The sequence below is a fragment of the Euphorbia lathyris genome, chromosome 1 (genome assembly GCF_963576675.1).
Source record: "Euphorbia lathyris chromosome 1, ddEupLath1.1, whole genome shotgun sequence".
Taxonomy (NCBI): Eukaryota; Viridiplantae; Streptophyta; class Magnoliopsida; order Malpighiales; family Euphorbiaceae; genus Euphorbia; species Euphorbia lathyris.
In genome coordinates, this window is record NC_088910.1 from 28,654,445 (window position 1) to 28,726,533 (window position 72,089).

The 72,089-nt window shown below is 35.9% G+C and overlaps 4 protein-coding genes across 5 annotated transcripts in view; all 4 read left to right on the forward strand.

Annotated features, from left to right (window-relative positions):
- The window catches only part of LOC136226308 (embryo-specific protein ATS3B-like), a 1,838-nt gene extending 1,261 nt beyond the window's left edge, over nucleotides 1-577 (forward strand). The window contains exon 3 of the mRNA XM_066014708.1: nucleotides 91-577. Within this exon, the coding sequence (XP_065870780.1) occupies nucleotides 91-423 (333 nt within the window). The 3' untranslated portion in view covers nucleotides 424-577. The remainder of the gene's footprint in view (nucleotides 1-90) is intronic.
- Nucleotides 578-24,901: 24,324 nt separating this feature from the next.
- LOC136226315 (K(+) efflux antiporter 5) lies at nucleotides 24,902-37,598 on the forward strand. The gene is made up of 20 exons (XM_066014721.1): nucleotides 24,902-25,311; nucleotides 27,947-27,990; nucleotides 28,092-28,159; nucleotides 28,305-28,389; nucleotides 28,467-28,528; nucleotides 28,723-28,798; nucleotides 28,959-29,033; nucleotides 31,281-31,352; nucleotides 31,483-31,566; nucleotides 31,658-31,726; nucleotides 31,819-31,896; nucleotides 32,230-32,318; nucleotides 32,702-32,798; nucleotides 32,911-32,964; nucleotides 33,638-33,733; nucleotides 34,425-34,613; nucleotides 34,719-34,796; nucleotides 35,186-35,230; nucleotides 35,320-35,415; nucleotides 36,705-37,598. Exons 1-20 carry the CDS (start codon nucleotides 25,083-25,085, stop codon nucleotides 36,744-36,746), a joined length of 1,728 nt encoding a protein of 575 aa, XP_065870793.1. The 5' UTR covers nucleotides 24,902-25,082; the 3' UTR covers nucleotides 36,747-37,598.
- Nucleotides 37,599-41,686: 4,088 nt separating this feature from the next.
- LOC136226321 (cysteine and histidine-rich domain-containing protein RAR1) lies at nucleotides 41,687-44,761 on the forward strand. The gene is made up of 4 exons (XM_066014735.1): nucleotides 41,687-41,848; nucleotides 43,199-43,356; nucleotides 44,053-44,261; nucleotides 44,353-44,761. Exons 1-4 carry the CDS (start codon nucleotides 41,784-41,786, stop codon nucleotides 44,446-44,448), a joined length of 528 nt encoding a protein of 175 aa, XP_065870807.1. The 5' UTR covers nucleotides 41,687-41,783; the 3' UTR covers nucleotides 44,449-44,761.
- Nucleotides 44,762-70,249: 25,488 nt separating this feature from the next.
- The window catches only part of LOC136226322 (LRR receptor-like serine/threonine-protein kinase ERL2), a 7,109-nt gene continuing 5,269 nt past the window's right edge, over nucleotides 70,250-72,089 (forward strand). Inside the window, exons 1-6 of one of the 2 annotated variants that reach the window (XM_066014750.1) lie at nucleotides 70,250-70,692; nucleotides 71,160-71,319; nucleotides 71,415-71,486; nucleotides 71,594-71,665; nucleotides 71,744-71,815; nucleotides 71,921-71,992. In XM_066014750.1, coding sequence (XP_065870822.1) covers nucleotides 70,566-70,692; nucleotides 71,160-71,319; nucleotides 71,415-71,486; nucleotides 71,594-71,665; nucleotides 71,744-71,815; nucleotides 71,921-71,992 — 575 coding nt within the window. In that variant the 5' untranslated portion in view covers nucleotides 70,250-70,565. The remainder of the gene's footprint in view (nucleotides 70,693-71,159; nucleotides 71,320-71,414; nucleotides 71,487-71,593; nucleotides 71,666-71,743; nucleotides 71,816-71,920; nucleotides 71,993-72,089) is intronic. The other variant, XM_066014757.1, reaches the window with a different exon arrangement.

Consider the following 72,089-nt stretch of genomic DNA (forward strand, 5'->3'; position numbering starts at 1 on the left):
ACCACTGATATTTTGTTATTAATTAGTAGTGAAATGTTGTTAAAATGGTTCTGGAGTTAAAATATGACTCTGAAATGCATATATAATCAGATTTATGCACCAAGATTGGATGATCTACCGAGCAGGACATTCGAACATTGTTCTACTGATACATTCCAGATAAGAGGACCATGTGCATATCAGATATGCTATGTGTATCTTTACCGGAGTGGACCAGATGGGTGGAAGCCAACGACTGTGCAGATTTCTGGTTCTAATCAATACCCTGTTACGTTTAAGTACAACGTTTTCATTCCGGGTGATACTTGGTATGGATTTAATTTGTGCCAGAGGGGTTCTTCTGCAAATCTAAAGCCAAGTCGAGGATGGTTTGTATCTGCTGTTATTGCAGTGTTATCAGTTTTCTCTAGTAAATTTTCTTAGTAGATGATCTGAAATTAATGTTAAGCTGTACTACAGGTGAATTTCTATTACTTTTTAATAGTTGTGGATGAAAATGAAGTGATATTTTCTGGTTTCAGCTACATCAGCTTATGGTGCTAGTAGCTGATTGATACTAGTCTTGTGATTTGTGGAACTTTTGCTTTTCGTTAACATATAGTATGATATATGTAAGGATTCCAAATTTTCTTCCTCAAATCACTATAGTGATGGATATTAGGAAGAATTGCTTTGAGTTTTCGATCTCCAAAATTATGGATATCAAGGATATGTGCCCGTTAAACTTGCTTAAAATGTGTCATTAGTTCCTCAGTCCGCATGCCAGAGTAATACTCTGGGAGATTAGGACAAGGTAAAATGTGTATCACTTTATGTAAGTCCAAGAGGCTAATAGATTTTTTTTAATTAGTTGAGGGGGGTTTAATAGGTTATATTAAGTAAATTTAAAGGGTCAATAAGTGAAGGTAAAAGCATCTTAATTTTTTTTTTCTGTTTGGTACGATTTGCTGTTTGTTGTTGGAGATGCTGCTTTTCTAAAAAGCAGAGATTCTCTGTTTTTGTAAAAGACTACTTTTCAGATGTAAAAGTCAAACAGTATATCTCTAACTAAATACTTAAAACTTTCCATTTTGAAGTGGAAATGCAAACATGAACATGAAAATGAGCAACCAAATATATAATGATGGAGTCAAGTTGGCTTGTAAGTTTAAGTTTATTCAAAATGTTTTTATTAAAGTTGTTTAAAGTATGATGTTTGAGAGTGGATAAATGTTTGACTGATTGAACAAAAAAATATGGAAGTTGCAAATTGAATTGGTATTAATATTTATTTCGAGCAAATACAAAAGTTGGATTGTGAGAACAAGAGATATGTTTGTTTAGTTTAATTCTTTGTTTGGTTTAATTGTTGATACATGTTATTAGCTATTTATTATTTGTTGTGGTAGGTATTTGGTAAAAGTTAGCTAGGTTTTTTTTTTATAAAATAGTTATTGGCTCGTGTTTTATTATTTGAAGAAAGAAAGCAAAAAAGAACTACAAAAAGAAGAGAATTGAAAATTTAATTCCATGGTTAAACAAGTCTCTTTTGTCTGTGAGAGGTGTTGTCGGTTCCTGTTCGTGAGCGGTTTTCTCTTCGTCTGGTTCCTTTTTGTTTTTTTCGGCAAGGTCTTGCTTCTCTGTTTTTTTTGCTTTGTGTGTGTTGAAATCGTTTTTCTTGTGGATCTATCTTGAGGTTCTTTATTTTGTTTTCTCTATTTGTTTGCGGGACTCCCTTCTTCGAAAGTCGAGCGATGGAGTTTGGTTGGTTTTCTTATTGAGCTTTGGATCTGGTGATTTATACAACAGTTACCTTTTGAATTTTGTTGGTTTTGCTGTGTTTTGTGTGATTTTCTTCTCTTTGGTTATTCGAAGTGTCATGGATTTAGGGTTAGAAAATTTGCAAATTACAAAGGCAGAGAGTGATGGTATTGATATCTTTGAATCATCAGACACTCCTGGTGTTAAGGATAATGGTTTATCTTTGATTGAGAGATTTGCAACTGATAAATCAATTAACTTTAATGTTATGAGGAATCGATTAGCAGCATTATGGAGACATGGGTGCGGAGTCTCTATTACAGAGTTTGAAGATAATCTGTATCTTTTTTAATTCTTCCACGTGGTCGATAAAGAGCGTGTCTTAGTCGGAGGCCCTTGGGCATTTGATAATCATCTTCTTCTCTTGAATCACTGGATAGGTTTGCAATTGCCTCAGTCAGTGCATCTGTATGAAGCAGAATTCAAGTTCATGATTTACCAATTGGTGCTATGTCTGAAGGTGCCGGACAACAATTAGGCAACTTTATTCGGAGATTTATCGAGTATGATAGCAATAATATCTCTGGTTTGAGGAAGCAGTATATGCGGATTAGAGTGGCAGTGGATACCCGCCAGCCGCTGAAAAGGTGCAAGAAAGTGAAGAAGGCACAAAGTGAGATTTTTGTTCATTTTAAATATGAACGATCGCCTAATTTTTCCTGTATTTGTGGCTTGATAGGCCATACTGGTCGTTTCTGTGAAAAGTTATTTGGTCCAAATTCAGATGGGCTGAAACGGGAATGAGGTGAATGGTTGAAGGCATCGGGAAGGAGAGGTGGAGATCAAATAGGTGCTTGTTGGTTACGTGAACTTGGTATTGGTGGCAATGATGGAGATAGATTTTATGGATGTAATAAAGATCCCAGACAGATATCATCATCTATTCCTGAAAATATGGGTTGTAGTACTAGTTCTAGTCCGGGTCAGAAGCTTACTATTTCAAAGATTCCTAGTGTTCAACATGGGATTGAGGAAGCAGTTGTGGAGGTTGAGGAGCATGGGTTGTTGGAGTTACATGAAGAAAAGAAAAGAAGAAGACAGGATAATGTTCAGGCTATGGATAATGTATTGAAGGAAAATGCTTGTCGTAATGTTATGGAAATGGGGAATAAAGTAGAAAACTCAACGAAGAACGTTTCTTCTTTGGTAAGCAAGGATAAGACGAGCTTCATCACAGATGATTCGACGAGGTCTGCAATTCAGGCCCGCTGGCCTCAATAAAATGCATAAGTTGGAACTGTCGGGGTTCGGGCAACCCCCGGGCAGTTCGTGCATTGGGATATCTTCTCAAAGTCTATAAACCAGATTTGGTTTTCTCATTGAAACTCTAGTTGATAGAATTCGGATGAATCAAATAAGCAGGAAGTTCAATTTTCAAGGTTGTTTTGTCGTTGATTGTCAGGTCGTAGTGGAGGTCTTTGTATGCTTTGGAAGGATTCTGCTAGTGTGCAAGTTAGAAATTTTTCCAGTCATCACATTGACATTATTTTTAGTGAGGTTGGTAGAGAAGATTGGCATATTGTTGGTTTCTATGGTTTTGTGGATAGAGCTCGTCACTGGGATTCATGGAATTTGTTACGCACAATAGCCTCCAGCTGTTCATTGCCATGGGTTGTAATTGGAGATTCTAACTTCATTTTGCATCAAGAGGAGAAATGTGGAGGGGCTGAAATTCTGTCCTATCTTATGAATGATTTTGCAAAAGTGGTTTATGATATCTCTCTTGATGAGCTTCTTTTGCGGGGAAGTAAGTTTACTTGAGAGTGTGGCCGAGGTTCTAATTTGTGGATCAGAGAGAAGCTTGATCGTGCGTTTGGGTCGGCTTGTTGGTTGATCATTTCCCCTCATATTCTCTTTAGTCTCTCGAGATTGGTTACTCTGACCATATGCCTTTGATGTTGTGTTCTGAACAGATGGTTGCCAGACAAACTAGGAGAAGTTTTAAGTTTGAACGTGTATGGGCTAAAGAGGATGGTTTTTTACAGATGGTCTCAGGTAAATGGAGGAGTCAATAGGGTTTATTAGTTATGCAGAAACTTTCGGCTTGTACGAGTTTTATGGAGCTATGGGGGGGAAAGGGTTTCGTTCTCGTTTCACTAAACAGATTGCGATTTGTAAAAGAAATTTAAACCGATTACAGGACAAAACTGATTCAAATTCTATTGCTGGTTTTTTTTTTTTTGAAAATCGACGTTGTCTCAATCAGCTTTCGGAATCCGAGGAAATTTCACATTCTCTTATTGAGGGAGATAACGATTTGCTGACATCTGAGTTTACTTTTGATGAGTTCAAGACTGCTGTTTTTCAGATGCATCCTGATAAGGCTCTGGGATCGAATGTTTTAGGGCCTGGTTTTTTTTCCAACAAGTTGGGATGTGATTGGTTATGAAGTATTTTCAGCTTGTGTTGGATGGCTTGAGAGATTTGAATTCCTTGCTAACTTAAATGATACAATTGTGGTGCTTATTCCCAAGTGTGATCACCCAGAAAAAATGACTGATCTTAGGCCAATTTCTTTATGCAATGTTTTTTATAAGATCATTGCCAAAGTTTTGGCAAACAGACTTAAAGTAATTCTTCCATCTGCAATTTTTGATAGTCAATTTGCTTTTGTGCCTGGGAAGTCTTTGATTGATAATGTTCAAATAGTTGTTGAAATCCTGCATTTTATGAAAAGAGGAATAAGGGAAATGATGGGTTTCTGGCTTTGAAAATTGATATCAGTAAAGCTTATGATACATTTGACTGAGGTTTCTTGGAAGCAGTTATGCTAAAAATTGGGTGTCATCCTACTTGGGTGAGGTGGATTATGCTATGCATTACTACTGTATCTTACTCGGTTTCGGTTAATGAAAATCTTATTGGGCTTATTCAACCTGGTAGAGGTCTTCGTCAGGGAGATTCTTTATCACGCTATTTGTTTATTATGTGTGTTGAGGTTTTATCCCAAATGGTTCAAAAAGCTGAGAGGGAAGATCGGCTGACAGGCTGTCGAGTTGCTCGGGGTGTGATAAGTGTCCAAAACGACAAGTTTATTATGTTCATTTTGTGAATATTTCATTCTTAATTGTGTCGTTTTAGGACCTTTTCACTTGTTTTGTTGCATAAGTGATTTCAGGGATCAAATAGGAGAAAAGGAGGCTTGGAAGGCTGTTTTAGACTCTTTTCACTCGAAGTTCAGCGTTGCAGACGTGACTGACTTAGTCTTGCCCAAGACTAAGAGGGTCGACTTATTCAGATCGCCAAGTCAGCAGAATCAGAAACTAACTTATCTCCACAGTTTCAACAACATGTTTTGAACGAAGGAAATCCTTGAAATCAAGGAAGGAACTCAGGAGATTGAAGATTTTTGAATCAACACTATTAAAGAAACCCAACATTGCTTTTGGAAGGACACTTTTTGAATTGATAGTTTCATTTTCCTTGTTAGGGTTTTTTGTAAGCTTTTGGCACAATTTCTCATTCCCACTTTTTATAGATCATTTTTATCTTTGACTATCGTAGTCGATTGATGGCTATGAGTAGCTAATTTCATTTTATCGATTAAGGGATTAATCAAAGGCTAGTATTATTTCCAATTGTGAGATTGTCATTCTTAATTTCAGTAATCTAATTTCGTGATCCGTTTACATGTTTATTAATCTATGAAATTAGACCTTCAATGAAAGTTTAATCTTTAGTTCGGCCGGACTTCGGGTTTCTCATCCATTGAAACAACGTTAGGCCGTAGGATTTGTAATCATCTGAAATCCTAACTATTACCAAGCGTATGAACATGTAATTTGGTTTGAATCGGAATCGCTAAGAATTCGGTTAACTTAGGTTGGGTCCTTCTAATTCCTAATGCTTTCGACAGATTAAATTCTAAGCGCTAAGCTGGAACTGTTTGTCGAATAGGAGCTTATCTTTAGGCGCTCTAGGATCTGCTTTACAATTAAGGAAGGATTAGATCAGGAATGAATAAGGAACGACTATAACTGACTCGGGTCACGTTAATTATGATATTTTAGTACTTTCGATGATCAAAAAGGAAATAATTATCGAGCCTGCGGTTATCCCTTGGTCGGTATTTTTTGTCAGATAAGAGTAACACAATTTAATTGCAATTCAACTTTACAGAGCTCATCTCAAAATATTCAATCAAACAATCATTCACCCCCATTTACTTTCATTTAGATTTAGTTATAATACGAAACGATCAGTATTAATCCTTAGGGTACGATCTTTACTTACCATATCTGCAAACCAGTAGTCGGTCAGTAAATAAATATTTATTTGGTGGATTCGACGTCCATCAAATTTTGGCGCCGTTGCCGGGGATTAATCTAACTTGATTTTATTTCGTATATGACCAGGTCTGAACCTTCTAAAGAACTCCTTTTCGAATCAGAAATAGAGTTGTTGACAAGAAGAATTCGTAAAGAGATAAGGCTACAAAAATCACAAGCATTTGGAATTCATAGCTCCAGCGAAGAAAAAGAAATTTCAGACGAGGAAGTTGAAATAATTGAAATCGAAAAAGAAACCATGGCAACCCTCAGGCAATTACACGCCCCTCAAGCTGACCAACAGCCTCTATGCGTGACATATCCGAATCTGGACGCAGCCTTCGAGCTCAAATCGGGACTGGTTCACTATTTACCGAAGTTCCATAGGATGGAGAGTGAAAATCCACACAACCATCTGAAAGAATTCCATGCTGTTTGTTCAGGTATGAGCCCACAAGGAATTACTGAGGAACAAGTTAAATTGAGAGCTTTCCCTTTTTCTTTGCAGGATGCAGCCAAAGATTGGTTCCTAAATCTACCTTCAGGATCCATCACAACATGGGTAGAAATGACCCAAGCATTTCTGGAAAAATATTTCCCAGCCTCAAGAGCAGCAATGATCCGTAGAGAAATCAGCGGCATCAAACAGAAGGACATAGAAACGCTCCATGATTATTGGAAGAGGTTTAAAAGGCTTTGTGCAAGCTGTCCCCAACACGGTATAACTGAACATTCCCTCGTTCAATATTTTTATGAGGGAATGTTGAGCATGGAAAGAAGAATGGTAGATGCCGCTAGTGGGGGAAATCTCATAGATAAAACTCCAGCAGCAGCTAAAGAGCTAATCCGGAGCATGGCAGCGACATCACAATAATTCGGAAGACAGCAAGAGAGTTCAAGGAAAGCATATGAGGTAAATACTTCAGCAATTGAAGAAAAGCTTAATTCTCTGACCTCTCTTGTTCAGAATTTGGTTTTAGGGAAAGCAGTGCAGGTAAAGGCATGCGGGATATGCACGATGACCGGACATGCTACGAATGAGTGCCCTACATTGCAAGAGGATACTCCAGAACATCTTAATGCTCTCGGGTATCAAGGACAATCCCAGCGGAGGTATGATCCATACTCGAACACATACAACCCCGGATTGCGTGATCATCCGAACCTGAGTTATAAACAGCAAAACAATGTTCCGCAACCAAATCCTCCACAACAGTACCATAGGCCCCAACAGTACAGACCTCCCCAGTCCGACCCAAACCCAGGTATGGCATCTAGTTCTAATGATCATTCTGTCATTGCTAACTTGGTTAAGTTTCAGGAAGAACAAAGCAAGGTGAACGCCAGTCTTCAAGCAAACATACAGAACTTAGAAAAACAGATGGGACAGATTGCGACCTCGTTGAGTGCAATTCAGACACAGGGAAAGATGCCTTCACAAACTGAAACGAACCCCAGACGGAACGCAAGTGCAGTCACATTGCGCAGCGGAAAGGACTTGGTCTTGCCCAAGACTAAGCCACCCTGCGTCCAGCAGCAGGCCACTGCGAAAGAAAACGAAGTGACTGGAAAAGAGACTGAGAGCTCAACAAATGACAAACTTCCAGGAAAAGAAGTTGAGGACCAGGACCCACCTTTGGTGATCAGACCACCGTTTCCTAGCCGACTAGCCAAATCAAAGAGGGAAAAGGAAGAAAGGGACATCTTCGAAACCTTTCGAAAGGTAGAGGTAAACATCCCTTTACTTGATGCAATTAAGCAAATACCTCGATATGCAAAGTTTCTGAAAGAATTATGTGTGAATAAGACTAAGCTAGCCGGACATTAGAAGGTAGTTGTAGGAGAAAATGTCTCTGCTGTATTACAAAGAAAAATTCCCCAAAAATGCAAAGATAAGGGTATGTTTGCTATTTCGTGTTTAATTGGTAACACTAGTATCAAGAGAGCAATGTGCGATTTAGGTGCATCAATTAATGTTACGCCTATGTCTATTTACTATGCTTTGAACGCTGGTCCACTAACAGAAACAGGCGTAGTAATACAACTAGCAAATAGAGCTTTGGTTTACCCAAAGGGTGTTTTAGAGGATGTTTTAGTACAGATTGTTGGAGGCTGATAGACTGTCGAGCTCTTCAGAGGATGGGTGGCGGAATTTATGGGAGTTATGGTTACCTAACAAAATTAAATTGTTCCTTTGGCTTTTTGTATAGGTATTTTACCAATAAGATACAGGCTTGGAGGGATAAGATTGAATATTTCAATTGATTGTCATTTTTGTGAGATTGATGTTAAGCATGACTGGCATGTTTTTCCGGGATGTCAATTTGCAAAATCTTGTTGGGAAATTACCAGTTTAGGCCTGCCTCCTACTGAAACCGAGTTTGTCTCGGACTGGTTTTTGAATGTTTGTGCAACGGCTAATAAAATTGATGCTACACGGATCGGGGCGGTTTTGTGGAGTATTTGGTATCAACAAATCAAAAAGTTTGGAATGGGACTTGCAGCAACCCGAGCTTTGCAGTTGAATTGGGCTTCAGATATGTTGAGGCGTGACAGCATGTACAATAGGGACCTGATTCTGTTCAGCGTCAATCAACAGGATCGGTTCAGACCCGACATATGCAATAGGAGAAGCTTGATTTGAGTATTTATAAATGCAATGTTGATGTGTCAATTTTCCAGGATCAGAATTTATGTGGTGGAGGCGCTGTTCTTCGTAGCAGTGATGAATCTTTTTATGCTTTGAGGAGTTCAATCACGAGCAGTGTTTTGGAAGTAAAATTAGCAGAAGCTTTAGCGTTACGATTTGCAATTGCTTGGATAATTTCTTTACGTTTTACTCACGTGATTTTTAAGATTGATGCTAAAGTGGTACTGAGAGGCTTACAATCACATGAGGAAGATGTTTCTGACTTTGGTCATATAATTCAAGATTGTAGGTACTATCTTTAAGCCCGGGATTTAGAGTGGCTTATATTTCTAGATTAGCTAATGGAGTTGCTCATATTGTAGCTAGGCATACTCCCTTCAATGCTAATTGTTTTATCTTCTTTTTATTCCTGCTTGGTTAAGGCCAGCTTTATGTAAAGATTCTAATTTTAATCTGGTATAAAATTGGTTTTTTCTTTGGTAAAAAAAAATAGAGAATTGAAATGTAAATTACTTAAAACGATGTATTATCATTAATTAGAGTCTCTCTTATGCAGTCTTGATCACTTGTACCTTAATGAGAGCATGTAGAATTTGCTCATTCACCGTTAGATTTAGACTTATTAGAATCCTAAGGTAGAGATTCAAAGCATCTTGAGGCTTAGATTTAGGGTCCGTTTATTTTACCTGCTGTTTGTTGTTTCCTGTTACGGTTTAGTGTTTGCTGTTTGAAAAGGCTGCTGTTCCAAAAAGCAGGGATTCACTGCCTTTATAAAAAGCTACTTTTCGGCTACAAAAGGCAAACAAGATGTGTCTAACCAAACACCTTAAACTCTCCTTTTAAAAAGGCAAACAGGAGGTCGAAAAGCAGCTACCAAACACCCCCTTAATAAGTTTATATCTAACGATGAATGAGCAAATTCACTTGCTCATTAAGATGCATGTGAAAATTCGTGCTATCTTATGATGCTTATCACATTAATATAAGATAAATGATTGTCAATTTAAATTTTTAATTCAAATGTTTCATAATATGGCATTAGATACTTGCTATATAAAAATCTTTTGTATAAGACCGGCTATCATTGTAGGCTTGTAGAACATCTAAAGTTAAGATGGCCATAAGAAAAAACGAAGATCAACGGACAAGAGAATAAAAAAATATTATCCAGTTACCGTTTAATTTTGGATTTAATTTTGGATTAGAATAATGAAAGAAATATGGATGGATACTTTTTGGTTGTTCATTTTCATATTTCTTTTTGCCTTTTCACTTAAAAAATGAGGTTTTAGGTGTTTGACATTTTCTAGTTGTCTTTTACATCTACAAGACAGCATTAGATGTTTGGTTTATGATCTTTTGTTTGTCTTTTACATCTAAAAAACAGCCTTTTACGAAAGCAGAGAACCTCTGTTTTTTGGATCAACAACAAACAACAAACCGTAACAGCAACAACAAACTGCAATAGCAAACCGTAATTGCAAATAGCAAACCATAACAGCAAACAGTAAATAAAACAAACGGGTCTTAATATTTCCACATCGATCCTGCAAAATATTTGAGTATGAAAATTGGAAAGGGATAAGAGATATGTTCCCTCTTTTTGAAGATAAATATCCAACAATTGGCATTGTACAATTAATGGTAGAAGAAATAGGAAAAAAGTGTTGTTAAACATTTATAAGAAAACGAGGCTATTGTATTGTGTTAATCTCCCAACCCAACGAACGATAGTAACATATTACCCATCCAACCCAGCTGCTCCACTTATTAATATTAATCACCTTGTTATGTTTAACTGCATGCTTTTTCAAATTTAACTATATTTTTGTTCTCAATATTCTGCAATTCAAAATTTTATTCACTACATTTTACCCAATATTATTGATTTACCTCACTACAACTGCACTTCTATTATTCATTTCCTTATTACTATTTGTCAAATAATTATACACAAACTATTTTTCTTCTCAAATAATTATTTGCAATTGTTTTTTTATATATAAAGTTTAAGAATAAGTTCTATTTTATCGTGTGAATTCCATTATTAAATAGAGTTGTGGATCAATTAGTCTAAGAGTTCCATTATTAAATAGAGTTGTGGATCAATTAGTCTAAGAGTCTTTTGATACTATATCAATAACCTGTGAATCAAAATATTAAACTGAGTTAAAAAAAAAACTGAGATATAACCAGAAAAATTATTTAGCAGAGCCAACATTTAAAATATATACAATAAATATATTAAACTATAAATTTATAATGTGGGTTCAAATTTTTTTAAGAGTTAATTAGACATATGAACATGTGATTTCACCGTTTTTACAAATAAATCATCGTTATTTTTATTGTTTTGAAAAAACGAGGATTGAGTTCCTTCCCCGTAGCAAAATCATGAAAATGTCAGTCACAACATCAATTTATTGGTGTGGCAAATGACATTTTTGTTAAAAAAAAATCTTTCTCCAGTGACTTGTCAAATTGTCAACAAATGTATTTTATAAAATATATATTTTGATAATTTTTTTTTTTTTTTTTTTGTAATAATTAGATAATGAAGGGATTAATTTATAAAATGATACAAATCGGTTTTATCTGAAATCGTAACGTGTTAGTTTTAATCGTAAACTAACAAAGAATAACAACTTATCTAGCTAAACTAGAAGGAGTGGATCCCAATTCATGGACTAAATCCATAGGAAATCAAAGATCCCCCATTGTTGAAGGTGAAAACCTTAACAAAGCTTCTTGAAGAAGAATTATAATTGATTGATAAAAAGTTAACCATTACAAAGAGAAAGAGATGAATTTATATCATCTCAAAAACCCTAAATGCTAAATTACAATAAAGGGTAAAGAGCTTAGCTAATTAAACATAAATATAAATGGGGTAAAGGTAAGTGGAGGGGGTTGATTTGAAGGTGGGAGAGGAGCTGAGGGGCCAAATGTGTAAATAACCAGGAAGCTGGAGTAAGACACAAGTTCCTGAAAAGTGAAAGTACGCGGGACGTGCCCGAAAGTACGCACGACGTACTTTGGCTGATGAGCCCTTCTCTGGATCAGTAGCCATTATACGCGGGACGTACCCAGAAGTACGCGGGACGTACTTTGACTGCTGAACTCTTCTCCGGATCAAACCCTCAAATACGCAGGGCGTGTTTTCTTCCACGCGGAGCGTGCCCAATCCAACCCCTGCATATGTGACCTTCCAGACCTTCTCCGGATCAATCTCAAATACACGCGGAGCGTGTCCAAGTACACGCGGGGCGTGTCTGAGCGGATGTGTTGTATTGTTTTGGCCTCATTGCTTGCTTGTTGCTCGTGCTTGATTCTTCCCCCGACTTCCCTCGTCCGGACTCGATCCTAGGGAAAGATGCCCCGCATCATACACTCTCTCTTAAAAGGAACTTGCCCCAAAGTTGCTTGCCATACATTGAAGAGACGTGTTCGTTGTGAATGAACCCAAGCCCTCAAATCGAACCAAGGTGTTGTTCGAGATGAATTCAAGAAGTCCACTCCACATATTGTCGGACTCACCTTCTCCTCACGAGCTTTTCCCCATATTTCCACAAGTGTCACACCCCGGAATTCATCTTCCGTGGTACTCATCTCCCAATCTCCACCAATCTCGGATGCTCTACCAACATCGAATGGTATGTCTTGGCGAAGCTTGTCAAACCACTTCCCCATAACTGCTTGGGTGATCTTCCAACGTCCCTCATTTGGTTGCACGGACCACCCATAGATCCTCTTGATCTCCCCATCACGAACTTGAGGAATCAACACAATCTTCCTCCGCTCTTGGCCTACCTCGAATTGAAGATCCCGACGACACGTATCAACCTCATTAGAATCAATCTCACAAATATCCTTCGAAACCCCAACATGATCTTGAGTCGAATATGCCCAGACCTCAATGCACCTCACGCCATCGACCCGGATGCTAAGGTCAACCTCCACTCGCACATAGCCAACCTCACATAACATGTCCCGGTGCCCTATATCAACCCAAATTGGAGCGATCCCTTGAGTACTCTTCACAACCCTAACATGATTTGGACTTGAATAGGCCCGACCTTCGCTTACATTCATGCCACTAACCCGGCTACCATGCTCCATCTCTCCTTGCCCATGGCCCACATCAAACGGAATATCCCGGCGACACTTGTCAACCCACATCATAGTGAATCCAAACTCACATATAGTAGCTCCTCCCTCACCTTGGGTCAACAATCCCGGAACTTCAAGACTTGCCACCTTACTAACTTGGCCCTCAACCCCCAAGTCTTGAATTTCTTCTACCTTCTCAACACCTCTCGGGCGGCTATCCCCATTCATCAAAGACTTCACAAACTCCACTCTCGTTATCACAAGATCGCTTCTCATTGACTCCTCATAGGGTTGATGCTTCTTCAACAAGCACCACATATACCCCCACACATACATAGCAATAAAGCGCAAAATAATAAGTTCCGAGTTTACCAAGTCTTGATCTCCTTCCATCCTTTTGATGTTCCCCGGGAAGCCATTCCCCTTCAATGAACAATCACCAATTCCCACAACAAGATCACCCCTCATGGTTCCATCATAGGGACAGTTCTCCCTCAACACAAAGCTCCCCTTTCTCACAATAAGATCACCTCTCATGGGCTCTTCATAGGAAAGGTTCTCCCTCAACATACACAACCAAGCTTCTAACACATACATTTCAACAAAGCACAAAAGAATAAGTTCAGATTTTACCCAATGAGTGACTCGATTCTTTTGCATGTAGCATATGCTAGCATCTCGGTGCTATCAATAGGCTTCATAGAGCAACCTTCCTCTTCCTCTCTAGAGCTCAACTCACCATATGTAGAGCTAGGTGGACTATCTCTCGGATCCCATGCTATGTCATGTGGTAGCTTCCTCAAAGGTGGAAGCCCTTTAGGAAGCCCGTTAAGTGGCTCATTGAAAGACACGTGCTTGTCCCCCTTGAACATCGGCTCTACTTCTTCACTTCCAACTTGGCTCTCCCCTTTCTCAACTTCATTCCCCTCTTGGGATTTGACTTCATTAGGAGGGTGGCTAGCTATCTCAGCCATGGAACCCAAATCAAGATGACTCAATGTCTCACCCGTTCCACCAATGCACCCATTCACATTCAACTCCCGAGTTGGAAAATCTTCCAATGGGGCCTCCATCTTCTTCCTAGGAGAACTCTTTAAAGGTGTAAGGACATATCGGATTCCGCCTTTGCGTATGGTGTAGGTGTTGCTTCTTCCCACATGTGAGGCATCGCAATCAAATTGCCATGGCCTATCAAGTAGCACATCACAAGCACCCATCTCTACAACATCACACATAGCTTCATCCCCATAAGCTCCAATAATGAAAGGAACTTTACACCAATGATCAACTTGAAGCTTTCCACCCCGTTGACCCAACCAAGGCGGTAAGGTCTAGGATGTGGCTCGGGAACCAACCCAAACTTGCTCATGGCGGACCGACTAATGATATTCACTTGGCTTCCTCCGTCGATCACCATCTCACACTTCTTCCCACGAACTAAGCATCGAGTTCTAAATAATCGATGACGTCGGCTAGGCTCCTCTTCACTAGGCATTGGCACCCTAGTCACCAAATACACATTGTGCTCATTGCCATCATCATCAACTTCATAGGTGTCTTCATACTCAACACTTCTCGCTTCATCCTCATCTTGGAACCGATTCTCTTCATCATTATAAGCATCTTCATTTCGGCTCCACTCTTCATTTCCCAACTCATCGCCATAATGGACCCTACCTCCATCATACTCATAAATATCTTCGTTATAGGACCGTTCAACATCCTCCAACTCAACACACCAACGCCTATTCTCGTCATGGTAGACCCTATCTTCGCCTTCCTCATAAGCGGCCCCATATTGGTTCCACTCAATGCGTCGATGTTCATCCTCCCCATGGTAAACTCTACCCTCTTTATCATAATCAAACTCATATGCACCATGACAAAGTTCACCATCCTCGCATATCTCATCTACGGAAGCATGCTCTCTCCTTTCAACCTCATCCTCGAATTCGCCTTCACAATAGTCATGTTCAACATTTCTTTCTAGCTCGTTCTCGGATTGGTTCTCCTCTTTATCAATCTCCTCTTCTTCATGGTTGTATTCAAATTCATTTCCATCTTCATCCACGATCCGTCTCTTCCCATGACCTCTCGTTTCCTCCCACTTCTCCCTATAGTTCAAGCCGACTAACTCACGTGCCAAGCCGCTTGACTCATAAGACATGTAACCACCCAACATGGTTGAACCACCAACATCTCTCCCATCTCCATGGTCATCAACCTCCACACATAATGAAATTTCATCATTCTTCTCAAAGAGATTAACAAGCCCAAACTCCTTCTCCCCCTCTTCAAGGATAATGCCTTCCATTTCCCCAAACTTACAAACAAGGTTATGCTTAAGAGGCATTTCATCAAACACTTGGGGAGCATCACTTGCTACATGGGCTTTCCCAACATCCTCACCTACAAACACTCCTTCCTCCTCATCCACACATGAATCCACATTCTCATTCACCACATCATGATCAAATAACCCACAATGAGAATCTAAATCCACTTCAACACTACAAACAACACCACAAACATCCAATCCCTTCCTAGCAATAGGACTATCCACAACTTCAATATGAGAAATTGGAAGTTTAGGATTTACCTCTTCAATGTGTAAAGGAGAAAAGATTGGTGATGGATCTTTAGGAGGGACCTCTATGGTTGGTTGGGAGTGATTTCGGCATTCTTGCTTGAGACCCTTTACGGATTCGGTAAGCTTCCTCGTTAGCTCGTTCATCACCCGAAAATCCTCCTTACAACTCTCATGATACCTCATCATCATGGATTTGAGGTTTTCCAATCCCTTGTTGATGGTTTCTTCATAGCTTGGAGATAAATTTGGTTGAACCATAGTCGAAGAAGTCTCCGTTCAAGGAAAACGACCGGCTCTGATACCAACTGATACAGATCGGTTTTATCTGAAATCGTAACGTGTTAGTTTTAATCGTAAACTAACAAATAATAACAACTTATCTAGCTAAACTAGAAGGAGTGGATCCCAATTCATGGACTAAATCCATAGGAAATCAAAGATCCCCCATTGTTGAAGGTGAAAACCTTAACAAAGCTTCTTGAAGAAGAATTATAATTGATTGATAAAAAGTTAACCATTACAAAGAAGGAGTGGATCCCAATTCATGGACTAAATCCATAGGAAATCAAAGATCCCCTATTGTTGAAGGTGAAAACCTTAACAAAGCTTCTTGAAGAAGAATTATAATTGATTGATAAAAAGTTAACCATTACAAAGAGAAAGAGATGAATTTATATCATCTCAAAAACCCTAAATGCTAAATTACAATAAAGGGTAAAGAGCTTAGCTAATTAAATATAAATATAAGGGTAAATGGGGTAAAGGTAAGTGGAGGGGGTTGATTTGAAGGTGGGAGAGGAGCTGAGGGGCCAAATGCATAAATAACCAAGAATCTGGAGTAAGGCACAAGTTCCTGAAAAGTGAAAGTATGCGGGACGTGCCCGAAAGTACGCACGACGTACTTTGGCTGATAAGCCCTTCTCTGGATCAGTAGCCATTATACGCGGGACGTACTTTGGCTGCTGAACTCTTCTCCGGATCAAACCCTCAAATACGCAGGGCGTGTTTTCTTCCACGCGGAGCGTGCCCAATCCAAGTCCTGCATATGTGACCTTCCAGACCTTCTCCGGATCAATCTCAAATACACGCGGAGCGTGTCCAAGTACACGCGAGGCGTATCTGAGTGGATGTGTTGTATTGTTTTGGCCTCATTGCTTGCTTGTTGCTCGTGCTTGATTCTTCCCCCGACTTCCCTCGTTCGGACTCGATCCTAGGGAAAGATGCCCCGCATCATAAAATAAATAAATATAAAGATAAAATTAACTTTTTTTTTCTTTTGACTTTTGATTTTTTTTAACACCGTTAATCAGTTTGAACTGTGTTTACTAACGGAATTAACCTCAAGTTATCTGTTTGTCAACTTTTAAATCACATAGTTTATGTTTGAAAGTGACCCAAACCATAAAGTTTATATATATATATAATTAATTTATTAGTCCCTATATTTTGACAAAACACACTGTTTAGTCCCTGTTTTTTCAAAAACACACGGCAAAGTCCCTAGCGTTTTTCTCGGTGAACTGTTTAGTCCCTAACGTTTTTCTCGGTGAACTGTTTAGTCCATGCCGTTAGACTCTCATGAAGATTCTGTTAGTCAATTTGGATTTGCGTTCATCTTTTCCTTTATTTTCATTTTCTTTAAACTCTAATGCATCTGAAATCAACTTTGAGTGTTATTCTTCTTGACTTTCTTCTTAATCGTTCAAATTCGTAAGTATTGGGTCTGTTCTTTTTCTTGTTCTCCATACAAATAGCTTATTTTTCTAAATTGGATTTCCTCTTCTGAAGTTTGAAGGTAAATAATAAAGGGTAATTTAGTCATTTCCGAAGTCATAAATCTAACAAACAGATGGAAGGACTAAACAGTTCACTGAAAAAAAGGTTAGAGACCTTACCATGTGTTTTTGAAAATATAAGGACTAAACAGTGTGTTTTGTCAAAATATAGAGACTAATAAATTAATTGCCCTTAAGAAAAATGGGGAGCATCCCTTTGTAGGATACTCCGAATAAATACAGAACTAGTCCAATGAATAAAAGAATTAGCATAGGAACGCGCATTCCGTGTCATGGAATGAGTTGCCTCGTTCGCTAACCTTGAAACAAACTTCACCTTAAAATTAGGGACATCACTAATAATCTCATTGAACTCTGTAAGATCTTTTCGTTGTGCCAAGATGGAGTCTAAAACAACTTTTGCATCAGTTTCAAAAATAACTGAAGTGTATCCCAGTGACATTTGTTGGTCCCTTGTAAGGTTGCAAGTATAGTTCCAAGGGGGGGGTTAGGAACTATTTAAACTTTTTTGCAATTAGGGCAGACTTCTTTTTCTAAAGAAAAAGGTTTGAACAGCGACGCTGAGTAAACAGCAAGATACTGGCTTAGTCAACAGGTGACTAGGTCAGTTTCTTAGCTTGAGTCAGGAGATAGCACTTAGAGTATATTCCTGAGCTCAGACGTTCAACGCGCACAACTCAATTTGACCTCTTTACTTGGTCAGTTTTGATTATTTAAAGCAAGCAATATAAATAAGGAGTTAAAGGTAAGAAATACTTCACTCAGCAGATTTATCCAGGTTCGGCTTCTTCTAAGCCTACGTCCTGTCCCCGGAACACGTTCCGAGATTTCAAATCCTCTACTGAGCTCTTTAAAGGTAGAGCCTCAAACCCTTTACAATATCAGCAATTGAGTATGACAAGAGTACCTTCCTCTATACTTCTACTCAATCCTAATCTCTCGCTGAGTACTTAAAACCGAGTACTCGGCCTCTCCTTTCTATCTCTAGAAATGATAAGTGTTTTGTCCTAATACAAAGATGTGCTAAGACACTTTAGACGATTTAACAATCACTCTAGACTTTTACACAAATATAAGAAATTGTAGTGTAAGATTTGCTTTGCTTCTTGCTTGCAAAACTTGTGTAGAAATTTGGTCAGCGTAACTGCTTAATCAAGTTCTGTGTCTTGTGAAGCTTATGATGGCACTATTTATAGAGACGTCTGGGCGTCGGTCATTTCGAATTTCGAAATAACCGTTGGAGGGAAACGGCTATATGTCGTTGTCATCCTAACTTGCTCAGAGCTCTCGGCCAATCACAATCGTGTATCTTCTGTCCTCGGTCAGCTCAGCAGATGGTCTCTCCTTTTATGGTAAGGTCAACTGGACAGCATACTGTGTCGTCTGAACTTTGCCAAAAGAGGAAACACTTTGTCTGGAATTTTTCCTTCGCCAGCTGCTGTCTTGTACGTTTGTCGAGACTACTCAGCAGCTTCATCTTGAAGTTGTTTCCGAAGGTCTTCTAGATCCTTCCGTTTGCTGAGTTGCATTTTGTTCAAAATGGCAACGTCTTGACATACGCGGGCCGAGTGTACTGAGTTGTTTGACTTGGGCCTTGGCTTCCGTAATGGGCTTGGGCCATTTAATCCTTATGTCTTATAACAGTTTTAACTCAACATTGAACAAACACATTAGTAGAATAAATTAAAGCATTTAAACTTGGTGTGTTTAGAATATGTATTTTAATTATACTTAAACAATTTTGTCAAATCAAAATTATGTGGAAAGGTGTTTCAACAACATTAACCACCCTATATTTTCCTTCAATGCAAGTGCTTCCGCCATTTTCCCTTTTTATTATTCATATTTATAGTTTAAGTTTAATTAATTTTTTAATATAAATATATATTAATTGAGTAGGTTGGGTGGGGCTTGGAAAACTATTTTATTACAATGGTCCTGTCTAGTCCGATGTAAAAACATAGTGTGAACTAGATTGAGTTTAGACAAAGTAGTTTAATGTAAAACCTGATTAGATTCGACACAACTAGGAGTGAGCATCGATTTAGTTTGGTTACTAACTGAACCAAACTAGCAGTTAACCGAACCGAAATATGTCTTCAAACCCAAATCGAATCAAATAAAATTGGTAACCAAATATTACCAAATCGATTTTTTTATTCAATTACCGACCGAATAACCGAAGACGCATAACATTTAATTTCTTGTATATTTTTGTTTCGTTGGTTTTCAAATAATGCACATGTAGAAAAGTTATAATTGAAAAAATTAAAGACCACTTAGTCAAAAATTTAAATATATAAAGATAAAAATATATTTTTTAGGGGTTGGATTTTATATTTTATAAGTTATTTATATATGTAAATATGAAATTATATTTTTTATATTTATATATTAAGTTCGGTTCGGTTATTGGGTACACCAATATTTTTTCAGTAACCGAACTGATAACCGATTACCAAACTAAATTAAAATTAAAATTGAACCGAAACAGAATATTAAAATAATCGAATCAAACTAACATTTCGGTTCGATTATCAATTTTGGTAATCGATTACCAATTATTTTGCTCGCTCCTAGACGCGGTCCAACCCAACCCAACCCATGAACTAGTTAGAGCTATACTGACATTATTTTACGGTTTCTTGACAAATATTCTATCATATAAAAAAAAGGATAAATATGTAAATATATTTTCAAATATTGGGAGTAAAGAACAATTTTACTCCTAACCTTGTAAATTGTATAATTTTACCTCTAATAAGTTGGACCGATTTTATTCATAACTATAAGAACATATCCAATAGATGGTATTTGAAAAGTGTTTAGTGATTTGACAATGTTTTTGGCAACTCTTAGTAAGGTTGCTTGACTTTTTTAATATAAAAAAATGATTGAATTACTTACTATTGGTCCATTTTGATGATGATATTTATAATTAAAATAAATTATATATAAAGTAATAATTTATAAAGTTATAGTGTCAATTTTTAAAGTTGCTTACAATTAAAGTATTTTTTAACAAAAATTATCAAAAATTATGTCGATAAGTTAGGAAATAAAATATTACTATGTTTTAGTATGATGTGTTAAGTTTGAGCTATTTTTATAAGAACTTTTATTGGAGATGCTCTAATTACTTTACACAGTCATAAATCTCGTTATCTATACCACACTTATGTGACATGGTAGCACACATTACTCACAAATAAAAAATACATGTACACATGCGAAAAAAAAATCAAAAAAAATCTCGCGTGTTCACATGTTTTTTATTGGGTGTTGTTAAACCCAGCCCCAAATTCCCACCCCTAGCCCCGTGAAAGGACGGAAATACCCTTTCATGGGTTTTGGGATGAAAAAGCTATTTTTTGCCATTCCGTCATGCGGGCGTGTGGCTATCACGCCTCACCGCGCGGTCGGGCGTGATAGTCACACGCCTCACCGTGTGGTCGGACGTGATTTCCTCGTGCCCCACCGCAAGGTCGGGCGTTTGGCTATTACGCCCGACCACACGGTGAGGCGTGATAGCCACACACCCGACCTTACGGTGGGGCGTGTGGCTATCAGGCCCACGTGACGGATTAGCAAAAAAAATAGCTTCTTAAACCCGTAAATAGGCCGTTAAACCCGTAACTACAGAAATGTACTTAAAACCTAAAAATACCATACAATTTTAACTAAAATCAGTAACAATAATATAAGTTCATGAATAAATATTATTAATTACAACACATAAAACTAATATAATCTAGTCAAAGCCGCTCTCCTTTCAGCGTATAGATTGTCCAAGTGACGAACACTCGGATCACGAAATATACGTCATTGGGTGGCAATGGGAGGCATTGGAAATGCAGGACTTAAATAAAGACGTATGTAGTGATGATAACTCCCCAAATGATAAATCACAATCTTTCGCTTTGGTGGTCTTCCATCGTCCGAACGCATCGGCAGTATATTGCAACATCCTAACTGTGATGTAGTAAAAAGGAATATTACTGCATTCAAAACAGATGCAGCAGCATATAAGTCATCCGGACTCGCCATCCAGTGGGACTCACTACACCCCGCTCTTGCCCATTTAATACGTGTGAGGGCAGTATCGAATCTGTTCCCATACACTGGCGCATACAAATCACGGTTTGCCCGCATCTCATTCTCTATGAGCACTCTCATCAGCTTCCACTCCTCCTGGTTATAGGTGATGGCATCGGCTAAAACACGAAATCCACAGTTACCATCTGCTACAACATCATGGTATCCAGTAATAAATGGTACGATGAGACCTTGAACCCGATGTAAATGGTCGTAACCGGCGATATCCGCATCAAATCCGGCTGAAAATATTAATATATGAAATTCATCAAAAAAATATATTTACTTTAACTTCAACATATATATTACTAAAATAAAATATACCCGGCATCTCGTTGTTATGCACAGATGAGGATGAGGATCGGTCTCGACTACGACTACTCTTCGAACCCGAGGACCGTCATTCCAATTATCTCAAAGAATGACATCTTATACTTGTTTGTTTTATATGTTGAATCCATACCAACAAACAAGTAATAAGATCGGAACAGTGTGATCGATGTAGGATGTGCCATAAATAAGTGAGTCACAACATTGCTGTCCGGCACCGCTTGCGTGCAATGTACGTATTCCTTATCTATAGCAAGCCGATAAAATTGACCGATTACATCCCGACCCTCAAAGCTCTCAGTCCTGATTTTCTCACTGTAGTTATAGATATGTCTTTGTATCGGACAATCCTCCTGATGTTTTTCTTTGATTACAGCAAAAATCGCACAAGGCTTAGCTTGAGCTGAACTCATTTCACGAACAAGTTTTTTGGAACTCGGGCTTAGTCCGCTCATCTGTCTGTAGCCCTGATAATATACAGCCAACTGATGACAGTGTTGTCCTCTATCTCCAGCAATCTCATTCACCACCCAACCGCCTAATTCAGCGATTTCTATAACTTTTATCTGGAATTTGCAACCACAGTACTTTGTTTTTGTATCCCTCCGTAGTATAGCATTCGTATCCATATCCATTTTCCTTCTATAATTCTTAATACCACGAGCACATTTAACAAATATTCACTGACTTGCCCCCTGTCTTGTGCGACGTTGTGGTTACCTCGAAGCCGATCCCAACTGCCGTCTATTTTGCCCAGTTAACAGCTTCATGATATGTTTGAAACGTTTGTTAGGGAAAAAACTGTGAACTGTAACCAATGCCGTTTCCGCCAAATTCTTCAAACGAAACCTCCTGCAAATGATAAATAACGAACATTACATTCCAACACACGATATTTCTACAACGTTTCAGTGTCTAAACCCGAAAAAGCAGCCACAAATATGCCCGGGCATGTGAGCATCACGCCCCACCATGTGGTGGGGCGTGTGAGCATCACGCCTCACCATGTGGTGGGCGTATGCACATCACGTCCCGCCACATGGTGGGGCGTATGAACATCACGCCTCACCATGTGGTGGTGCGTAATATTCAAACGCCCCACCACATGGTGAGGCGTGATGCTCACACGCCCGAGTCCGAACTAGCAATTTTTATCCCAAAAAACTGACAGAAATCAATGGAAGTTCAATCGGAAAAATACCTCGACTTCAGGGACAACGTCATTCTTGTCTCTTCGCGGTGATAACAGATCGCTCTCCATCAAACGTGTTGTCTTTGATTTCGGAACAAAATGTATTTGGGAGAGTTTGAGAGAGTTTGGGAGAGTTTGGAATTTTCAATTTTTGGCTAAAGGGCGGTTACGTCTTTTTTCAAGGCTGGAAGTGTGAAATTGGGGCTGGGTATAGTAATCCACTTTTTATTTGGTGTAGAATATGTGATAACTTTTTTGAACTTTTAATTCTTTTTCACGGGTGTACATATATATATTTTTTTAATATTACTAATGAGTAAGAACATGCCGAATATGTCGAGTGAATATAATGAGAGTCATGAATGCATAGCGTGCTTCGCTAATAATGCCTAAAAAATGGTTTAGTTTTCAAACATTAAGGTGTCGTTTGGTAAGATGTAATGACCTCCGTAATGGAATGACCATTACATTAAAGGCTCATTACCATGTTTGGTTGCATGTTACAATTTCATTGTAATAGAATGAGAAAACATTGAGTTAAATTTTGTTGAAGAAATCTTGTAATCCCAATTACATAGAAATATGACTTGAATTCTCATTACATTGTCATCTAACCTCTCATTTCTCAAATCTTACCTCTCAATCTTACCTCTCATTCTTGTCAAAAACTAGAAAAACATGAAAATTGAAAACGAGAAAAATGAAAAAAAAACCGAAAAACCTAAAAAATGCGAAAAACGAAAAAAAATGAAAAACTGGAAAAAGGAGAAAATAGAAAAACAGTGAAAAATGTTGCAAAATGGAAATTAAAAAAAATGGTGAAAATGGAAATTAAAAGAAACGAGAAAAATGTAATAAAAATATGAAAAAGCGAAAAACTATATACTAATTTATTGATTTTGGTTAATCTAATTTTGTATTTGATTTTGATTAGATTTTTCATATTTTTCGTGCTTTTCACGTTTTTCATGTTTTTCGTTGATTTTAATTATGTAAATAAAATTCTATGATTGTATTTAATTAGAAAAATATAAGTATTGTAATGGTTATTACATTACATCATAATTGTCAACCAAACATGGTAATAGAATCATTATTCCATTCCATTACATTACAACTTTGATTACATTACGACCTTAATTACATTACATTGCATTACGACATACCAAACGGATCCTAAAAGTAAAATGAGTTCAACTTGTAAATGTAAAAGTATTATTGTTCCATTTATGACGTAAGATTAAAATTGCTCTCGGTTATCATCGTTAGATGTATTTTTATTCCTTATATATATAGAGGTGGCAAAAATATACACGATTCGATTATACAACACGAAATCGATACACAAATTTTTGAGGTGGGTTAAGGTTGATATACTAACCTAAAAACGACACGAATATTTAAAATTATTATTATATTATCTCATGTTTTTATATGTCATTTATTAATAAAGATAATAAAATTATAACTATTACTTCCAAATATGGTTTGAACCTCCTAAATTGTTCAAATTAAATGATTTTTTAACATGTAACCAATTTTTCGATGGTTAATGTTAACATACTAATCTGAAAATGACATACAATATTTAAAAATAGTACAATATCTTTTTATATTTTTAAAAGTGATCGTTAATATATACTTTTTTACATGTTCATTCAAAAAAAAAAAACAAGATTACATGTACGACACGAAATCGACACTAACCCGAATATGTTAACACGACTGTGATACGAATGTTTTTAGATTGAGTTTGAACTTATTTTTTATAATACGAATCCGAAAACGATATGACACCAACACGATAATTGTCAAGTCTACTTATATATACATTAAAAAAAAAAAAAACTTAACAACATAATCATTATGTTGATGTTATTATTTATGCTATATAGTTGAAATGAAAAAAAGTTACAAATAAATTAAAAAGGAATAACCATAGGACTACAAATTAAAATAAAATAAAATAAAATACTATTGACCTTGTTCAACTCTGGGAAACGTCAAAGTGACGACAAAATCTTGTAAGCATACGTAAACAAATAAAGATCCCGCTCCAATCTAAGTAATTGATTGAAATGAAATCTCCATTATCAAACCATTTAGAAAAGTGAAATAAAGAAAAGGGGGCTTTTAGCCTTCTTCTTCGATCTAAGATTCCCGCACCATCTTCCTTTTTGCTCCCATTTTCCTTTCGCTCCTTCCTCGAATTTTGAATTGCTTGCGGACTGGAGAGATTTTGCCATACATTATGGCCATCTTTGATGCGAAACGTGGACTCCTTAAATTTTGGTATTGCTTCTTCTTGCTGTTGGTTTACTCGTGGATTTGTTTCTCCGCCAGATCTGATAAGGAAATCAGGGCGCGGTTTTATGGGAATTTGCTTAATTCCTCTGCTCCCGATAATGATGATGGTAGTATAGCCCAAATGTTCGATCGGGTTTTGCAGAAAGAGTTCTCCGAAAATGATCAGCCTGAAGGTTTTGAAGCCTTTCTTTCTGCATTTTTATTTCCACTTTCCTTGTTTTTCATTGAATATTTTGAACAATCTCCTAAATTGTTTTTAGACTCATTTTAGCCGATGCTATATTCCCTGTTTTTCGTCCTAAATGTTATTAAGGATTAGCTAGGCTACTATGATATAGCAAGGAGGAAGTTTCTTCAAATTCATGGAACAGATAGCATGCTACTTGAAGCTAGTGCTTTTAACAGACTATTAGAGTGCAATTCGTTATTTTGCAATGCTATCCAGGTCTGTATCATCTGCAACTTTGATGAACATGGCTTAGATATCGTACTGGGGAAAGTTAAATTTACGGATTAGAAATGAAGTTTGTTAGAGTTAGACTTTTGAAAGACATGATATTTTACTGTACTTTACTGACCTCGATGTCTTTGTTTTGAAATATATGAATTGTTTGGGTAGATTACTTGAGATTTGATGTTGAAATAAAATTTGTGTAAAAAAAAAAATCAACTTTATTGTTGTGATGTGCAGCCTATGAATTTTATTATGCATTACCAGTCTTGTGAAGACTAAAGAGTCCCCTATTACGATTGGAGTGCATAAAGGTTCCGCACTTAGCTCATTTCTTTTTACCGTCGTTATGGATAGTTCACCTCAAGACAGTATACCATGGTGCATATTGTTTGGAGATGATATTGTGTTGGTTGATGAGATGAAAGAAGGCGTGGAGAAAAAGTTGGAACTATTGAGAAAAACTTTGGAATCTAGAAGCTTTAAGTTGAGCCGAAGTAAGACGGAATATTTGGAGTGTAAGTTTAGCGGCGATAGAAGTAGGGAGGCAAGGACAATCGCCCTGGATGGGAGGGTTGTCCTGGGCTCGGATTGCTTCCCGTTATTCAGGGTTTATTATTCAAAACAGATGGAGAAGTGGATGGAGATGTTGCTCATAAGATTAAATCTGGTTGGTCGAAGTGGAAGAGTGCTACGGGTTTCCCTTTTGCGAACCCGGCATTGCCTAATAGATTGAAGTGAAAATTCTACCGCACGGCAATTAGACCTACATTGTTATATGGTACGGAGTGTTGGGCAGTGAAACACTATCACATTCACAAGATGTCGATGGTGGAGATGCATATGTTGCGATGAATGTGTGGTCATACGAGAAAAAATCAGGTGAGTAATGAAATAATTAGGACAAAAGTAGGGCTTACATCTATTGAGAATAAAATGAGGGAAACCGACTAAGGTGGTTTGGCCATATAAGACGAAGAGTGTTTGATGCGCTGGTTATAAGGATTGAAGAGTGACAAAGGGATGCAATAGTGAGGGGTAGGGAAAGACCTAAACAAACTTGGAAGAGGGTGATTGAGAGTGATATGAGTTTATTGGAGATTAAGTAAAATATGGTAGCGTAGTGGATAGGATAGGACGGAATGGAGGGAGAGAATTTATGTCGTTGACACGACTTGATTTCAGGGTTTTGTATGACGGTTCATGTTAGCCGACCTCGAATCATTTCGGGACTAAGGCTCTGTTGTTGTTGTTTGTTTACATTTCTTGTTATCTTACTTGGAATTTATTAAAAATGATGAATTTGAATTAAGTTTTGCAGTAGAAAAAACCCATTATTCTTAGAAGTCTTCTTATTAAAGGTAACCAATTAGTAGCCTTCTCTTGGATCCAAAACTCCAGATTTCCTTATGAATGATCATTGAGGAGCTTGATCAAGTAAGTAGCACCAAATTTTAAAACAAGGAACTAGTGAAAAGAGATGGCAGTAGTTTTCTTGCTTCAACTCTTCAAACTCAGCCTTCAGTGACTCAGACTAACAAAAAGATAGTTCTTAGGAATATAGTTTAACGAAGATGGTATGCTATTATTTGATGCATGCCAGAAAATTGGTAGCTTATGCAACATTTGTAATGAAAAGATTAAAAGAAGATCACATAGTTCTTCGCCATCTTCTTCCCCCAAACCTTTTTCATTTTCCAGTTATTTTATATTCTAAACGACTATATTGGTGGATTAAAGAATTGTTCATTAACTATTATTTTTGTGTGCCAAGCATCCATGCATTTGCCGAAACAGATGCACACATGCACCAGCTGCATTAAAAGGGTGTTGAAGTCTAAAATATCCCATGTAGCTTGCTAACTGTTTAGATTATATAACAAGGAGCCTAAAATAAAATTTTTGCAGTTGAAATCCATTTGTAATTTACATTATTTGGGGATCTTTTCCCTTAAACAACCACGAAGATACCTTTCTACACTTTAGAGTTCCAAAACTTTCTAGGCGTGCTTTTTAGAAAATTTATCATGACTTTTCAACTTATTGTCAAATTGCAGTAGAGTTTCAGGTCTGGAAACCAAGGCGCTGTCTTTTCTTTACTTTATAATTCATATTATCTAAGGCAATATATATTTATTGGTTTAAGGTTGATATGCTAGTAATGATTAAATACGAACCTTGTATTTAGATTCCAATTTGATGTTCTTTTGCTATGCCCTGCAGGTACTGCTTCATGACTCTATGTTAGATGTTGAATATGTTGCTGCTTATTACTTCTCTCCATCTCTTGCTAGTTAGTAGTTTGGTTTGTCGAATGCTGTTTGGTTATATGTATATTTGTTCTCTTCCTTTTACAGCTTATGATGGAAACAGCTTCAACAATAGTGTAGCTGACCAACAGGTAGGTTTGATTTTTGTTCTCTTTAATAACTATGCTATTTTATTATGTCCCGCTAACATTTAATTTCGTGTTAGTTTATTGTAATATTTATTCTTTTGCAGGCTGTACTGGAGACTGTAGCAAAAATTACTCATGAGAAGGCTAAGAACAATGACACACAAGTGGTTAAGTAAGGGAATATAATTATATTTTTGTGGTGCATAGTTATCAAATTATCATGTGTACTCCTATATTTTTTCTCACTTCTGTCAGAACTGAGAGTTTGATTTGGTAATCTTTTTTCTTTCCTTCTTTCTCTTTTATATTTCTATCAGTGGAACAAAATCATTCCAATTTCAAGATGTCTTTTCACTGGAAAATAAAGATTCTGAGGAGACGACTACCCTTATTGACAAAAAGGTAAGATTTCATGATGAGCTCTTTTTGCAGAATCAAATGCACAGATTTATATGATATGCTTCTCTTCCTAACTGTAGGACAACGTATTTGTCATGTCAAACAAGAAATCCAAGTACCCAATACTGCAAGTAGATTTGAGGTTATCATCTTTTTTCTCTTTCTTTCTGACTGCTACAGAAGGGTAGATAAATTATATTTCTGAAAATATGGCAGGGTTTTTACATAAATTCAGTGTGTGAGTTTTTCCTTTTGTCTTAAGTGCTGTCAATGAATTTAATATGTGTGTATACTGCATAAGGTTTTATCTTTTTGATTTGTTTGACATTTCCACAGATTAATTTCAGATTTGGTAGTCGTCATAGTTTCTGCTGCTATTGGTGGGATTGTCTTCTCTTGTATGGGACAACCGGTTAGTAGCTTAAGATCTCTGTTTAAGTTTCACTTTATTTGTTGTGTTTGGTGCTTTTTGACTTTTTTTCTTCAGTTAAGGTAGATACGTTGGTTTCTTTTGTGATTTATGTTTTGTGGTACCTTTAAGTTCCAAATTTTTTTTTGGATGTGGATGTTAGGTAATTGTGGGCTATCTTCTGGCTGGTTCGGTTATTGGACCAGGAGGTTTGAAATTCATCAGTGAGATGGTGCAGGTATATCATTTTCCTTTTGTATTCAAAGAGATTGAAAAAGAATTTTGTGTTCCATTAAAGTAAAAGATACATTATATTTACTTATAAGTGGTTTTAAACATGAAACCCTGTTATTCAGTCTTATTACAGCCTTGGTATATACATTCTTCATCACCGTTTATCCTGATAGGTTTCTTTTCTGTCGGCTTTTGACTGCACATATTATGGTCTCACTTAATCTATATTGTAGGAACTAAGTTTTGAGATTACCGGATTGGAAATATGCAACCCTGTCGCATCATTTTCATGTTAATGTTTTTATGTCGAAGTCTAGGTAGATAGCATTTGAACCTTGTGTTAGGCCAGATAACAGTATTTTATTTTTGGATAAGTTTTCTAAAGGTTACAACTCACAGGGAACAGCATATGCACTGGATAACTTATTAGTTAGTGATATGGTCCAGGGATCTGGTCATGTGACGGGTAAGATTACTGTGTTTATTTGATTTTCTACCTATGACTGCTAAGGCTAGTTCTCATTAGTGAGAAAGTTTTCTAAAGGTTACAACTCACATGGAACATAATTTGCAATGGATAACTTAATTAGTTTGTGATATGGTCCAGGGATCTGATTGTGTGACGGGTAAGATTACTGTGTTTATTTGATTTTCTACCTATGACTGCTAAGACTAGGGCTCATTAGATAGAACCTGAATCTCTTGACAATTCCTTGGTGAAAAATACTTGTCACCCTCTTTCTTCATGATTGCATAAATATTACAATGAGTAAGGCAGTGACCGCCCATAACTGCGAACTAGACAGTTGCTATACATGTAACTGTTTTATTACATAAACAAAAACTTAAAATCATAAGAGTGAGCATAGTTATTAAAGAGGTACCGGCCTTAGCGCCTTGACATCCAGAATGGCGGGCGCAGTCCCCCTGGCACAGGCGCCATTGTGCGCCAAGGTGCAGTTGCCAATGGCGCACCTTGGTGACATAGCTGCAGTTTTTAGGGTTTTTTAAAGTTGGAAATATATTATACACGTTTGAATTAAGTGTGATCTGATGAGGGTCCCAGATAAGCAGAAAAAAAAACAAATATTAAAAGAGGAAGAGATTATACACGGTTGAATTAATTAGAAGAGGAAGAGACGGAGTCTTATTAAAAGAGAAAGAAGTATAGTACAACAGCAACACAAGCAGAAGTCGAATTCAAACAGAAACACAAGCAGTTGTTGATGCTTTAGATGAGTGATGAATTTGGAGAGTTTTGATGAGGAGTAGAACTTATGATATAGTATTCAACTTTAGCTTTATAATATGGGTTTTATTTTGCATTTTAAAATTTATTTATAATTAAGAATATTGTCATGGTTTAGTATTCATTGCATTTTTATGTTAGTTTTATAGTTTTTATTTTTGTAAGTGCGCCTTGTGTCGCTAGGGTGCACGCCGTGCGCCATGTACCCAAGGCTCCAGGACCCCTAGCGCATAAGTGCGCCATGTGCCTTTAATAACTATGAGAGTAAGATATAGGAAGACATTAATAGATAGAATCAGTCAGTTTTCTTCTTATGTTGCCCATGACTGTAACATTACATTTCAGAATTCTGCTAACTTGTAGCAGGACGCCTTAGTTGAAATGGTTATGACATGATACAAGATCAAGTTATATTTACTGTTGTCCTCAGTTGAAATGCATATGAGATTCTTTTCATGTGTATAAATGACCTTTCTCAGTTAGAGGTTTTTTATTTGTAGATTTGACCAAATATCGCCATGCATTCCATATCTCAGAATTGCCACTGTAGCTTTTTCTTTTTTCCTCTTGTAGAAACAACTGTGAACTAGGAGATGAAAGGCCAAAAATACCCTCATAATTTAGAGTAACCATCATAACCATTTTATCTTCAGTGTAGTGTCATCCAACGCCCTGTAGTGGGCTTCTCTCCGTATCTTATTTTTTTCTTGTATCCGAAATGAATAAAATGAGGGCGAGCCTTGGCGCAACGGTAAAACGTTGTTGCCGTGTGACCTGAGGTCACGGGTTCGAGTCTTAGGAGCGGCCTCTTGCCAATTAAATTGGCAAGGGAAGGCTTGCCCCCAATACACCCTTGTGGTGGGACCCCTCCCCGGACCCTCGCTCAGCGGGGACGCGTAATGCGACCGGGCCGCCCCTATCCGAAATGAATAAAATGAGTTTAGTTTTGGTGTTTTTGCTATATGATGACAGTTGCATGTTTCTCTTTTTCTGTCATCACAGGTTGAGACTGTAGCTCAGTTTGGTGTTGTGTTTCTTCTTTTTGCTTTAGGACTGGAGTTCTCTTTGACGAAGGTGATCTACAATTTGCTTTGGGGAAATCTTATTTACTACATTTATTACACTTGCTATATTTGTTGACTATATAGGTAGTATAGGAATTTGTCACAATTGACTTTTGAACTGCTCAACTCATCCTATGCAGTTAAAAGTTGTGGGGCCTGTTGCTGTTCTTGGAGGGCTACTTCAAATTTTTATATTTATGTCCTTGTGTGGCATAACAGCTATTGTATGTTGCTTCAAGTAACTGATTCATATCTTGCTAACGGTTTCATGATTCTATCAAAATGCTTAAACTTGGACACTTGTCACCTATGCAGTTTTGTGGAGCCAAATTATCTGAGGGAATTTTTGTGGGCTCCTTCCTGTCAATGTCATCAACAGCAGTTGTATGCTTCTACATTTTCTGGCATTGTTTTCATTCTTCTAATTTTTGGCTTCTTACAAATCTTAGAATTCATGCTTTTCTACCCTATACTAGGTGGTGAAATTTTTGGTTGAGCGAAACAGTACTAATGTTCTTCATGGTCAAGTCACAATTGGGACGCTTATATTCCAGGTTTCTGTCCAAATCATTGTCCACTTTTCGTTTTGATAGTATAGTTGATTTCTTAGTTCTCTAATATGTCGTTATTTAATGTGCCTTGTCATCATCAAAAGTGAATTACTACCATTATTTGAATTGTAGTTGGAGTAATATATAAATGTGGGAGTATATTGCAAACTAATTTATTAGACTTTACATTTCGAACTATATATCAATTTCATTTTCTTAGTACTTATGAAAATAGAAGGAAGACTATCTTTTGGGGAGGGAGAGAGTTTTAGTAATACACTTTAGTTGATGACGTATTGAGTTGGAAGATCGATGTTTGATATGTTAGTCTTTCAGGACTGTGCTGTTGGTTTGCTGTTTGCTTTGCTTCCAGTCTTAGGTGGCAGCAGTGGCCTGCTACATGGAATGATTTCAATGGGGAAGCTGTAAGTTTTTTTTGTCAGCTTTTCCTTTTTCTTTTTTTCCTTTTATCTAGTAGAGGGGGAAGAGGGCGAGCCTTGGCGCAACGGTAAAACGTTGTTGCCGTGTGACCAGAGGTCACGGGTTCGAGTCTTAGGAGCGGCCTCTTGCCAATTAAATTGGCAAGGGAAGGCTTGCCCCCAATACACCCTTGTGGTGGGACCCCTCCCCGGACCCTCGCTCAGCGGGGACGCGTAATGCGACCGGGCCGCCCTTTTTTTTTTTATCTAGTAGAGGGGGAGAGAGAGAGGGAGTTATTTCTTCCTTTATCTTTGGCGAGGGATATTTTGTGTCTCACTTGTTTAAATGATCTGGATCAAGTCTTATTTCTATAATTTTTTATTTTCAGGATGTTGGTGCTGTCGATATTCCTCACTGTTACATCTGTAATGTCATGGTCATTTGTTCCTCGATTTCTTAAGTTAATGATACAGCTATCATCTCAAGTGAGTCGGTGACATTTTCTTATAGAATGACTTGTATACCGGTGATTATTGTGATTTTACTGGACATTTACCTGGATTAAGCTAAACATTTGTCTCCATATATGTGATCCAGACAAATGAACTTTATCAGCTTGCTGCTGTGGCCTTCTGCTTATTATCTGCTTGGGTAAGTGTGAAGTATATACTATTTTTGCTGAGAAAATTAGTTGTAACTTGTATACATAGATTTAAAAGGCGAAAGGCAAGCCGAGGCGATAAGGACATATATCGCCTCGAGGTGAGGCACATGAGGCGACAAAATTTTAAAAAATTCAGAAATTAAAAATTAACTCAAAAACATCAAATCTGGAAAGGAATACTCAATTTCATGAGGCATTGGAAGGATCGCCTCGGTCGCCTCTCACCTCAGGCAACCCAGCCTTTTAAAACTATGCTTGTACACTTCATCATGATTTGTTTACTGTTGACTCTTATCATTTTTTCCCTAAGCAGAGTTGTAAATAGTTTTAAATGTTTTTCAGTTGTTTGCTAGACTACATAAGTTCCCAAGTCCGGGATATAAAAATATAAATAAAAAGTCCTATTCGAATTAAGGACTTGTTCACACACTATCATAATCGTCATTAAGATTTGGGTGTGAGATGGAAAACTCTCATCCTGATCTGAAATTTTTGATCATATTAACGGTTTTGTTCCCTTGAGAATGTGACATCTTCTGTAATTGAGCCATATAGCTATAGTATTCAACAACATTAACTTCGTCTAAGCTAAGATGTTGAGATGCATTATATGAGAAATTAACATTTCTAATGCTCTTGGAATTTGTGTAATAATTTCAGTGCAGTGACAAGCTCGGCCTTAGTCTTGAGTTGGGTTCATTTGTGGCTGGAGTAATGATATCTACAACTGACTTTGCTCAACATACTTTGGACCAGGTAATTTCTGGCGAAGATAGTTTTCTCTACTATCCAATTTTTTTTTTCCATATCTGTCAAAAGCACTGAATAAATTTTGTAAATGTTACCTATTTATCTTCTCATAGTTCTTAATGCATTTTCGATCTTCTATTGTAGATTACAGCCTTCACTTAACTAGCTTAAAACATTCATATCCTTCTATCTTTTAATTCATTCATGCCATGAAATCCGACATGCACTAACGGAGCTACATTTTTTAGTGAAATATTTTTGTGCATTTTATTATGTATAACTAGGTGATAGCCTTCTCTAGAATTTGGTGCATGCTTATCAATTTTAGAGTCTGATACCCTGAAATTGAAGTCCGCTCAGCATTTTTCTTCAATCCGTTCCAAATTTCAAGATTTGGACTGATTGTTAATTTTGTGATTATGTCATCAAGATCCTAAAGTATGCAAATTTTTGTGAATCTCATTGGAACTTGACCATTTTTTTTATTAATGCTATTTAAACTGTACCTAGATTGCTCATGTGAAATTTAATGTATTATTTTTTGGTATATGCATGCACTAATTTGTGCTGACAATTGGTTTGGAACTTTGAGACTCGGCAATGGCTTGTTTGACTGGCCAAAAACATATCAGCAATGGTTTGTAATGTGAATATAGTGATCAGTACCTTCATAATTTGTTGTTTCTCTACCCTGCAGGTTGAACCAATTCGTAACCTGTTTGCTGCTCTCTTTCTTTCTAGTATCGGGATGCTTATACATGTGCAGTTTCTGTGGAACCACGTGGACATATTACTAGCATCTGTGATTCTGGTTATAGTAGTTAAGACAGCTGTTGCTGCTGCAGTAAGTAAAGCCTTTGGATATAGTATAAGGACATCATTCCATGTGAGTTGTCTTACTAAACTTGTTGAAGAACTAGAAAATGTTATTATACTTACAAAATTACACCTCAATTTTTCTTTGAAAGAGGATTATTTTGTTATGGTTAAGGTTGGAGTGTTGCTTGCTCAAATTGGAGAGTTTGCTTTTGTTCTCTTGAGTCGTGCCTCAAATCTTCACCTTGTTGAGGTGATCTCTCTCTATCCTTTTCCTATATGGGTTTTTATGATGAATTTTGTACTGTGATTAGAGAATTTCAAATTGATGTACTCCCTCCGTTCCACAATGCATCTCTTTCTAGAGAATTTCTTTTGTTCCATAATACATGTCATTTTGATTCAATCCATGCACATTAGTTGCTTTTTACCAAATATACCCCCATTTAAGTTGCCTTTTTACTTTGGGAATAGATAAAAAATAATTAGCTGATGCAATTAATACAAGGGTAACAAAGTCTTTTAGTTAAAATTGATTTCTTTTCTTAATTCTTGTGCATTAACCTTAAAAGACATGTATGTATATATATGTATTAAGTAAAAACTTTCCTTATGCTTCAACCTGGTTCATGATTAATGCAGGGAAAGATGTACCTTCTTCTTCTTGGAACCACAGCTCTTAGTCTGGTTTGTATCTTTCATTCTTAGATGGCAATAGAACTTTATACTTTAGGCTCTGTTGGTTATAGTATTTACCTTTATATATGTTCATTCAGGTAACCACTCCTCTTTTGTTCAAACTGATACCAAATGTCATGAATCTTGGGGTCCTACTGCATTGGTTTCCACCAGAAAGCAACACGGTGAATGAGGTCCTCTCTCTCTCTCTCTCTCTCTCTCTCTCTGTGGCATGTGATTTGCAGGCCTATGCATGCATTGAAATATGCATCAACAATAATACACTTGGGTTGAGAAAAAAGCAAAGTAATAAATATAGTGGGTTTACCATAGTTGTGAAAGTCGAAAGGCGAGCCGAGGCGATAAGGGCAAAATATTGCCTAAGGCGAGGCGACACACAAATTAGCAAAACATAGAAAATAAAACCATAACTCAAATTGACTAGTTTAACTTGTAAAGCTGTGAAACAGAATAAAACTTCTAGTCTAATAACAAGATCCTAATTCCTAATAACATATCAAAAATCATCATCAGAATTACTAATATTTCCCTGCCTTGACCTCTTGCACATACATCCAACAAGGATTCGTTCTTGTTGCCGTTTTCGATGTATTAGAATAATACTCATGTCCAAAAGCCTGCAAAATTTGGAAAATTAGACACTAGTTTCCTACTGTTTCACACACTTTCATAAACATACATAAACTTATAACCTCCATAAATCATCAGCATAACTTTCATATCGCCTTAACTACAAGAGGCGACCGCCTCTCACCTCCGACAAGCCCTCGCCTGAGTTGGAGAGGCGGTCGCCTCTTGTAAATCGCCGGCCTTCCAGCACCAGAGGCGCTGGAAGGATCGCCTGGTCGCCTCTTGCCTCAGGCGACCCAGGCGAACGCCTTTCACAACTATGGGGTTTACTCTACCATTTCACATCAGAAAAGAATGATTAGGAAGATGAAATTAATTGTATTACAAGAACACATCAGTACAACTAATTTTTGGGAATTTGCAGTAAATAATGCCTGTTAGGACTTAGGAAATGTTTTGATGCTTTACGAGGTATATTTGGTTTCACAGGGTGTTTTTCCTTTTTATAGTCATGGAATTCATCACCCAGTTCATATCAATGATAATGATATGTATGATTTTAGGGGCTACTAGCTTACTAGGTTCCTTAAAACTTTTATTTGATGAATTTTGGAGGTATGTATTTAGGAAGCCCAGACATGTGTAACGATCATAAGGATGAAATGTGGTTAAATAGAGAATCCATACATACACACCATCATATATTGCTGCGAGAATAAGGGAAACATTTAGTATTTCGATGAATGTTTAGTAGAATGATGAATCATTGGAACACCATCCGAACATTCAGTATGAGCTTACAGTTCTTTACTTGCAACATCTTATTTTCCATGTTTCTGTTTACACATTGAAAATTGTCAAAAATGCTTACAACTTCCCTTCTTAAAAACAGGAGAGAACTTCCCTGATTGAAGCACATAATAGATTGTTGTGATGTTGAAGGTGTTATAATCTGGCGAAGTCAGGGCAGAGCAGGGCGTAGGATATAGTGCTCAGTAACAGTAATGTGTGTATATATACAAGTGCATGCGTTGGGAGGTGGGACGGCAGAAAATCATATCAGTTCTAGTAACAGTTGAGCTTGAATACTACAAGTAGCTACGTATGATTCTTGTATTCTTTGAATAGGGGTATTGTATATATGTAAATTTTGTTTGGGGCCCTAGTCAGTGGCGATCTGGTTAGCATCAATCCATATTCTTTCGACTCAGATGAGAAACCATGACTTCTTTTACAGGAAAGTGAAAGTGGTAGACGTACTGACGACAGATTTCAGCAAGTAATTATTATTCTATACCTAGAGTAACACTTCTTGACTATACTTGTACGCCTCATGGATAAAAGTTGATTTACTTTGGTAGTCTTTATTACTACTGTTTTTAGGCATATAGTATCAAAGTCAAAGAAAAATTGTTAGTGTTTATGTACAAGAGCGGGAGCTAAAACAGGTTTGACTAACTTTGATAGGGTGGAGTGATGTTCCTTTGGGAGAATTAAAATGTAAATTTAATTGTGTTTCTATTTTGAACTGGCTTGCTGGCGGTGGTTATCATCGGGATAAAAATTCTCTTTCCTGGATCCATCTTAACAGGGATGGGGAATCTCCGCAAAAATTCCTCATAAGGCGGTTATGAGAAATGCCCGAAGATGAATGGGAACGGGAAACGTCCCACGAGAATATCTCTGATTTTGTGGGAACTTTCACAAAGTTTATAATACTAACTAAAAAGTGTATGCATGTTGTTTCTGTTAAATTAAAATGTTGAATTATTTTAATTTTTTATTAGTTTAATGCATTTATTTTATATAAATTTAATTTTTAATTAATATAAAATAAAAAATAACTGTGGGAATCCCATGAGACAGGGATGAGGAGAAACTTTTTCCAGATTCATATATAGATAATCGGAGATGAGAACGAATGAGCCATTCCCCTTCCTAACTATTCTGTCTACAACCCTAATAGTCACTTCTTTTTTTAAATCACTAATAGTCACTTCTGTATATGAACGTTAAAGTTAATTTAGTAGAATAGTCAATTTTAAAATCAAAATTGGACCTTAATTTTAGCTAAACCTGTTCATGGGCTGGGCCGGGCCTAACCGGGCTTGTCACATAATTACTTTGTCCAAGCCCAACCAAGCCCGCACTATATTTACATCGGGCTCGGGCCGGGCTGGGCCAAGCTAAAAGAACTAATTCTCAAGTCCAACCCGGCCCGACCCAACTAATATCGTTCTATTTTTTAAAAATTAAAATTGAACTAAAAAATTATACTATAAATATAAATAATAAAACACACAATAAACTAAATTTTAGAGGATTATTTCAATAACAATCAAGTAACGCAATCCTAAATAAAAAAAAATACGTTTTTTTATAGTGATAAATAAAAGAGCAACAAAAATATGTACATGTTCACCAATTCTAAAAAAGATATGGTTTGAAAATTTTTATGTTGAAGAAATTTAAAATTTTATTTTTGGAATATAAAGTTTATTAAACTATAAAAGTTATTAAATTAAAATTTCGGGCCGGGCTGGGTTGGGCCTGGGTTTTGAGACAAATCCCAAGCCCAATCTGCTCTATATGCGGGCCTAAGCGGGCTTGGATCGGGTCGGGCCTATTACAAAACATATACGCCCAAGCCCAGTCTTTGAAGAGCGGGTTTGGACGGGCTGGGCGGGCCAGTGAGCTTTTGAACAGGTCTAATTTTAGCCTATATTAATTCAGCTTAAATTTTGAAAAAGGAAACAATTTCTGTCCCCATTAAAATTCATATATTATTAAGTTAAAATTAGCTAATTAAGTGCAAAAGTTAATCAAAGTTTTATGTAAATGTGCTTTTTCCCCTCAAGAGTTATTGTAATTGGTCTATGATTAGCATATTTCAATTTATTATGAGCTGGGTTGAAGTAAGAATGATATTTAAATTGAAATTTTTGTAAGCAATAATTATACGAGTACTAAAATCTTATAATTATATAGTAGAGCATTGATAAAATATTACACAACATAATAACTTGATACAAGGCAAAAGCCGTAAAGGTAGGAAAGAGACATGACCCTCAAAATATATATATGAAAAAAATATATGATCAATTTAATTTTTATTTTTAAAATTTTTGATTTTTGAATAGATAAATTAAGTTTTTGGTAAATTATTTTTTAATATATTAAGTCTCTAATCTTTTAAATTAAGATATTAGACTCTTGATCATTTATCCTTAAACAAATTAGGTTCCTCTTAAATGATCCAGATTTATGTATGATTCGAACTTCATTTAGCGCAAGTAGAACTGTCAACGCATTATTGTTTTAATACATATATAAATTATCACCCTAAATAATATCTTAACTGTTTTATTTTAAAGAAATAGTGATGTTTTGATAGTTTTACAATGTTATGGCATTGTGTGAATGGTGTGTCATTAAATTATGATAAGATAAGTTGAGTGATGTATGGCAATAGTTTATAAAATATTTGTGTTGTGTTTGGAAACAATGTAATGTAGGTGATAATTTAATAATATTAATTGTTATTATAAAAAAAAATATTAATTGTATTTGGTTTAGGGTAAAGGTAAGGTTATATGTAAATTACTTTTACATCCCTAAAACAAAATAAAATACCTATATTAAACATGGAGTGGTGGAAATAAATAAAAAAGTTATTGTAATATATATATATATATATATATATATATATATATATATAAGAGTAATGTTTCTAACTATAACCGTGACTATTATTAACGTTTTCTCCTTACTTTGATAAATATAACAATAAAATTAATAATTTTAATAATAAAATAATAAAAAATAAATGGATATGATGAGTGTTGTTAGAGATTGTATAACTAAAAATTAATTATTTATATTATTTTTAAAAAGTTTACTAAAAGTATATTGGAGATACGACTTGGACTTAACTTACCTAAAATAAAGGTAAACAGAATTTGAATTACTCACTGGCTTGTCCAGTAAAAAAATTAATAGGTAAAAAACAAACAATTTTTTTTTTTTATCAAAGGCTTAGTATATTTATTTAAGAGATTATGGAGTTAATATATTAAATGTCTCAATAAAAATAAAACCTTCTAATACATGTTTTGCCCTGCCTAAGAAAATAGGATTTCCTATAACAGCTATGTATGTTAAAATAAAGACATAATACCCATTTGGCTGAAACTCAATTTAGATTTTAAACTATCAAAATCATCAACTAAGTTCTTAAATTAATTAAAAATCATTAATGGAATCCTCATTCTAAATAAAAATATCAATTGAGATCGTGTCGAAAATCATTTTGTTGAACAGTTTCAAACCCACTTATCCAAAATCATTTTGAACTAACACAGATATTATTATAGTTTATATCAAATATACACAATTTCTGATTTTAGAATAATAAATTTTTTACTTAATTTAAAAACCTAATTAATAATTTTAATAGTTAAAAATAATAATTGACTTTAAAATTTTAATTTAGGATGCCGTAAAATAAAATATGCCTCATTTGACATCAAAATACGAATACCCAATAATTTTCCCTATAAAAGACGGGGATAAGAAGGAATTCGAAAAGATGACTGCAAGTCTAGAATCAATACCAAACGACGCAGTTTCGTGTATTCGGACTGGAGACTGATAAATTGAAAAAAAAGAAAAAACAAAACAAACTGGGATCGTGAGAGAAAGCAGATTCTACTGGAGTCTTCGGAGTCGTCAAATCCTGTTTGTTCAGTGTTCGCGCATTGAGAGAGAAGAGAGATGGAGCACGATAAGCTCCTGCTCCTGTGCCAGCGAATCGGCTGCAACGCCACTTTCACCCTAGACGAAAATCCTGAAGGTTCCTGTCAATACCATGACTCGGTACATATCTTTTTATTACTCTCATGTTCTTGTGTGCTTTCTTAATTTGCTTCGTTTCTTCCGTTTGATTCAAATTTCTCTTTCAATTTTCCTCGACTCTGTTTGTGTTGATGACTTAAGTTCTCTTTCAGCCCTTCAATACTTTATACGAGTTGATAGATTAATGAAGAAAATTAGTTTTATTACTGCATTTAATTAAAGCTAACCGGGAGTTCACGGAAACTTGCTTTTCGTAAAAAAGAAATTTGCATTCAAACAAAAGTGACAAAACTAATCAAATGAGATACACGATCAGCTTCTGCTAGCTAGATTGCTGTTTGAACGCTCGGTACGCACTTTTTAGTATTGTCTCCGACTTGTGTTAGAGGAAAATAGATTTTGTTTTCAGTCCTAAATGCTGCCAATTGTATCTCCTATTCTGCTTTAATGTTCACTAATTCATAACTTTGACAATTGTTCGTCCAAAGTGCATATTATTATGCGTCAAATTACTTACACTCTATTAGGTAACCTGAGTTATCTATGTGATGAGTGATCTACCTTTTGCAGAGACAGTTTTCTTCCTTAGAAACTCCCAAATTTTTGAAAGAATGTTAATTCAGAAATGTTTTTACATGTAGAAGCTTAGATCTAAGAGTTGAATGCAAGAATATTTGAATTGAACGAGTTGAGGCTTCCGACTGACATTAATTGTACAGTATTGTGTAATTCTTCTAACTCTGGTGGCAGTTTCATGTTTTCTGTTATTATTTTCTGGATCTCCATATGTCTCTGCTTTTATTTTAGATGTCTCGCAAACTTTATTTTCATTTGTTATCACTAATGTTGCTGATCATGAAATGTTTTTCTTGCATGTCCATGTTCTTTATATACTTTTCTGTATTGTTATGCTAATTCACTTTACTTTGTGGCTGGGCTGGATATCTTGACGTTTGCACATAATATCAGGGGGTAAGTCAAGAACTTTCTTCTGTTTCACTCTATTCATTTGAAAAAGATTTCTATCTCCTTTTCCTCTTAAATTATCTTCCAGAACTTTGATAATCTGCTGTCACCTTTGCCTCAATGTGTTCTTTAGCCTATATTTCATGATGGAATGAAAGAGTGGAGTTGTTGCAAGAAAAGGAGTCATGATTTCTCCCTATTTTTAGAAATTCCAGGGTATGTTTCTGCTTCTTCTCTCCTTTTTTTTTTTTTTTGTTATTGAGAATTGATTAATGTTGGTACGAATTCCTGAAATTAACAGCTGTACATATAAACTAATATTTATTTACAAATATTGAATGACCAGTGATTGGTTCAAAAGAAACTTGCTATCAAGGAACAAATATGGTAGTACTAGTCCAGTATGATTCCTTTTGGGATATCTTACATAGAAAAGAGAATGGATGTGAAATTTATGTTTACATTAATTTGATATAATTTAGCAATAGCAGTAAGAAGGTCTTCACCTTAACCCAAACTAGTTGGGATCAGCTATATGAATTCCTCTTTTCCAAGCAATCCTTTTAAAAGAGCAGTCCTTTGAGGACCTTCGGGAGATCTAATAATGACAGGTCATTTTTAACAATTGTCAGTTTGAGGTCTTCACCTTCTTGACTGTAGTTACTCATTTAACATTGCGTTTATGTATTGGATTGTCCATGTGCTAGTACAGAACATGGTTAAACCACATTTTAAAAACTGTTGTTTTGTTTTATCCCAGATAGGTGCAGCACCTAGCTTTTCTCAGATACAGTCATTTTCTAATTTTATTAGCCCTTGTGGATCCACTCATCCATCTCAACATCCTAATGTCCACTGTACTGATTTTATCAACTTTCTTACTGTCTAACACTCATTTCCCATAGCATAGCTGGAAGAATATGTTTTGTTCCAACAGTTATATTTTCACTTTAACTTTCCCAAGTTTCCGTTCATATTCAAATGGTTTCAGCTGTCTAAATGATGTTTTCATAATCTTCAACACAAGGAAGACATCGAACAAACAAAAAATAGATTCTGAGCAGCTCAGCAAGGTCCATCTCCACTAATAACTACATTCCATTATTTGAGGGATAGGAAAAAGGGGGAACAATAACAATTTCAGACTGTGTCTGAGTCATGGATGGGGGCATTAAGATAAGGATGAAAATAATAAGGATAGATAGAACTAAATTGTCCAGAATCATTATGATAGAGTTTCAAAACATAAATATCAGTTGCGTGTTGCAAAATTGCAATGTCATTGAAATCTGTGGATACAGTAGTAGGTAGTGGTTACTAATTTGTTACATGTGTACTACATTGGTGGTTCTCTTAATATAGCGACTTACTTGACTACAGCAATAAATTCCATGCAATTGGCATCAACTAGGTTGGAACTAAGGCAGAATTCAGTTGAATTGGATTGCCGTGGGTTAACAACTTTTTCTTTTAAATCTTTCAGAACTATGTTTTTCATTACTAATTATATTTATTAGATCCTATTTTTTTTGTTATTAGTCCCTAAAAAGTTTCTTCTGTGTGAAGATGTAAGACAGGTAAACACACAATTGAGAAACCCGTGTTGGCAACGACTAAGCCTAAACCAATTCCAATTCTTCCTCCCTCGAAAGCTACCATAACAAGTTCATCCTCTAAAGATTCTTGTCCTAGGTGCAAGCAAGGTTTCTTTTGCTCAGATCACGGTAAACTTTATTTACATACTTTTTTAATTAGAAAGATTAACAACTATTGGTCTTTGACATCTAATTTATAAAAGTATTGGAATATTGGAGGGCTGTTTCTGTAGTTTATATAAGAATGTAATGTTATGCTATATGACTATGAAGTATGAACATACTGGACTTGGCAATATTAATTATGAAAAACATTGAGGTTCTTCAAATATAGTTCTTAGGAATCTGGGAACATTGAAATTTTTGGAAGGTCTAGTGGGGGTGGTAGACCTCCAGACCCATTCAAAGCGGTGGAACTTCTGGAGCCTAAAAGTGAAGGCTGGGCCAGCCAAGTTGACTGCAGAAGGGAAATCAAGCCACCATTAAAACAATGATTTGTCCTATGTCATATTATAATCTAGAACTGTCCTGTTAGAGTACATTGTGGGGTTCCATTCCCCAGGTTATGTAGTTACTAGTTTATGGGCTTCATCTGCCCTCCTAGTAAAAGAAGAAAAAAGAACAATTAACTAAGTTAAGATATAGTTACAAACTTGAAGAAAAAGAAGCAAGTTCCTCAGAGTTGCTCTGCCAATTAATTTTTTTTTCATCTGTTTCTATATTGTTTTCGCGCATATGAAGATCCCACTCTTTTCGACTTGCTAATTTTATATAAAGTTGTATTGTATTGCATTGGAAAATTAAATCGCATAGTTTCCATTTTAGGTTCACAAGCCAAGCCAGCTGCTGCTGCAAGCAATACAAATATAAAAACTTCAGCTGCGCAAGTTCAACCAAAGAAGGTAGTTGATTTAAACCAGCCCCGAACATGCAAAAATAAAGGATGTGGTCAAACTTATAAAGAAAAGGATAATCATGAAAGTGCCTGTAGTTACCATCCAGGGCCTGCAGTATTTCATGATCGACTGAGAGGGGTGCGTTCTGTTGTTTTCACAGCATTTTACTTTTGTTGTGTTTTCTTTGAAGTTGCCATTGATGATATAATCTTTACATATGATGTTCCAGTGGAAGTGCTGTGATGTCCATGTAAAAGAGTTTGATGAATTCATGACCATTCCACCTTGCACCAAGGGATGGCACGACGCCGATCCAGTGTCGTAAACCATTTTTCTACTTGTTCTCAGACTGATGAAATTCTTATGTCGCTGTTCTGCTGGAGGTAAAACTTTCTTCTAGTGGGTTGTCTTTATATTCCTCTCCCTTAGATGCTATTACTGGTTACGATACTGGGAGTGGTCCTTCTGAAGGTCTGTGAACTTCTTAAATACTTCATATTGAAGAAAACTGGACTATGAAAAAAATTAAAACCTCCGGCATTTGATACTGTTGCCTTGTGATGTTTTGTGTATTGTGATTATGATTTATATTCTTGTTTTCATTTGATCAATATATGTTGGCTGTACAATTCCTCCCATTTTATGTGCAGTAGTAAATCCTTGTCACCTGTTGCGGAACCAGGACCCCAGATGAGTCGGGGCTCAACTTAATGCAACAATGTCATCATCGATTCATTTAAAAAAAAAAAAAACGCCATCTTTAAACCCTAATTTTAACTATCATTCCTCTATATTGTACAAGTAGAAGCCTAGAGAAGTCAAATTTATACATGACATGAAATTAACACGTAATTATAGTGTTTGGGTTTAGCGTAGTAGGTAATAGATCGTTTTTTGGTTGACACATTTTGACTTGTAAACACATTATACGAACTAAACATCATATATTATGGTTAACTTGCTAATGAAAAAAATGAAATAAAATATTTAGAAGTATTACTATATCCTATTATACTTTTAAATGTTGTCATTAACATAGGTACATAGAAAATTACATCTCATCCAAAAATACAATAAGAAATCATTGATACCATTAGGTTTTGCAATTTTGATGCAAAACCTTTTGAGTTAAGTTGATTTATTTGTTATTTGATCTGATAATTGATATGACACGAACACGACATTAACATAATAATTGGTACTCTTATAGTAGCTCGTTTTTCTCGATTCACTTTCCGATAGAGTTGGAAAATTATTTTGAACTAATTTTTAAAGCTAGCCCCGGCTCCATCCCCCTGTATTCTGCCCCCTGCTTGCTATACCAAATACACTAAAATGTTGTTGGGAAGAGCTTTTTCCAAATAACAGAATATCAAGCTTCTATTAAAAGAGAACTGAGAAATGAACAGTAAAATGAAATCAATTTCGTCATTTTTGAATACCAATTATGTCCTCATAATTTTAGCAAAATTATCAGCCACTTACCACAAAACGAGTAGCTTTTATGGAAATGAGGGCAGAAATGTAATATAAGCCACTTACACAAACTGGTCTGGTCCAAACGATGTGTACGGTTCCAGAAAAGCTCATTCGCATCTGGCTATGCTCATAAGCTCGTCTCTCTTTAAATTCCTCTCTGTCTTCCATGGACATCCATTTCCAATTCATCTCTGGTAAGACTTTGCCTTCTTTACAAAGACTAATGGAAAACATTTTCTTTTTTTATCACAAAAAACGGTATTTACAATTGAAGGTAAAAAGGTACTCTCAAACTTAAAACCTTCCATCTATCTGTGAGTATAAGGATGGTTTATGAGCCAACACCAGGCCTGTTTTAAAAAACATGCTCAACTTTAATATTTCAAAGTTCTTATGGACATCGTGATTTTAGGGTTTAGGGTTAGAAAAAAAAATGGGTTGAACTATAACAGCCGACAGATTTTGGAGCCAGGCAGTAGGTTTATTGCACACCCTATTAACCGGGTCAACCCATCACGATTTACCAAACATGTAAATTTGTTGAGCAAGGATGAAACACTAAACTGATTCATGCTTTCATGCTTTTTACCTGCTTTTGTTAAGCCCTCAATTTTTTAAATTGACATATTAATTTACTTCTCTTTTATTTTTGTATGCGATAGGCCTTTGTTAATGGTTCAGTTTGTTGAACTGCTAAGAATTTTATAAAAACATCCTTACTCATATCCTAAGAAATATTTTATAGAGCATCCTTGGATTCGAAGACTCCCACGAACTATCTGACTTGGAGAAAGAAATATTTTCTAAAGATGTGCGAACGACACTCTTCAACCATGTGGAAAAATCGCCATAATCCGTCCCAGTAACTGTACATGAGGTACATAATAGAATGCACCGTCTGACACTTTAAAAGCTCAAAGGCATCAGGACTAATAAAACAAGGATACTTGGCAATACGATTGTTACATGGTAGAGTTGCACCACCTGACGGTGTCAAAGTCTAAACATGACAGAGTCAACCGAAGGTTGATACGTGTTTGATGACTCATTTAGGGCACATTCCTAGAATGACGATAATTAACCTTGACAACAACTATAAATAGAAAAAGCTATATGATCCATATTAAGCATGCAAACACAACAATTGTCAATGCTCCAGTTATCTTCAAAAGGTATATGATCCAAATGGTTAATTAATCAAATCAAAATACGATTCAGATTAATTAATTAACCAAATGATTAATTAATCAAATCAAAATACACTGAATCAAAATTCGTTTCATAAGTTCACTTTTAGGGATAAGATATCAAAATAAGTATAAATTTTTTTGGGAGTATCAATTTAGGCTTCACGTTTATAACAACACTAATATAGGCTTAAAATTTACAAAAAAAAAATATTGATTTAGGTCTTAATAACAAAACGTAACACATCATTTATATTATTATGTTAATTTCTATCAACTATGCATAAAGAGAGAAATCAAAACTTAACGGATTAATATAAATGACGTGTCATGTTTCGTTATCGATGTCTAAATTGGTACGTAAACGTAAAATCTACACTAATGTCATTTTATACGTGAAACCTAAATTAATACTCCATAAAAAAAATTGAACCTATTTTGGTGTCTTATCCCTTTTACCGAGAACGATATTGAAAATTTATCCAATTGTCCAAATCCCTATTTTCTAGGGGTAAATTCACTCATGACCATTGAACTTTATCCAATTTAACATTATGGCCCTTGAACTTAAATTCTTAAAAGTATACCACTGAATTTTACATTTTTTAACACCGGTGGCCACTCAACTTTAACTAACTCATTAAAATGACTGTTAACGATTTCAAAATGAAAATATTCAAGAATTAAAGTTGTTCAGAACGATATTTAACATGAAACATCATTTTTTATTTTCCAAAATCACATTTTTTTGAACTTTCTCTCTCTAAAATTCCACTCTCCTCTCACAACTAAACAACACCTAAATTAACTCAAAACAAAAAATTTCAAGAATTAAAGTTCCGTAGAATATAATTAACTCTTTGAATTTGTTTATTTTGAGACCGCCAATGGTCGTTTTGAGGCGTTGAGTGGCTTAACGGTATTAAAAATGTGTAAAGTTCAGTATCGTATCGTTAAGAATTGAAGTTCAGTTATTACAATGCTAAAATATATAAAGTTTAGTGGTCATGGATGTAATTTACTCAGTGATACCAAATTGCCAATCCAGGTCCAAAGTAAAAAATTGGGGAAAAAAAAGTGAAAGGAGCACATGAAATTACTAGTTGTGAAGTGAAGAAGAAACATAAAGAGAAATGTAGAATTACTAGTTGGTTTAGATGATTCCATTGGTTTAAGATTGAATGTAGTTATAGGGGCACACCTAGTCCCTAGACTCAACGGCTACTTTCATAAATTCAACTTGACCGTATGCCCTGTCTATACATACCCTATAGTTTGCTGCAGTTGTAACTTACCTAATTTCAACATCAATCAACTTCTTCCTTTAATTATATGTCAAATATTTAATTATAATAAACACATAACAGACAAAATTATTATTTTTATTTTTTGGATTGCTATCACGGGTCTTATGATGTGTGTAATCAATTTCCTTCTTTATTTCTTTACCAATACTATATGACCCCACTTTTATTATATTATCCCTTCTATTCTATTCTAATCATTACTCCTTTCCATTCTACCACTTTTTTATTTTTAATTATTACTATCTTCTAATCAAATAAATTTTACCTTTTCAAAATTTAAAGTACAAAAACAAAGGTGAAAAAACCATTTGGAAACCTTTATTATTTTAATTTTGATGGATTCACCATCTACTAGTATTTTATTTCAACGCATCTAAGTTTTTTTTTTTTTGAGGAATAAGTTTTTTATTTTTCATTTCTTATTATAAATTTGTGGATGCAGAAATTGCAAGCAGCAGTTTGGGGACTGGAGCTAGCTCGTGACAGTGGATGGCGGAGGGTCGTTCACGGACAACACCAGCTTAGCGAATACACTCAATGGACAAATAGTGTGTTAGGAGTTAGGTCAATGTTGTACAAAGATCTAAAAATCAACGGCTTTCCATAAGATAGAATACTCTCATACTAGACGACCCGGTAATACTGTAGCACATGAATTAGTTAGGTGGGGACGAAATTTAAAACGCTCGGTAATCCTTATTGAGAATGTACCAGTTGGGATTTCAGATTTTTACTTTCAGGATCAAATGTAACTTAGCTATTCATGCAATTTACTATCAAAAAAAAAATGTTTAAGCCTATTTTAAAATGTATGAAATACACTCTTAGGGTAAATTACATACATGGCCATTTAACTTTATCTATTTTAATATTATGACAACAACACTTCAATTCTTAACGGTGTGACCACTGAACTTTACACTTTTTAATATTGTCAAAATAAAAAATTCAAAAATTTAATGATATTGTAAAAAACTTTAATTCTTGAAAATTTTCGTTTTAAGGTCATTTATGTGTTGTTTGATTAGGAGATAGATAATTTTTAGAGAGAGAAAACTCAAAAAATGTGGTTTCATGGTAAATATCGTTCTGAACAACTTTAATTTTTTTAATATTTTCATTTTGAGGTCGTTAATAATCATTTTAAAGAGTTGGTTAAATTTAAGTAGTTACCAATATTAAAAAAAGTATAAAATTCATTATTATATTATTAAGAATTAAAATTCAATAACCATAATATTAAAATATATAAATTCAGTGGATATGAATGTAAGTTACCTTACAATCTTGTAACGAAATGATTATCTTCTTTTAAAAAGATTAAAGTACCAAAACAAGTTTCTCCAAATATTTGATTTGGAGTGTTGGAACTTGGACTCTGTTTCCACGTTGCGGGTATAAATTGGAAAGGAAACAGAAAGTAGAATCTCACTCGATCATTCTCTTTTTTACCCTTTAAATAATTAAAAAAATAAAATCTTACTATATGATTATAAAAAACAAAAAAAAAAAAATGTTTAGTACTATATGAATACTTTTTTTTATAGCACGAATTAATTAATTAGTAGAAACCAGAACGCCAAAATCACATCAATCCCAACTTTGATATTAAAATGAGATGTACATGTGGGACCCCACCAGCACGTACGAGTAAGATCACCGGCAGGACAATTTACGGCCAACACCGGCGGAGAAGTCGCCGGTCGCTTATATATAAAGACTAGAGAGAGGTAAAAAGCAACAAGTGAGGTGTGACTTTCCATAGGGTAATAGAGTGCCACATGTCCTTTATGATGCCACGTATATCCCTGAATAGGCCTCATAAAGTCATACCATAGACTTCCTTTGTACTCTGCTTTTCTTCTCTAATTCAATACCATTTCTCTGTTATTGTCTTGTACAGATTCAACTATTAATTACACTTATGAGTACACAATATTATTTTTATTCATTTTCGTCTCTTCGTACTTAGAATTTAAGAAATTTCACTTATTCAATTACATAATTCTGTTCTGTTTGTACTACTAAATAGTTAATGGGATAAAAGGTTCAATTTTGTCTCCTAAAACTATTTCCAAATATTAATTCTTAGGTAAAGTTCAAATAAAACCCATGTGGTTTCACTAATTTTTAGATAAAGAACTGTGGTTTACTTTTTGTCAAAACGAGAACTGAGGTTTTCAATTTTAGCAAAATAAGGACTTTTTCGATTGATACTATTAAAATCACTCTTAACAACTTCAAAAATGACATATTTTAAGAACTACTAATATTCTAAGCAACTTTAATTCTTCAACTTTTTTATTTCGAGATTATTTAGATGATGTTTGGTAAAGAGAGAGAAAGTTAATGTTTAGAGAGAGAAAGTTCCGAAAAAGATGATTTTCTAAAATCGAAAATGTAGTTCCATAGAAAATATGACATTGAACAATTTTAATTCTTGAAAATTTTCAATTTCAGGTCGTTAAAGATAGTTTTAATAGCATTATCAAAAGTGCGAAACCTCAGTCCTCGTTTTGACAAAAAGTAAACCACAGTCCTTTATCTGAAAATTAGTGAAATCACAGGTGTTTTATTTGAACTTTCCCCTTAATTCTTTTGTTTAATATATTTACTTTCATTCTAGTTAATTTTTACATGACATGAATAAAAATCAATAAAATGATTCCAACTTATCTCTCGAAAAACAAAATTGAAATTAAAGTTGTCTTTGTGTCAGTTGTCCAGAGTAGTGTTTAACATTTCAATTTAAATAATAAGAAATCTAATAAGGAGGTTCAAACTTGGTTTAGATGGATTGTAGTATAATTTTAACCCAAATTATTTAAAGATTTTTTTTATAATGAATTAGGCTATGATAGGTTGTATGAATTTTTTTAATGGATTTGATGAATTAGGTTAGGTGGGTTATTAAGGCTCGTGGCACTGACTTCTTGGAGGCCAATCTCTTTCTTAGAAGTAAAGATCAATGGTCCTACTTTGATTTCGGGATGAACCCTATAACTAAAGATAGACGAGAATGGTTTATTATATATTTCATATAAATTGTAATACATAACAATTTAATTTTATATATTTTTTCATTCTAAAATTTTTAGAATTTTATATTTTTAGAATTGCAGAATTTTCTCAGATTCTAAATTTCTGAAATTTCAAATTTTTGGAATTCCATAATTTTCTGAAATTCTAAAATTCTTGAATTTCATAATTTTTAAAAATTCTGAAATTTTCTGGAATTACAGATTTTGGACATTCCAGAATTTTCTGAAATTTTAAATTTCTAAAATTTCAGATTTCTAAAATTTCAAATTTCCGGAATTCTAAAATTCTGAATTTTCTGAAATTCTAAAATTCTAGAATGTCATAATTTTCTAAAATTTTAGACTTTTAGAATTCGAAATTTTCTAAACTTCTACAATTTTTCAAAATTCAAGATTTTTAAAAATTTTGGAATTCGAAATTTCTGATTTCTGGAGCTTTAAATTTTGGGAATTCTAGACTCCATATATATATATATATATATATATATATAAAATTGTGGAGTACTGAGTGTTCGTTTTCTTTTCTTTTACATAATAAAATAGAATGAAAGAGTTAAAATTTAGATGAGTTGCATAAGTTCTTAGATGGTTTACAATAAACCACTAAATATTGAATTCATAAACCATTAAACTCATGTAACCATTATAGTCCATAAAAACTAGTTTACATAGGTTGGATGAATTGTGATAAGGTGAGTTATAATAACCAACCCAATTTTGAACACCTCTACAATCTAGCATGCGGTTAGTTTTATATAATAACAACATTTAACTTTTTTGTTTTTTTGTATGGAAACAATGGGGTTTTTAAAGCTTTTTTTTGAAACCCTGTTTATATATATTTGATATTGACAAAATTATCGTTCTAATTTTCAAACATATTTTTTTTAATATTATTCCTATTCTTATAACATTATTGCTCAAACAACAAAATTTTGTCTCATTCAATAAATTAATTGTTTTTTATTTTTATTTATTTATTTAGATTATTTTTACTAAATAAATTTTAAATATAATCATGTGATTTTCCCAATTTATAAATTGGTTCTTATGGGTTTTTTGGTGCTAAAAGATGACTATGATTTTCGCCGTTAGCCAAATTAATAACTTTTAGATTGAAACTGTCCGTTATGACCTTTGATAACCTCAAATTAGAAGATTCCAAAAATTAAATTTGTGTAGTATTACATTTATCATGAAACTATATATTCAATTTTCCAAAATCATAATTTTTTTTGTACCATTCTCTTCAAACATGCACTTTTTCTCTTCTAATACATAAATTACCTCAAATTAAAAAATTGAAAAATTAAAGTTGCTTAAATATCACCAATTCTTAAAGTTTTATATTTTGAGTTCATCAACCATCAAAACTAAAAGTGTTAACCTAAAAATTCCTAGTTTTACTAACGACGAGGACCCCATTCCTTTTTTTGCAACAAAAAAAAAAATCATATGCACCAATTTACAAATTGACAAAACCACATAAGTTATATTTGGAATTTGGTTGTTTTATTTTTATAATTTATTTATTGATTAATATTATACATTTTACATACTAACTAATGTGTCTCAATCTGAATAATATCACAATCAGGCTCAACAGATTCGAGTAAAATGAACAAACAATCAAGGAGGGGGGTGTATCGTGATGTTTGAGTCGGTAAGATTCTTAAAGAAAGTGATTTGACTTGAAAGCAAAGTGTTTGGTGGAAATGAGTATGTACCGTGATGTCTCATAGACGAGCTATTTATAGGCAGCTGAAATATACATGTTATGTACAACCTTTTTCACGTGTAAGTGTTTGATTGGCTCCTGAACCATGTCCTTTTCTTTTTTCTGTAATATACAACACATCATGAAGATTAGGAGCATACCTTTGTAATCTGAAGTTTCCATTGGTCCACATGTCCAGTTAGTTATGCTTTTTGCTTAAGGTACCTTATTGGTACACTTGCTTGTGAGGGTTCCATAGATCATATATAGTAGAAGTTACAGATTTGGAGTAAGTTGCTGTGAGGAATGCATCTCCCCAAAATTGCGAACAGCCACGGGACGAATTTCAACAGACTAAAATAATCCCAAGACGAACAAAATATGTAGATTTGAGACACGACTTGACCAAGCATGCATTTATTCAATCAAACCAATCAAAAGAATCTCAGAACATGTAAAAATGGTTCCTAACAAATGGAACAGCTAAATGGATCTGATACATGCTTTTTACAGTCAATACATATTATCTCTACGGCTAATGAACTCGAATCTATCAATAAATAAATGACATATTTAAGGGTACCTCTTGTAGCGCATATCTAGTTAATAACAGCGGAACAAATTGACTCTAACTCCGTATCACCAATCTAGAAGAATGCTACACCAAATGGGCAATCACCGTTGTTCCACGAACTAAGAACCTACATCGAGGACAGAGGTGGCGGGAGAAGAATTGTGAATTATGAATTAGGGATAAACTCATGTCTTAAGTTTAACATTGATATATATCTATTTATAGTTGGACTAAACCTAAACTCTAATCCTAACTCTATCTGATTAGGTTACGAGTGGGCTATAAATGGATCGGTAAATAGGTCAAGCTTGTTTACTTCATTACACACTTAGGCCCTTGACCTATCCAAAATTTGTGTGTTTGGCCTTGAGCTATTATTTGATTACATTTGGCCCCTCACCTATCCGAATTAGTAAAATTACACCCAAAATGGATGGAAAGTTAACTGATGTTGATTTTGTTACAACATAAACAATCTATTGTGGCATTAATGAAAGTTCCAAAACATTGTTGGGTATAAAACGATATTTTACATCCCAACCCATCTTCACCTTTCCGTCGTTTTCTGCAATTCCTTTTTTCTGGGGACTTCTCTTCTGCAAAAAGATTTATAGCACAAATTCAGATTTCAATTTATACAGTATTTGAACAAAGAATAGCAGCTCTATTTCTCATCTCAATAAAAACCTCATTTACATAGTATAATGAAACTGAGTATAATATGGTAAATCAAAGTGGAGAGTAAACAGAGACTGTAATGAGAATCAGAATGCAAAGAGAGTGAACGAAGAGTTAGCATCAAACATCAATCTTAACCTTAAATCAAATTAATTCCCCAAAAACAAGTTATTTAGCACCGAATTCATGTTTACTACCAAATACTAAACAAATTCATGTTCAAAATCAAAACTCAAATTTGAAGAAACTACAAATTACCTTTAATTAGCAACCAGCAAAATCAAAGTTGAATGGCAGCCCGCACAAGAAAGATAAAGGCAGACTGAAATCGCAACAGCAATCGAAAACTAGCAACAGCAATCGACAGATGAGAGCACGAAATAGAAGGGCAGACTGCACACGGAATAGGGTTCAAAGAGAAGACGCCGGGAAAGAAGGAAAAGGAATCATAGAAAAGAAAGACGACTAAAAGCCAAAATGGGTTGGGATGTAAAATATCTTTTTAGACTTAATAATATTTTGGAATTTTTAGGAATGTCACAATAGATTGTTTATGTGGTAACAAAATTAACATCAATTAACTTTTCATCAATTTTGGATGTGATTTTACTAATTCGGATGGATGAGGAGTTAAATATGATCAAATAATAGGTCAAAGACTAAATACACAAATTTTGGATAAGTCAAGGGTCGAATGGTGCGTTTTGCCTACTTCATTTATTCCTACAAGAACCAATTGAATTTAATTTGATCCATTAAATAAATAAATTTTTTATAAATAAATTTTAATCCTTCAATTTTATCCGAAATTTAAACCTAATTAATAACTAATTGATATAAAATAGAGGAGTGAAATTGTTTGTGTAAATATAGAAATGAAAAAGGTAATGATGAAAACAAAATTACAAATGAATAAAACTGTAGGAGCTTACAAGGTAGCAGAGCAGAGGAGGCAGCAGGAAGTTATGTAATCGGACGGCTAGGGTGAGAGTGGGACCAACTATATTTCCAGAAGTAATAAAAAAGAGAGAGGCAGCTTTATACGTAGAGACCTGTTTATTGCCTTTGCAGAGTCTGCTTCTGATTCTGGTTCATCTTTTTTCAATAATTTAATAAAATTTAATTTAAATTTGGGCTAATCAGCCAACGATCTTTGTAAAGCTGTTTTGCTTTTGGAAAGGATTATTTAAAGCTTCTATTCTTATTTTATTTGCTCTTTCTTCTTTTAAACAATATTACTTTTTCATCCACCCCTTTTTACATACCAATCTCTCCACTCTCCTATTAGATAAGTTATATGTATAAGAAGAAGCCTTAATGCTCCTCCAGCTCTTTAACTTGTTCAAATTGGTCATTTTATCCCTCCAACTCATCAAATGTTCTATTTATCCATTTAACTCCATAAAAATAATATTTCCTATCCCCTTAACTTGTCCAAATTAGTTATTTTACCCCTCCTCAACTCATCGAATGTTCTATTTACTCCCTTAACTTCATAAAAGTGGCATTTCTCACACCTTATGATCATATTTACCCCCTTAACTCCATAAAAGTAGGATTTCTTATCTCTTTATAGTGCAAAATTAATAGCACTTATTCAAATGAGTTTGAAAATATATATTTTTAATATCAGCTTTTTATTTTACCCCTCCTCAACTCATCTGCTGACTTCGTCTTGACTTTCTCTTATAGATTTTTAGTTCATGTTCTTATTACTTAACTTACTCAACATTGAACAAACACATTAGTACAATTAAATCAAATCACTTAAATTTAATTGTTTAATCATGGAATTAACTAAAATAATTTTGTCAAATCAAAATCATGTGGAAAGGTGTTTCAACAAACTCCCCCATTTTGATGTTGGCGAAAATCTTCAACACGGAACTCAGTGTTGAGCTCCCCCATGATAGTTGACCTTTTATACTCCTGAAAATATTCCCCCGTAAGGGTTGGATCTAATGACTTAGTTCAGCTCTAAACCTTCTAAGATCTAATCGAGTGAAACTAAGGCTTGAATCCACTGACTTAGTTCAATTCTAAACCTTCTAAGATTTAATCGAAATGAGTCTAAGGTCAGCTTTCAGAAGTAGGTCAATACTTGGAACATTTTTCCTTTACTCATTTTTAATACTTAGTCAAGTTCAAAGTTAAGGTAAGCTGAGTATATTAATTGGAACTTAGTAGTTTTGCTCAGTGGCCAAGTACTTGTATAATTTGTATGTTCACAAGTTTCAATTTATTTTGTTCAATGAGTAGTTATATGAGAAAGGTCAGCATTTAGCACAACTTATAAAGCATCATAGATAAAGGACAAGTATGTGAAAAGATGCTTGTATTGATAGTATTCAGCAATAAGAAAATATGTCAACAACAAAGTATCTAAACAAAATCAAGCTAACTAAGAATTCTATTTTCTAAGGTTGACTTGAATTTGTCTGGACTTGGATTTCGGTTGCTGACTAGGGTTTTGTTGCTGGGTTTGCTTGTCGGGGGCAGCAGAAGTTGAGCCGGGATGATATTTCTTTTGTTGAGTTCCTTCTGCTTGTTGCGTATCTTTCTCCCCCGTTTTGTCAGCATCACCGGGCTGAGGGGCAAAAGCATAAAACTGACCCCTCTGAACAGCACGAGTCAAGATAGCTGAATATTGTTGCATGTGACTCGTACTTTCTTTGAGACCATTGAAGACCTGGATGCCATCTACCATACTGGATGCGGGGATCTTAATATGAGTGCTGAGCATACTGAGTAGAAATTCAAGCGACTTCCCAATCCAAGTAACGGAGTCGGTCATCCGAGCATACGACTGATAATACATCTTGAGCATGGAGGCATCGTAGATATGACGCTGAGCGTTCAGATGTCGTACATGATCAAAAGTCGTTTTAGTGCAGAGTAGGATGTCGTTGGTCTTAGCCTGGTCAGTTTCCATATCCGCTCTGGTTAAGCTGAGTAGGCGCACAACTTCAGCTACTTGTTCAATTGTGCATTGAGAAGAGGGGGAAACGAGGTCTTGAGCTCCAGTTAGCTCAGCGGTCAGTTGGGTGAAATGCTGAGTGACTTCAGCAGAGGTTGCGAATGATGAGTGAACGGTAGATAGGGCATTGATTTTCCCTTCAATTGAGTCCATGTGATTTACCATCATAAGCTGAAGCTCCGCCAGCTTGACCATAAAATCTTGCTTGGGCTGCCGAGAGACCAAAGATGTCATAACGTTCATCAGCTCCTTCAGACCTTTGAGTTCGGTCAAAAGTTGCGTGATGGATGAGAGTTGAGTCGGCTCAGCAGGAGTGGACCCAGCAGCAGTGGTTTGAGACTGATCAATTGCTTGTAGAAGCATATGGGCTGAGTTGATGATTCGACGTCCTGACTTAGAGGCGTTGAGAAAGTTGTAGGAATCATGTTCAGTATGGTTCTGCGAAGTCTCAGGGGCCATTTCTTTGTCAGCAGCCGGGATATTGATATTGGGTTACTGACCAAAAGTAGAAGTGCCAGCTTGGTTATGAGCAGCATCCTTATTTTGAACGCCAGCAGCAGGAGCTGACTGGCTGACTATCTGCTCGGTAGGAGTTGGAAGTGTTTGCTCAGCAGAAGTATTGACTTGCTCAGTGTCAACTTGAGTGGAGACTTGTAATTGAGTTTGAGGTAACTCAAGGTTGTCTTTAGCAGGATTTCCCAATACTTGCTCGTTGAATTGAGCAGTAGGGACTTCGAGCACTTGCTCAGTGGAAGGTGGAGCAGTAGTGTCCGTAAAAACTTGACCCTTGAGAATTTCTGGTCGGCTTGTTCCTCAGTTTGAGAAACAGAGGCTTGCTTTTCCTGAACCTGACTTGGAGGGGGTTCTGTGATGTTGGTGAAGAAGTTGAATTGTAGCCCAATTAGGTCAGTAATAGGGTCCCTCAGCAGAGATTCATCCAAGATGTCTATGAGGTTAGGCTTCTGTGCCTTCCGCTTGAACCGCTTTTCCATGCTTCCCTTATGATTTTTGGTTGGAGGAGAAAGGACAGCAGAGAAAGGTTCTGGGGACTCAGGAGAGGAGTTGATTCCAAAGTCAGCATAAAGGTCCTCAACAACCTTGTTCTTCACTAGAGACTTAGCTCCTTGTTCAACAGCGTGCTCAGCAGCAGCTGTGTTACTGGGCTCAGCAGACTTAGACTTGTCAGCTTCAGGCTGTTCCTCAGTACAACCTAGCTCTTCCTCCTGACTATAAGGAGTCTTTTCCAGATCAATTCCCTGAGCTCATAAGAAATGTGAATCCTTTGAGATGACGAATTCGAGTGGAGCAGCATCCAATAGCATCATCCCAGAGGTTTTCTTCCTCTTTAGGGGTTGCTCAGGTGTCTCCTCATTTTCTTCCTTAGGCTCAGCTCTTTTCTTCTTTCTTTCAGCTGACTCTGGTTTCTTTTGAGCTGACTCAGCAGGAGCAGCTTTCATCTCACCCACCACCAGCCTGATCTTCTTCACAGATTTATTGATGTATTTGGCTTTTGGTGTTGAGGATGGGTTAGCTTTCCTCTTATTGTCCTTCTTGGGTAGCTCAGCAGGTGCTTCTTCAACCATAATTTCCTTTCCTTTCTTAGATTTGAAAGGAAGGCTGTGAGCTACCCCGAACAAGATTCCAGAGGTGATTTTAATGCCTTCTACATCAATTTCCCTCTTTAAGCTGATCTTATGATCCTGAAGAATTTTGGTGATGAGAGAATCCATCCTGAGGATCCCGGTGCTGCGTTGGAAAGCCCCAATAAGAAAGACGGGCATGTTGAGTGGTTGGTACTTGAGCATATGCCAGATAAAGCATTGTTCAAAGTTAGATGCGGAGGAGGTAGCTTTGACCTTTGGGAAAAGGTAGTTGGTCAGTATGTAGTGTGTTTGTCTTTGAGGCTGACCCAAATTAGTACTGGAGACTTCACCAACATGGTTCTTGGGTTTACAGAACTCAGCCTCGTACTCAACATGCTTATAATCATTAGTGCATCGTAGTTCTGCACCTTCTTCTTTCAGATCTAGCAATATAGCAAGATAAGAAGGGGTGATAGTGATCTCCTTGTTCTTGACCTGAGTCACCATATAGTCGACGTCATCGTCAGCTACTTTCAGGTTTGCGTAGAATTCCTTCACTAGTTGTGGGTAGGTTGTTCCAAGGAGAGAGAGGAGGGTAGTCCATCCGTTCTTTGAGATCCACTCGCAGAAGGGTTTCTCAGCTTCGATTAAGCTTTTAGAGAACCATCGGGAATGGAAGACGTTGAGGTTCTTGATACTGCTGAAGACTAGAAAGAACTTCCTTTCCTTTGGTTTCTTGTTCTTCTTCTCCTTCTTATTCTTTGAAGGAGTTGATTGCTCAGTACGGGGGTTTTCACCGAGGATGCTGACCTCGGCCATAGGCTGGTCCAGCTGACCATGGGTTTGTTGTTTGGACTCGTAGGAAGATGTTTCTTGATACTCCTGCTCAACTAGATAAGGAGGATTAATGTCGGAGCGGTTGTCATCGTATTGGTCACTGGAATTGTTCTGGGAATCGTTAGACATCGTGTTCTTGGGAAGTTCTTAAGAAACTCATAAAAATTGGGAATTTGAGAGAGAGATCGAGTGCGAAATTTATCAAGCGTAAGGTGAATAGTGAGAAATCGTCTACTATTTATAGCCGGTGCGTGTTGATCTGATAGGTCAGAGTTACGGTGGAATTTGAATCAATTAACGGCATTTAACTTTGACATTAATGACACATTCGGCGTATAGTTTTCTAATTATTACGCTTACATCACCCTAGGTAGCTACTTAAATACGCGTGCAAGCATTAATTGTTCAAGTTATTTAACTCAGCATTTAAGATACTAAACGTTTGAAGTTCTGAGTGTATAGTTTAGTGTAGAAGGGATACTCAGCATGTGTAGTAACTTAACATCTACCAATCACTCAATATGTATAGCAACTCAGCATATAGTGATTTCATATCATTCATATTTGCTCAGCATATGACAGTTACTCAACATGTGATAATCACTCGGCATATTATAATCACTCAACATTCATTTTACTCAGAAATTTATTGAAGAGGATTAGACATACCGATAGCTTCCCTTAATATGCTGAACTGCTCACGAGCCAATGGCTTCATGAAGATATCTGCAAACTGTTCATCTATTGGAACATAGGTCAGCTTGATCTCACCTTTGAGTACATGATCTCTGATGAAGTGATGTCTAATGCTGACATGCTTCATCCTGTTGTGCTGGATTGGATTCTTTGACAAGTCAATGGCACTTTTGTTGTCACATTTGACTTCAATTGTTTTAGTCTGAACTCCATGGTCATCCATCTGTTGCTTGATCCACAAGACTTGAGCAACACAGCTTCCAGCAGCAATGTACTCAGCTTCAGTTGTTGACAAGGCAACTGACGACTGCTTCTTACTAAACCAAGATATTAGACAGCTTCCAAGAAAATGACATCCTCCTGAAGTACTTTTCCGCTCAAGCTTGTCTCGTCCATAGTCAGCGTCAGTGTATCCAATGAGTGTGAAATTATTTGTATTAGGATACCATAAACCTGCATTCATTGAGCTTTGCAAATATCTAAGGATTCTTTTTACAGCTATGTAATGAGATTCCTTGGGGTCAGCTTGATATCTTGAACAATAACATACTGAGTACTGTATATTTGGCCTACTTGCCGTTAGATAGAGTAGAGAGCCTATCATACCTGGGTACAACTTGCTGTCTACTGACTTACCTTTTTTGTCAGCACAAAGTACAGTGTCAGTACCCATTGAGGTAGATATTGGCTTACAATTTTCCATTTTGAATTTCTTCAATATCTCATTGGCATACATAGTCTGGGTGATAAAGATGCCGTTTTTGCCTTGTTTGATTTGAAGTCCAATGAAGAAGTTGAGTTCTCCCATCATAGACATCTCAAACTCAGTTTGCATTTGCTTGCTAAATTCCTTGCACATTGACTCATTAGTAGCACCAAAAATAATATCATCAACATATATTTGTGCCAACAGGGTATCTTTACCCTTTTTCTTAATGAATAGGGTTGTGTCGGCTTTTCCTTTGACATAGTTTCTGGTCAGCAAGAAGCTGGTCAGCCTTTCGTACCAAGCACGTGGTGCTTGCTTCAGGCCGTACAAAGCCTTTTTGAGTTTATAAACATGGTTTGGGAACTTTGGATCCTCAAACCCTGGAGGCTGACTAACATAAACCTCTTCATTTATAACGCCATTAAGAAATGCACTTTTGACATCCATTTGGAACAATTTAAAATTCATAAAGCTAGCATATGCACACAATATTCTTATAGCTTCTAATCTAGCTACAGGGGCAAAGGTCTCACCATAGTCAATACCTTCCTGCTGACTGTAACCTTGAGCTACAAGTTTGGCTTTGTTCTTGACTACGTTTCCTTGTTCATCTAGCTTATTACGAAATACTCATTTTGTTCCTATGGTCCTTTGATTCCTTTGTTTAGGCACTAAATCCCATACTTCGTTTCTTTTGAATTGATCGAGCTCCTCTTGCATCGTATTTATCCAGAATTCATCGTTCTCAGCTTCTGAAAAGTTTCTTAGTTCAAGAACTGACACGAAGGCTACGTTGCTGAGATATCTCCTGAGTTGATTTCTGGTCATCAGGGTGTTCTCAGCGGCATCAAGAATGCTACTTTCAGAGTGTCCTCTTGGAACCTTGATCTCTTTTGGAAATGTAGTGTCTTCAGGGGTAGGTGTTTCGACAAACTCTGCAAGATTATACTGGTCAACAAAGATAATTTGAGGTTCGTTTTTACCTTTGATCAGCCCTTGAGGTAGTGACTCAGCGGCTCCATTTTGGTCAGCGGAAGCTGAACATGGGTCATCTTCGATAGGCTGACTTATCTTCCCTGCAGGGTCAGTTTCATCGAACTCAATATATACAGACTCTTCTAAGACCTGAGTTCGTTTATTAAACACCTTATATGCTTTACTGTTTGTTGAGTAGCCTAAAAAGATAGCTTCACCGGCTTTTGAATCAAACTTAGCAAGGTTGTCTTTAGTATTTAGAATAAAACATTTGTAACCAAAGGCACAAAAATATCCAATGTTGGGTTTTTGTCCTTTCCAAAGTTCATAGGGGGTTTTCTTAAGTATAGGTCTGACTAGAGCCCTATTGAGTATATAGCAAGCTGTGTTGACAGCTTCACCCCAGAAATACTTTGGAAGCCTATTCTCACTCAGCATTATCCTAGCTATCTCGACTAAGGTTTTGTTCTTCCTCTCAACTACCCCATTTTGTTGAGGAGTTCTAGGAGCAGAAAAATTGTGGTCAATGCCGCTGACTTCACAGAATTCATCAAATTGTTGATTTTTGAATTCTCCGCCATTATCACTTCGGATGTAAGCTAATTTTAGGTCTTTATCATTTTCAAGTTTTCTAACCAATGTTGAGAACATATCAAACGCTTCATCCTTGCTGCTCAGCAGGATGACCCAAGTGTACCGAGAGAAGTCATCTACAATGACCAAGGAAAATGTCTTACCACCCAAGCTCAGCGACTGGACTAGTCCGAAAAGATCCAAGTGTAGTAACTCTAATGGACGCTTGGTTGAGACTACATTTTTACTTTGAAAAGATTTCTTAGTTTGTTTTCCTTGCTGACAAGCATTGCATAATTGATCCTTTTCAAACCTGAGTTTGGGCAATCCCTCAACTAATTGCTTTCTTGCTAATTTGGCAAGGAGATCCATGCTTACATGACCAAGTCTCCTATGCCATAGTCGGGAATTATCTTCCTTTGACACTAAGCATATATTCTTTGAAAACTTCTTTTCCAAGTTTAGCATGAAAACGTTGTCAACACAAGGTGCAGTTAAAATCAACTCATTTGTTTTACCTTCGAGTATTTTACACTCAGTGGCATCGAATACAACCTTTCTACCGCTGTCACACAGCTGAGCTACGCTCAGTAGGTTATATTCAAGTCCTCTAACTAGGGAGACTGACTCAATAGTAGGATTACCTCCAACAGTACCTGACCCTACTATCTTACCCTTTTTATTGTCTCCAAAACTTACATTTCCTCCTCGTTTATGCACAAGTGTGATGAACTGAGTTTCATCACCAGTCATATGCCTTGAGCATGCGCTGTTAATGTACCATAGCTTTGACTTCTCAGCACACCTCAGGCTCACCTGCAATGTAACTAGTTATCTTTAGGTACCCAAGTCTTTTTGGGTCCTTGTTTGTTAGAGTCAACAGGTGATGTATCATACTTAATTTTGTGACTGCATACATTTATAGTGTTGCCATTTTTCCCACAAAAGTCACAATAAACTTCCCTTTGGGGATATTTCCATTTTTGGTCAGCACGTTGCTGCTGAGCATGCCAACACACCTTTGTGGTGTGTCCTTTCTTTCCACAACATTCATATTGACCATACTGCTGAGTATTCCATCTTTGCCGACTAGTACTTGAATACTCAGCTTTTGGATAGAACCTTTTATTTGCCGATGAACTCAGCTGGTTCTGTATGGATGTGATGTCCTTTCTCAGCTTCTTAGAATATGATTAGACTTCAGAGACAAACCTATGCATGATTTTTAAGTTTTCATCTTGCCTGGTATTGTCCTGGAGGAGATGTCGGAGATCACTTAGATTGACCTCCTCAATCTCATCACATCGCCTGCTGAGTGCTTGTATTTTTTTGTTACACTTTTTGATAAGTGTATAGAGGTCACTCAGGGCATTAATCATTTCATTTCTGAGCAAAGGTAGAGATATTACCTCAGTTGTGTGTTCCTCATGGTCAGATTCAACGGAGAGGTCAGCTTGCTCAAAATGACAGAGGCCAGCAGACTCGTCAGCCATAAAACAGATGTTGGCTGACTCAGTGGCATCAACTTCTGATGATGTTGACTCATCACTATCGCTCCAGGTTGCCACCATTGCCTTTCTACTGCTCTTCTTATCTTTCTTCAAGGTAGGACAGCTTGACTTAATATGTCCAGCTTGATGACATTCAAAGCAGGTGACTGGTTTTGAGCTGTCTTTCTTGTGTCTACTGTCACTTGACTCAGCTTTGTATTTGTCATTCCTTTTGAATGGCCTTTTGCTGTATTTGTTATTTTTTCGAAACAACTTTTTCATTTTTCTAGTGAACATGGCCATTTCCTCATCATTTGATGAGTCAGCTTCCGTTGAGTCGGCTTTCATGACAAGAGATTTTTGCTTCTTGTCTTCAGACCTTTCCTTTACTTCGAAATTCTTCATTGAAATCTCGTGGGTCAGCAGAGATCCAATGAGTTCATCATATTTATAGGTAGTCAGGTCCTGAGCTTCTTCGACAACTGTCTTCTTAGCCTGCCAGCTTTTGGGAAGACTTCTTAGAATCTTCTTCACCTGTTCTTCTTCAGTGAAGTTCTTGCCGAGTCTCTTAAGCTCATTGATTATGTTAGTGAATCTTGCATTCATTTCAGAGATGTCTTCATTGTCATTCATCTCGAATAGCTCGTACGGCCGCATATGTTGATTCACCTTGGACTCTTTAACCTTGCTGGTTCCTTCATAGGTTACCTCCAGCTTTTTCCAGATTTCTTGTCATGACTCACAACCTGAAATCTTATTGTATTCCAGAGCATCTAAAGCACAGTGAAGCATGTTTATAGCCAAAGCATTATTTTGCAATTTCTTGAGGTCATCTTCTCACCATTTGGCCTCGCTTTTGACAGTTTTTACACAATCAATAATTTAATAGGGAACAAAAGGGCCTTGGACTATAGCTTGCCATGCACTCATATTTGTTGCCTGAATGAAGTTTTTCATCATGTTCTTCCAAAACGTATAGTTTGACCCGAAGAACAGCGGAGGCCGACTAATAGATAATCCCTCAGGGAGTATCTGAGTTGTTTGATTTCCTGGAAGGAAACGTGTGTTGTTCTCAGCCATTACAGGGATCAGCTCAAAATAGTTTTATCTTGAATAGTGAACTGTTAGGCTCTGATACCACTTGTTGGTCCCGTGTAACGTAGTAGAGTTAGTTCCAAGGGTGGGGGGGGGGGGTAGGAACTATTTCAACTTTTTATTATAATGCTGACTTAATTTAAGATTTGATGTTTTAACTCAGTTTTAGGTCAGCACGGCTGAGTGTGGTGTGAGACAACTTTAGACAGACACTGACTAGAGCTGTTTCAATCGTGAGTTTGAAAGTAACACTTAAGTCAGTTTCCAACTCAGCACTCAGATTACTCAGCTTCAGCGTGTACAAATTATTTTACTGAGTAATGTTAAGCAAGCAAAACATACATACATACATGCATACATACATATATATATATATATATATCAAGAGAAATGGCTAGAAGTTACTCAGCAGACTTATCCTGGTTCGGCCTCTCTGCCTACGTCCAGTCCCCGTTATCCTTCCGAGCTTTTTCAATCCTTTACTGAGCTCTTTAAAGGTAGAGCACAAACCTTTTACAATAGCAATTGAGTATGCAAGAGTACCGTCCTCTATTCGTCTACTCAATCCTATCTACCACTGAATACTATAACCGAGTACTCAGCTTCTCTCTCTACCACTAAGTACTATAACCGAGTACTCAGCTTCTCTAACCTTTTACAGATGATACAAGATTTGTTCTCACTTAGTGAAGAACACTTTAGATGAATAAAATCACTCTAGACTTTTACACAAAAATAGGAGTTGGTGTAAGAGCTTGCTTTTTCTTTTCAGACAGCTTCTATTTTGGATTTTGCAAATGAATTGAATTAATGAAGATTTGCTTGTCTGTCTTATATGTGATCCAAGTGATGAATTGGCCTTTTTATAGTGATCTTTGAGGCGCCAATGATTTGAATCCCGACATAGACGTTGTGGGGAAACAGTCTTCATTCGTCATCACTTGGTCAGCACTCAGTGCTGCAGGCCAATCCTGTCTTCTGTTTTCGTCAGGAGCCAGGTTTGCCAGGTTTGTCTTCTAGTAAATGTCAGATGGTCCATGCCCTTTCTCGAAAAAGTCTTCCAGACAAATTTCCGAGACTTCTGATTATTTCAGAAAATTGTCAGACCTTGTCTTCCAAGTTGACGGATCATTGACGCTGACCTGACGACTACTCGGCTTGATTCAGCGGCTTCGCCTTCAAGCTTTTCTGAAGAAGACATTTCTTTCGCTAAGCTGAGTTACATTTTACTCAGCTTCTTGCATCTGCTGACTTCGTCTTGACTTTCTCTTAAAGATTTTTAGTTCCTGTTCTTATTACTTAACTTACTCAACATTGAACAAACACATTAGTACAATTAAATCAATGCACTTAAATTTAATTGTTTAATCATGGGATTAACTTAAATAATTTTGTCAAATCAAAATCATGTGGAAAGGTGTTTCAAAAGTTAATCCCTATACAGGAAGGAAAATCATCTCCTCTACACCCCAATACACCACCTTCTAGAAAGGGATGTTATGTATCAACCACCTTCAGGAAAAATTAATCGTGTTAGGCAGGAAAAAGGACGATTTGACTTCGCGAAATGAGGATTAGCGAAGCATGCGAATGTAAATGTGCATGGAAGAGGATGATTTTACCTAGCGAATCGATGTTTTCGCGAAGTCCGCGAGGTCTAAAACGTGACGATCTATGTCGCATATCGATGCTTTTGCGAAGTCTGCGAGTGAAATCATGAACTTTTCTACTCACAGACTTAGCGAAATAATCGATTCACTAAGTAGATCGTCACATTTCAGGCTCTTTCTCATCGCAAATCTTCACGAAATCATCGACTACGCGAAGTGATTTTATGGAAAACGTAGAGAAAACAGTAGATACTTACATTTTTCGCGCCTTCACCTTTAAAAGCGATAATAACAATATGATAAACTAGGGAAAACAATGGAAATAACATAGAATAACCATTTCTTTAATGGTAACAAGAAGAAAGAAACCAAGGAACGAGCAAGAACAAGAAGATGAAGAACCATGGCTTCGTTTTTTAGGATTATGAAGATGAAGAATCAAGAGATGAAGAGAGGAAAAAGAGAAATACAGGGTGATTTGGAGAAATGGTAATCAGCTAACAACTTTTTTTTTTATAAATAAAAAAGTCTATCAGCTAACAACTAATTGCCAATCAATACCTTTATCTTTTATTAATACATTAATTTCTTTCCATAAGATTTTTTTTTGAAGAATTAATAAGATTATGAAAAACTTATTTTTTTTATTGTTTTTATCAAACTTAACCATTAAAACTATATTTTAAGTGTTTCCATGTTTTACTAATATATTTTTACTTTATAAAATTTGTTTCTAATCATATTGATAAACATAAATATTTATCAATTTGAATAAATTTATATTTTTACCAATTAATAATTGTAACCGTATTTCTGAGTGACAAGTCTCTGATTATAATTCTGATCACCTGAAATCATAATAACTGTAAGAAAATGGAACGGAGTCCGGCGAACCCTCTTTGATACTAAAGTCAGTAACATTTAAGAGAATATCAAAAACTAAACGAAATATAGCAAAGTGATTAAGAAATCAGATACTTGTAATTTTGGAATACTTCTACTATTTATAGATAATTAAGATTGTATATTTTCACCTGTGGCAGCTTATGATAGGTCATTGGACCCTATCTTTGCGTGTCCACGAAATCAATTAAGCTTGCATGTAGGAGATGTTAATTTTGTAATCATGTTGGAAATCTTCAGCAATGTTAATTGGTCTGTACACTCGATTCGAGAGATCAAACTTATCTCTAAGTAGGTGCCTGCAACTCGTTCCCTCGCCTGTCTATGATGTGGTAATATTTGATCTCTTGGACAAGTGTGTTGATCGATACCATCCATTCTTCAAAGCCTGAACATTTTAGAATCTGATATCACAATAGCTCCAGCTCGACACTTACATTTATCAACATATGTACATCTAACTTCAAACATATACTTGTTAGATTAGATTTATAAACTTTCCATTGGTACAAATTTAAGATTGCATGTTTCTTGAGTGCATCTTGCAGTTCTCCTTTGTTTGCAAAAATATCGTGCACCTTTAAGATAAAGGCGCCTTGATCTGCAAGTTTTTCAATAGGCAACACGGGTGCCTCAGGGGTCGCTGGAATCCACGACAATGGATCAGTCATTCTTCTTTCTCTTTTGAATCATCCTCAATCGATTTGGAGACATGATCAACTCGCGCCTCTGTTGTGATACCACTTACTTCACTCTACGGTATAGAAACTTTATTTTGAACTTCTTCAACATTATAATCATCGGCACAATCATCACCGAGGTACGCATTATAACCATCATAACCATCATTGTGGTCATAACCATCATAACTATCATCACCATTCCAAAATTGATTTTCCTTTATATCATCTAATCCACGGGTGTCAAATTCATGCGTAGAAACATAACTTTATTGTACATGCACAACTTTTGGCCATGTCTTTTCTTTTTGGGACTTACTCGTCTCCTTGCGATGTATGTCTATTCCTTGATCCTTTTTTCGCGGTATAAAAGTAGCATATAGTGGAATCAAATCGGTCGGATTCATACAACAACAGTCTATAAAAACATAACATCCTTGTCATCTTCAATTGGTGCTACTCTTCCAAGAACTTTGTTTGGACCGTATGCCGACTGCATGGATGTATGTAGGTCAAATGAGGTTGCATCAACACATACTGAAGTGTAAAGTTTCTCTTTTAACTTTTGCAAATCGATGTTAATTGCAAAACGGAACAACTTCGATTGACTGCCCACGCATGTCATATTATCTCGAACCATTTTCCAATGGCATGCCACGATAGCATACATGGAATAGTTCCAGTCGACATACTTATGCATTTAATAGAAAACCACAAATTAATAAACAAATGCGACATTATATTAAACAGTACATATTTGTCGCGTTATGATCTAACGCGACAAACGCGGCAATATATTAAACAATACATATTGTTGCATTATGATCTAACACTACAAATCTCGTAACAATACATATTATTGCGTTATGACTTAACACGATAAATTTCATAATAGTACATATTGTCGCGTTATGATCTAAAGCGACAACATTAAAAACACTTCACCATTGTCGCAGTGATGCAATGCGACAAATGCGACAAGTGTCAAAAATCGTAGAAAAGTACCGCATTACAATATTTTCAACAAAAATGCGAGTTTCAATGAGTTGTAAGGTTTCGAAATGCATGAAACTAAGTTATTTTCGTTTGAATTTGACATGTACATCTTATATTCATCATCTTACACAACTGATACTGTATGAAATTGAAATTAAAATGTAGATAAAACCTAACACAAGTTATATGAATTTGAATTGGATTGTTGGATGAACAAAACTTTAGCTATTGGATTGCATTGTTCTCTTGATTGTTGTCTAAATTATTGTAGAAAATGAAAATAAAGTAAAGAAGGGAAGAAGGAAAGGAGTAGCTGCTTCCATTTTGTTGGCATGAAAAAGTGAAGGAGAAAGATGATGATATTTTCGTCCAAATCAATGAACAGTGTCTAAATTTAAAAGAAGTCATTGAAGTAGTCTTAATATGTAAATGAGTTTTCAAATTCATCTATATTTATAATTTTTCCTTATATTTATATTGATAGTAGTATTTTTTTGACATTTTGACTGTCTAAAGTATATAATAATAATAACGAAAAAAAAATTAAGGAAAGAGAAAAAGTTTGTTACCAATGGTAACTTCCCAATTATACTTTACACAAGAGCTTTTGTGGTTTAGTAACTATCTATTTTAGAAACTAACACCTAAATAAGCATTGTTTCAACAATCAAATAGAAAAAAAAAAAGTTGATATAAACCATCAATCAAATTAGTTAGTTAAATCAATTAAATAAAGTAAAACATACAACATTGTCTCTATTTTAAAAATGCTATTTTTTAATTTAGTTCAAGTAGTGATCAAGAACATATGTTTTTTACTGTTGAAATCTGGTTACTGCTAATATAAATAATAATAATAATTTTATCATTGAATAGAATCACAAGAGAATTAAGAAGCAGCAACAGAGTGGCAGGCGTGTGACGTATATTTGGCCAATAAACCACGCTCTGTAGAAGAGCGCGTGGGAGGAAATCCCAAAAGATATAGCTGTCGAAAATGGCAACAACTTTGGGAAACGCTACTCTGAATGACGGCCGCGTCTTCTTTCTCTCTCTACTTTCACTGTAAAATCAACTCTCCTCCCGTAAAACCATTAACGTCTCTTCACCGCCGTTTAACACTGTCCTTTTCACTTTCCCTGTACTCTCTTCTCTCTCTCTCTCTTCATAAAATCGTCTGTGTTAACTCCTTCCTTACGGTTCACGCCAATCGCCTGCCCTCTCTACTACCATTGCAGCAAAAAAAACATGCTCTCTTCTTCTCCTTCTGCTCTGTTTTAGCCTCTCTGTATCTCTTTTTCCTGTTTGTTTGTTCGTTCATTTCCTTCATCAACAATGGTGGAAGAATGGTCCTTCTTCTCACTGAAGGCCATGAAGAATCGGCAACCGGTGGCTTTGAATTGTATGATTGTGCTCATTTTTTTGCTGCTCTGTCCTATTGCTTCTACTCTCAATAATGAAGGTTTATCATCTATATCTGCTACCTTTTCTTGTGTGTCGTTTTTCTTTTAATGTGCGATGTGTTGAGTTTTTCGTTCCTTCCATTTTTGGCTAATTCTCTGCTTTCACTTTTGTTATAAAATGTGAGCCACGAGAATAGTATTCATTTCATACTGTATCATTGCGCTTTCCTTCTTTAGTTTTTGTTTCGTTTTTCTAGTTTTAGATTGTGGAATTTTACGGATCCTGCTCTCACAGATTAAATAAAGAAGACAAACTCTGTAGTCTTCAAAGTTTAAAGCCCATAAATGGCGTTTTTTATGCTCTCTGCATCTTTTTCCTTACGTTCGTCTTCTTTTGGACATGTTTTGCTTGGTGTGGTTTGGCATTGGTTGGTTCATGATATATTTGACTGATGTCTTTGTTAATTTGCATAGTATCTTCTTCTTCCTCATTTATCTCTGAGCTCCTAAACACTTCTGCTGATAGAGATGGAAATGGTGAATTTAGGGAAAGCATTGATGTCGATCAAGGCTTCATTTAGCAATGTAGCTAATGTGCTTCTCGACTGGGATGATGTGCACAACGATGATTTCTGCTCTTGGCGAGGAGTTTTTTGTGACAATGTCAGCCTCTCCGTCGTTTCTTTGTGAGTTCTCCATATGTTCCGGCATTTTCGGCTTTGGTTGATTTTTTTTTTTTTATCTCCTAATGCTCGTTTCGCTTCTGTGTCCTTGCTTTAAGGAATTTGTCAAACTTAAATTTGGGCGGGGAAATTGCTACAGCAATTGGAGATTTGAGGAATTTGCAGTCAATGTAAGCGTTTATTTTTAAGTTATAATTTTGTCGCATTTTTCACTTTTTCTCTGTTATATGATGTGATGGATTAAACTGTTTTATGGGCGTTACTCCCAAATTTGCAGAGATTTTCAGGGGAACAAGTTAACAGGTCAAATTCCCGATGAGATCGGCAACTGTGCATCTCTCTATCATCTGTAATCGTCTTCCTTCTCTGGTTTACAGGTTTATGTGTTATTGTTTTCGAAATATTCACAAGCGAACGTGAAATGCAGGGATTTATCGAATAACTTGCTCTACGGAGATATACCTTTCTCCATTTCCAAGCTGAAGCAATTGGAGTTCATGTTAGTATTTGCTTCTTTGTTGCGGCATAGTACTTTCATCTGTTTTATCGGTTGACATATCTCACTGGTAGTCCTAGTGTTGCTTATTTAATCCGTTGCATTCAGGAATTTTAAAAGCAATCAGCTTGCTGGTCCAATTCCTGCTACCTTGACCCAGATTCCAAATTTGAAGACACTGTGAGTACTTGATTTTGAAATTCCATTGTGCATTTGATTGTGCTCATTAATTTTAACCGTGAGCACTTGATTGCGCGCGTTAATTTTAACCGTTTGA

Coding starts and splice junctions, on each gene's coding strand:
- LOC136226315 (XM_066014721.1), top strand. CDS start 25,083: ATGGCCATCTTTGATGCGAAACGTGGACTCCTTAAATTTTGGTATTGC. Junction 29,034..31,280: donor TCATCAGTGAGATGGTGCAG/GTATATCATTTT, acceptor CTGTCATCACAG/GTTGAGACTGTAGCTCAGTT. Junction 32,799..32,910: donor TGATACAGCTATCATCTCAA/GTGAGTCGGTGA, acceptor TATGTGATCCAG/ACAAATGAACTTTATCAGCT.
- LOC136226321 (XM_066014735.1), top strand. CDS start 41,784: ATGAAAGAGTGGAGTTGTTGCAAGAAAAGGAGTCATGATTTCTCCCTA. Junction 43,357..44,052: donor TTTCTTTTGCTCAGATCACG/GTAAACTTTATT, acceptor TTTCCATTTTAG/GTTCACAAGCCAAGCCAGCT. Junction 44,262..44,352: donor TTCATGATCGACTGAGAGGG/GTGCGTTCTGTT, acceptor ATGATGTTCCAG/TGGAAGTGCTGTGATGTCCA.